This window comes from Perognathus longimembris, unplaced genomic scaffold (assembly GCF_023159225.1).
Source record: "Perognathus longimembris pacificus isolate PPM17 unplaced genomic scaffold, ASM2315922v1 HiC_scaffold_5465, whole genome shotgun sequence".
Lineage (NCBI taxonomy): Eukaryota > Metazoa > Chordata > Mammalia > Rodentia > Heteromyidae > Perognathus > Perognathus longimembris.
In genome coordinates this window covers 55,733-127,821 of record NW_025960895.1, presented here as the reverse complement: position 1 = coordinate 127,821, position 72,089 = coordinate 55,733, and the positions used below count along the sequence as shown (strand labels likewise).

The window sequence follows — 72,089 nt, the reverse complement described above, 5'->3', positions numbered from 1 at the left end:
TTGCCCCTAAAAAATCTGGTAAAGACAGCCTAGAAAAGATCAGGATATGGCATCTGAACAGTCACATTAAAATTCAGTTACATCTCACCAGGTATTTAACTGTCAGGGCCCCAAATGCCAACTTAATGTAAAGGATTCATGTAAAAAGTTAATCTGGCCTGGTGCTAGTGACTCATGCCTATAATTCTAGCTGCTCCAGAGACAGATGTGAGGAGAGAAGTTTGAAGGGCAAGAAAGCCCATCAGGCTCAAAGCAGAGGTATGGGTCAACCCTTGTGAGTGCCAGCCTTGAGCAAAAAAGTTAAAGGACACAATCAGGACCTGAGTTCAAGTTCTAGTTCTGGCACAAAATAAGCAAACAAATCAATACATTAAATATTTAAAACTAAAATGTTAATCTGAAACAACATCTAATAATATAAAATGAAATCTCTTCCTACTTTCTCACAGTGATAAACAGACATACTTTCTTAGAGCAATTATGCAATCATTTGGAATGATTCATTTTTCATTAGGAGAAAATGCTTAATTATTATAAACTAAACCTGTTTTGGGGTGTGAAATGAATACATTTCATTGAGCATGTCCACAATGAAGTGATCAGCAGAACACATTAAACACATGGCCTCAAAGAAATGAATGTACAAGTTTGTGGAATTGGGTACTTACAGAATATAGGTTATTACTCCAATACTCCTAGACACAGAAAGAAAAAAAATTAAAAAATATCAGAAAAATAGTAAAATAAATTGGGAAGGTAGCAACAATCAAGACATACTCCTTACCACATATCTGCCTCAAGACCAAGTGGTTCATAGTTGACTATCTCAGGCGCTAAGAAGAAATAAACAATCATTTAGTTTGTGAAGGGAGCAAACCAACCAAGAGGTTTACTTTCATGTAACAATAAAAAATGTGAACCATGGAAATAATCTTATATGGGGGGAATTCTGTCAGTGTTATATTTATGAGACATAAATGATCACAGAAAAGAACAAAGAAACTTACCAACAAACTCTGGTGTCCCAAATATGTTTTTGAATTCATTCCCAAAGTCAATTTTATGGGCCAAACCAAAGTCAATGATCTTGATTCGAGGTTTAGGGACATTTCTATCCAAAAGCATTATGTTCTCAGGCTTAAAAAAAAGAGAGTGAGAAAAAAACCTATAATATATAATGATGCTGGCACAGGAATACAAATCTTATTCCTAAAAATTAGGGAAAGAAAAGGTAGTTGAAGAGAATACTAGGGAAGAAAATGTTTTTGTTGAGACTCTCACAGAATCAGGTGTGAGAGAAAAAATTAGGCCCTACACTGGTGGCTCACAGCAGTAATCCCAGATACTCAAGAGGCTGAAAGCTGAGGATCAAGGTTTAAAGCCACCCTACCCAGGAAAATCCACAAGACTCCTGTCTTTACTTAATCTACAGAAAACTGAAAATGGAGCTGTGGCTCAAGTAGCTAGAGTACTAATCTTGAATAATAAAGCTAAGGAAGTGCCCAGGCCCTGAGTTCAAGCCCTAGTATGGACAGAAAGAAAGAGAGAAAGAGGGAAGGGAGAGATAGAAAGAGAGGAGAGAGAGAAGAGGAAAGAGGGGGAAGAGAGAGAAGGAGGGGGAGGGAGAGAAGGAAAGAGGGAGACAAGGAAAGAGGGGAAGAGGGAGGAAAGGAGGAAGGAAGGAAGGAAGGAAGGAAGGAAGGAAGGAAGGAAGGAAGGAAGGAAGGAAGGAAGGAAGGAATAAATCTGTGTGCTATGTTGTATCAAGGTGAGGCTGGCAGGAGTGAAGTCCTGCTGGGAAAGTTGGGAAGAAAGAGGACACTTCAAGATCATTGCAATGGAAGCACTGGGGTATGGGGAGCACTCAGTATCATCGCCTCATCCCCCATTGCTGAGAACTCTCCTCTGGGCATTAATTCTTCAGCCTTCCCAGCTCTTAGGATCAGAAACAAAAGATATGAAGCAGAAAGGTAGCAAGCTGACTTTGGGGTATGGATTAATGGGTTTTGAGGGGTTACAAATAGGTCCTTGACAGCTTGGCTAGAAGTGTAGAGAAAAACCTTCCTCCTTTGCAGTCTTGTTTATTCATTAACCTGACCAGAGCTTTGCCATGTTTCTTCTCAGTTCCTTGTGCCAAAATTTCTAACACTGTCACTTCCAGTTGCTCCTGTGTCTTTCCTTCCCGCAGAGGGTCTGCCTCTGTGGTAGGTGGGGATGTGACTTACACTTCTCTCCATCTCCCATAAAGCCTTGTCTCAAGTCAACGAACCTAAAAGTTGAGTTTGCTTGGTAACTAAGGTCAAGATCAGGCCACAGCATAGCAATCAACAGGGAAATAAAACTCAAGTCATTTTGAATGTATTGTCTATAGCCACCAGAGGATAGAAACTGCCAGCTACTGGGCATTCCAGGTTAATTCAGAGGAGCACCTAGCTTAAAGAACTAGCTAACAGACCCTACTGAACTTTCTCCAGAATTCCTGAGTGCAATAATTCATCTTAAGCCACTATCCCACAGAATGGCTAGGCATTCCAGCAGAATCAATATGCATGCTGTTTTATATTAACCATTTTATATGTTAAGTCCAAAAGCCCAGAAATGTATCTATGTAGGATATCTCAGTTTTTCTTAGCAAATAAAGGTTACAGTCAGAGTAAGCTCTATGGTCTCAGCAACGTACCTTAAGATCAAAGTGGGCGATCTGCAGGGAATGCAGGTAGTAAACACCATTCAGAATTTGCTTGAGAAATTCAGTTGCTTCCTCTTCAGTCAGTGATTCCTTCTCAGCTAAGAAGTCAAACAGCTCTCCACCTGCAACACTGAGCATACAGGAGTAGAGGTTAGTGATGACTAGTTTGTTTCACAGTGATCCACATGCTCTCAGAGACTGCGGACCTGCTCACAGTCAAACAACAGAGTTGTCTTCAGATATGCTGATACTACGAAGCATACAGTCAGAGTTCTCTGAGAATTTCCAGCTAGGAAGTGTTTTGGGGTGTGTTTCAGTCCTGGGGCTTCAACTCAGTGCCTGAGAGCTGTCTGTTAGGTTTTGAGATCAAGGCTGGCCCTTGAGCTCACCTACACTTCTGGCTTATAAAAAGTCTCAAGGACTTTCCTGTCCAAGCTGGCTTTGATCTTTGATCCACAGAGCTCAGCCTCCTGAATAGCTAGGACTATAGGCATGAGCCACTGGGGCCCAACTCGGTGCTTTAAAACACTTTCTTAGTGTGCTTTGTTCACAACTAGAGCAACAGAGCAGCGCGGAAAAGTTGTCAGGGATTTAAAAACAACAACAAAACAAAACCTCAATAATATATCTTTAAAACATTTTATTGGAGCTGGGAGTATGGCCTAGTGGTACAGTGCTTGCCTCGTATACATGAAGCCCTGGGTTCGATTCCTCAGCAATATATATATGTAATATATGTAATATAAGTGATATATTACATATATAATATTATATATATAAATATAAAAAGCCAGAGGTGCACAGTGTCTTAAGTGGGAGAGTGCTAGCCTTGAGGAAAAGGAAGTCAGGGACGATGCTCAGGCCCTGAGTTCAAGCACCATGACTGGCAAAACACAAAAATTAATTTAGGCATACTTAGAGATCTTAATACATAATCAATGCCAACTTCATATGAGACTTATGAAATAAATCATCTTATCCTAATCCAAACCAAGAAAGCTCATAATCTGCATTAAATAAATAAATAAAAATTTTGCGTCACTTTAAGTAGTTGTACAAAGTCCTTTCAATTCAGCATGTCATTTTATAGTTGCAATACATCTCGATCAATGACACCTCTTGCATCATTCTCTCGATAATCTCTATTTTAATCATGGTTAAGTCCCATTATACTAGGTAGTCTCATAAGGATGTATTGGTTTGGTATCCCTTTACACATCAACACACACACATTTGCAAATGTGCTTTATGAAATTCTTATGCGGTAATGACATAAGACTGAAATGACCATATTTGGTTGAGGGCTTATTTGTTCTGTTTCCCCAGGCAGAGTGTAAGTCTATACAAGGCAGCTGTCAGACCCCCACCTCTGTGTACCTCCAGATCCGTGCCAGCCAGGTACATAGCAAGCAGTCAATACCTTATCATCTCGTGTGTGAGAGAACAAATTCCCTTACAATCTCCATAGTGGTGATTAATAGCAAACAACAGGAAACTTTTAATAAGCGTTTTTATAAGTTAATCTTTATCAAATTTAACCATACACTCACAACATAATAATTAAGTGCAATTAGGCAGAAAACTTCTACATTCTTTATCTTCCTTTCAGCAAGAGAGTTCCATAAAGATTGTACCTGCTGACTCTGTATTTCCTCACAGTAGGAAAACTAGTGTTCATGAGATGAAATAAGAAAGATGAAAGAGAAGATTCACATTTTTATTTTTTGTGCTGATACTGAGCTATTTCGCTCAAGGCTGGTGCTCTACCATTTGAGCTACATCTCATCTTATGGCTTTTTGCTGGTTACTTAGAGATAAGTATCTCACAGACATTCCTGCCGGGGCTGGCTTCAAACCATGATCCTCAGATCTCAGCCTCCTGAGGAGCTAGGATTACACACATGTGCCACCTGTGCCCAGCAAAAGGCAATTTCCTAAGGAAAGCTTCATATCCCACCATCCAAGGAGGGATCTGGCTCAGCGTTCAGAAGTTGACATAAACTGGCCTCAGAGCTGCACGGAGATGCTTTGGCAATGCAGATTCTGGGCCTCCCTTCCAAACTGCTGCATGAGCCCTTCCATGAATGGAGACTAGGACACCGCACTTCAAACAAGCACCCCCAAAGCTGAGAACTGCTTTCCAAGTGTTAATTCCATGTTCCCTCTCCATGAACTCCCTGTGACTCGCCCAGAAGGTGGTGTGATTCTCCCTGCCCTGAGCCCCTTCCACAAGGGCCTAGCAGAGGCAGGGAGCCCTGACCTGAATGAAACATGGACCTCTTCTCTGGATAGGTCCCAAGGCCTGCGCCCAGCTAGGCAGCCTGAGTGCCCAGTGGACAGTAGAGACCTACAGAGTGCATGGACCCCACCCATGGGGTGCCTGCCTCTCCACCCTGCATGCTCAATACTGCTCTGGGGAAACAAAGTCAGCCCTTCTCTCTCCCCTCCTCCACATGAGTCCCCTTACTTAACAATGGGACATTCTCCTGCACTTCTTGACTCTGAAGAAACAGGAGGGGAAGGAATCCTTCAAGTATAAAAGAGGACTTAGAAAAGGAAAAAATGGGAGATGGTAAATTAACCCACTCCAAGAAAGTTGTGCCATCCCTGTTGTGTCTCCACCCCTCCTCTGGAGTACCCATCATCAGACAAAGAGGCAGTGCTGGGTGCTGGTGTGTCCAGGTTCAAATCTTACTTCTGTTTCCTCAGCAAGCCCAGTGATGCAGAGGTTAGATTTTCCACTGTACCCGATTTGTCAAAAATAGGGCTCCCAAGGCCTTTTCCTATGAGGATTACGAGGACTAAAGATAACAGATGAATGCACAGCACTACCAAGTCTCACACAAGGTTGAGCTGAGGTCCAAAACTTGGGAACTCAGCTGGGCGCCAGTGGCGCATGCCTAGAAGCCCAGAAGGCTTTTATCTCCAGTGAACCAGGAAAAAGCCGGAAGTAGAGCCATGTTGCAAGTGGTAGAAAGTCAGCCTTCAGTGAAAAAGCTAAGGGACAGTGCCCAGGTTCTGCCATCAAGTGCCAGGACTGTCACCAAACAAATAAACCCAACCTTGGAAATTATTGTCACTACACTGGAAGGACACAAGAAGACAACAGGGCCAGCCCCAAGGAGGCTTCAGTGGGAAAGCCCTTTCTGCTCTCCCCTGCTCCTTTAGTTGTCCAGCAGTCCAGTCTAGCCACTGTGCTTACTGGGGAGAAGAGAAAGGAAGGAGAAGAAGGTGGGGGAGGAAATAAAGGGGGATAATCACAGCTTATAGAGCCATCCTGGGGTACCAGGACATGTAGAAGTCCTTGGTGTTGGGCAAACACTGCCGTGTTTTTACCTATGTGGCTTCAAACAATAACAGCAGTGGTATGGTGGGATGTCTAGCAACAGGCTCTGTGAGGTTGGGGTGGAGCAAAACCCATTTCCAAAGTATCCTGTTCCCCATGATCATTTTAAGTTACTCATATGGTGTCAGTGCCTGGAGCAGAGAGGGAGGTATACAAACCACTCTGTGTCCTGGACCAGGGGCTCTGGCCCAGCCCTGCCCCCTGTGGTGCTCTGTATTCTCCAAAGATGACATAATGGAATCTCATCCTTGGACTCTTCTACATTTAGATCTTGCCATACTCACCCAAGACGAGAGGTCTATGGCTGGACTCTCTGATGTGGTTAAACCCTGTGACTGCTCTGGTCCAACAGGATGCCTCCGAAATGACTGTGCCTCCCCTGGAGTGGCCTGTCACAGGCTAGAGCGCCTCCACATCCTTCTCCCTGAAGCTCTCATGTAAGACCTAAATGATATCATCCCAAACTACATTAAAAGAGCTAATTGCTCTGAAGGATCACCCTGCTTCCTCCATACATATATACTCATCCTCCTTCCTCCTTATCTATGTGCTCATCCTATTTCCACTCTCTCTATTTCTCCTCTTCCTTCCTGCATGCATATATGTGTGTGTGTGTGTGAGAGAGAGAGAGTATGTGTGTATTCCTTTCTACTATATACTCACCTTCATTCCTATATACATACTTATCCTTATCCTCCCTCCTTCTTCCCTACATATAATCTTCTCCTCCTGGTCCCTTTCATTAAAAGGCTAGGGATAGCTCGGCAGATTGCCCTCAAAGAAAACCCTAAATTTTACATGTTATTTTATTTAGACTTACTGTCAAGAGGAAGTTGGGTGCCACCTCACTCCTTCGCCTGGAGGCACTAAGTTATATTCAAAATAGAAACCATCTCAAAATGCTTGGAGAAATTATTTCTGCCTGGAGGGCAGACTCTGATACACTTTTCCCATCCTATTTTTCCTGACCTAAATTAAAGATAATTGTTTAACAGGGCACAGATAAGTCATTCGTTCACAGGAGATTCCAAAAGCACAACTTAGAAAATTTTTGGCTGAATGCAGTGGCTTGAGTCTGTAATCCCAGATATTCGTGAGGCATAGATTGGAAAGATCATGACTGAGGCCAACCTAGATAACAAGTTGGTGAGGCCCTCATTTTAACCAATAAGCTAGACATCTTGGTGTGTGAGGATTGTGGTCCTAGGCTGCCCCTGGGCAACAATATACTATCCAATTTTTAAAAATTATGATGTGACTAGGGATGTGGCTCAATCAAGTGCTTAAACTCTTGCCTACCAAGCACAAAGCCTTGAATTCAAACTTTAGATCTGCCAGAGATAGAAAGAAAAACATTAGTGGATACTAGTTACTTCCCCTTTCATTTCTTCCAGCTTTTCCTGAGTTGCTTTAGTCATTTATAATATTTTGTTAGCAACCTGTGGAAAGTTACGACTGATTTGAGTTGGATTGGACCACTCCGTTGCACTGGCACAACACACACATAATTCATGCTGAATTTTTAATGCTGAGAACCTCACAACTCACAATTCCGAATTTTTTTTTTGATGGTACAGGAGTTTGAACTCAACGGCCATATACTCTCACTTGGCTTGCTCATGGATTTCACCACATGAGCCACTTCTCCAGTGACTATTGGAGATGGAGTCTTGCACACTTTTCTGCCTACGCTGGCTTTGAACCACAGTCTTTCAGATCTCATCCTCCTGAGCAACCTGGATTCCAGGCATGAACCATCAACACCTGGTTTGTGCTCTTATTTGGAAGTAAGTTCTTTGTAAATATAATTGTGTTAAAAATAGGTTGTAACAGTGGCCTTGAGATGACAACTCAATGGGTTGCTAATATAGAACCAAGATCCCTGGTGGTCCAGAATCAAGTCCTGCCATGTTTTGGACAATTCTTACGAAGAGTCAGGCAACAACAATAATTGGAGGACTTTAAAAGATGTGTTTTCTTGAGCCCACTTTTTGTTTATCCAGTTTGTTTTGTATATTGTAAGGTGTCCTACTCAGGTTCTGCATGGTTACCTTTGAGGAAAGTTCTGTTGGTAGTAAAAGGTTCTGTGGGTAGTTTTTAGCTCTAGGTGAAACAGCAATTGCTTATTAACATGCATTTCACACAAACTCCATGTTAATGTGAACTTGCTTTGAAATCTGCAGCCCAGATCATTCATGTCTGCTTCCATCAATTTTCCTTCTTTTAAGCAAAATAGAGAATTTGTAACAACAAAAAAATAGAAGTACTAAGGTTCTCACCGATTTCCTTGTTAAAATTTGCTCAACAACAACCACGTGAGCACTTGTTTTGGTTTTGAACACAAAGTGAAAGTGGTGGTATGGGAAAACATCAAGTCACTGTCTACCTTCTCAGATGTGAAAGACTGAATAGGAGAGGTGTTATCATGCCATGTCTATCATCTCCCCAAACCTCTGCTGAAATAATACTGTTTCAATTATTTTGGCTGATGACTGACCAAAGATTTTATAAGCCGAAATTCATACCCAAGGCATCTATCTGCCAGCCTGCATTGTTGTAAAGGAAAATGACGACATGAAATGAAGGATGAGTATATATATAGGGAGGAGGAAAAGGAATATGTGTGTGTGTGTGTGTGTTTATGTGTGTGTGTGAAGAAGGAAGAGGAGTGTACGTGTAGTGAGGATAGAAGCGGATTAAGTACATATGTAGGAAGGAAAGAGGATGAGTATGTACACAGGAAGGAAGAGGGATGAGTATATATGTGGGGAGGAAGAGGGATGAGTATATATGCAAGAATGAAGGGGAATGAGAATATGTGCAGGAAGGAAAAGGGGATGAGCATATGTGCAAGAAGGAAGTATACATACAGGGCAAGTATATTTGTGGGAAGGAAGGAAAGGGGATGAGAATATACACAGAGGGCCTTCAGAGCACCAGTGACAAGTTGTGGCACTGTAGGATTGAGGATCCCCTAATCATCCTGATGTTTGTTTGAACAATTAGATCCCAGGAAAAGCCACCATACAAAGAAAATCAAGAACATGATATTTGAAGCAAAGCCAGGGAAATGAAGAAAATGAGAAGGTTAACCAGTTCCTTTTTCTCCCAGTCTTCACTGGGTGCTGACACTTTTTGGTCCTGGTCCCTAACTCTAGGAGCTCCAACTTGTTCTTAGTTCTTATGCTGGTCAAGAAACGGTGGAGCTAAATCGCATATGAAGATGGAACAGGGAATGAAGTAATCAGGCCTAGGGAAGGGCAAGCTTGATTTCTGTTGGCTGAGGCTAAGAAATAGATCCTATTCATCATGATGGACGTTCCACTCATCCACCTCCATACTTTGTGGGAACAGACTGCAGTCAGTAGGAGGTGGAAACTGAAATGGAGAAGTATGTGCAAGTGTGTGTTGAGAAGTGAATTTACAACAAAGATTGGAAAGAAGGGAACAGGAGGAGTCAGGATAAGGCAAGTTGTGTTGAGGCTCAAGATCAGCTGCAACACCACCAACAAGGAGCTTTGGAGACAGAACCACCCCTGAGAACCATGTCTGGTTGGGCTGAAGATTACAAGTTGACAAATTACTCCCCACCAGTCAAATTCAGGCTGCTGCCCATTTTTGTTATAAAGTTTTATTAGAACAGGCTCATCTAGTCATTTGTGTTCTGTGTGTGGTTGCTTTCACATGCTATTGGCACGGTTGAATAGTTGCCATAGTGATGGCAACAGCCTACAAAGCAGACAGTATTTCATAGCTAAGCATTAATAGAAGTTTGCTGGTCCTGATGCCATGTCCAGCATTGGGTAGCCACTGGACATGGCTTTCTGAAGTAGGGCGTCATCTTGCTCCCAGACACCCACGACACCAGCTTGCTCACACCTATAATCCCAACTGATGAACAGGCTGAGATCTTAGGGTCAAGGTCTAAAGCCTTGCCAGTCATACACATCTGATAAACAGCTCCAGCAAAAAGCCAGAAGTGGAAGTAGGGTTAAAATAGTAGAGCACCAGCTTGAACAACAAAACCAAAAACAACAAAACAAAACAACCAAAGAGTTCAATGCACTAACTTCAAGTCCCAGTACCAGCATCACAAACAATAAAATAAAAAATGAAAAACCAAACAAAATTCCCCAAACCAAAACCTAGAGACTCTTCTAACCATCTACTCTCCTTCTCAATGCAGGCCCTCCTCATTTAAATCTGCCCCAAAGCACACATACACACTCTGCTAGCTAAAGGTAGGACATATCTGACATGCATGGACATTTTGTGTTAAAAATTTTGGGACATGGTTGCTTCCCTAACTAGAACTCGTTATGTTAGATGATAGGTCTTAGCGATGTGGGAGGAAAAACACCTCTTTGTGCATCATGTATATCTGGCATGTAGTAAGGGTGATAATATTATAAATGTGGTGAATAGCCCTCCAGAACATTTCTGTATGTAGCCTCTGAACTACACAACCTTATTTTATGCATGCAATTTTTAGGACCACACATGGTATGGAAATACATGAGTTGAGCTGCAATTTGACAATAACTTTAACAATGTGATGTGTATGGCTATAGATCCCTTACTTCCTCCTTTTTCAGTGCTGCCTAATTCTTACTTGGGTATACAGTTCCGTTTATTTAGTTATTCCTTGACTGGTAGGCTTTCTTTGTTGTCTCCAAATTTTCACAAGTATTGGGTAATGGTTCTTTGTGAACATATTATTCTCAGGTTGGGACAGTTTTCCTAGGTCCTAAAATACACACCCGATGACTAATTTCTGGGACACACAGTAGGTGTGATGAAAGATTATGCTGTTTCAACTCAGATTCTTCCATCAGTATTTTTGTGTTATTTGCTTAGTTTGATTTTTGGCCAATCTGATGGCTAGAAAAGCCTTTACATCTGATCAGACATTTCCTTGCTCAGTAATGAGACTGGTAATCTTTCTTTTTTTTCTGTCATTCATAATTGAGTGGGTATCCACTGTTTACATTCACCATCCAGTTTTTCCCTATTTGATTGTCACTGACTTAAATTTTAATTGTGTTTGCTGTACATTCTAGGTATCAAACTTTGAATCTAATTCTCCAAATGTTTTCCTCTCCATCGGTCACATGGCTTTAGCTTTGCTTAAAGTGACATTTTGATGAAAAGAATTTTAAATATGGATGCAAACAGGGAAAGAAATGTTGACAAGCCCAATGTAAGAACCCAGTGTTTACATTGGAGAGGGTGGCTGATGTCTGTAAGGACAGTTATTTGGGAGGCAGAGATGAGAGATCACAGTCTGAAGCTAATCTTTTTGCAGCAGTGCAGGTTTTTCTAAGTGAAATGTGAGAAAAAAATAACAGGTGAATGTCTGCAGCTGGGTAGTCCAGGGTGAGGTACGTAATATTCCTGTGCTTGTGTGGATATTAATACTTGGCTGCTCGGGAGTTTGGGAGATAGAATTTCACATTTTTCTTGTTCCAATACTGTTTTCCTTCTCCAAGTCCTGGCATGTCTCTATTGGAATCAACTGAGAGCAGGATTGCATACTACTGAGCCCCCAGACTTACCAGAGTGAAAAGCTGCTGCTCCCAAGAGGTGATACACATGTCTTTCCAGCCCTATACATAGTGACATCATACTGAGTGCTGGGAATGGCCCATGAGGGACCATGGGTACCATGGAAATAGTCAAACATTACAAACCAAGGCCTCTTTCCCTTGGTGAGCAGGTTCTTAAACACAAGCAGACCCACAGGGACCACAGCATCAGCCTGCAGAGCTGTGGGTCTTACAAATGGACAGCTCTAGTTGAGAAATTATGTGCAGCATCAGCCTGCAGAGCTGTGGTTCTTACAAATGGACAGCTCTAGTTGAGAAATTATGTCTTTTATGAACCTGAATTCCACCACTGTAACACTGTTGTGACTGTGCTTCTAGAACAGAAGTCAAAATTTTTCTGTATGCGAGTTGCAGCTACTTGACTCTGTTACACGTCCTTCTTTGATTCTCATCAACCATTTTAAAATGCAAGGATTTTTTTTTCTTGAGGACTACATGTAGAAACGTGGCAGGCTTTGGCCTACCAGCTGTCACATGTCAACTGCTCAATAACAACACAGTGTAGAACATAAGCCAATCTGTGACCATCATCTGGCCAGAATTGCTTGTAAAATCAAGTCTAGATACAAGTGAAGTGATTTAGGAATTTTCTAGAATTACCTTCACTGGGTCTATGATACTGTGGTGGGCTTTCATGTCCCAGGCCCAATCAATTGTAGGAAAAAGATACAGAAACCTGGACTGACTTGAGTTAGGTGCTCTAGCAAACTCAGGTGTTGCATAGTACCTCGTAGAAAGTAGTGCAGCAGAGGGGACCTATCTACTTGCTGACTCTGTGGTTCTTTCTGGGACTCCAGTGGAATAAAGACAGCTGAAATTCTTTGACATTACCCCTTGAGAGCTGTAGTCTCTTTCTCCTCACCTTGAATCTAACAGGTTCTTTCTGCTTGGCCAAGAGAAGGCAGAGAAGTGATGCCGGATCACCATCCAGGGCCAGGCTTTAAGAGCCTAGTGGCTTCCTTGGCCTCTTATGCAGTTACTTGCCATGGGAGCCCAGCTGCTATGCCATGGGAGACTGGAGAGACTGTATGGCATGGCACAGAGTAAGTGGGACCATCATTCCTGATTCAGTCCCACTGGACAGGCCAGCACCACTATCCCACTGTCTGTGGGGAGAAGAGGATCTCAGGAGGGATCCCCTGTTATGACTTAAATATGAAATATCCCCTCTGTGCGCTTGGGCCTTGGTCACCGGTTAGTGATGCTATTTTGGATGGTTTTGAACACTGTAGGAGGTGGGTCTTCCTGGAGGAAGTCAGTCACTGGGCTTGGGTCCTGGGTTTATTGGTCCTAGTCCGTCCCTGGAAGCCATGAGATAAACTGTTCTGTCTGGCCACATTCCATCAGCTGCCATGATGTTCTACCCAAGTAAATGAAGCAAAGCAGCCAGGGATTGAACTCTCTGAAATCAAATCTTTTAAAACAAATTGTTACAGTTGTTTCTGTCAAGTACTTGATCACAGCAATGATGCAAGTAATTAATTCTTTGATTAAACTCCTAAGCTACAGGGAACATTCACCGTGAAGTACCAGTTATGTGTGAGGCCATCAGACAGCTGCACCAGCTGGACATGCAAAGGGGACAGGTACACTGTCCCTTGGGCTGTGAACCCCAGCCAATCTGCAGGGTCCTCCTCCAAATCAATGGCAGTTGCCATTTTAAATCATAGAAGCCCTGGGAAGGTTCATTATGCATCAACAGAAGCTCACAACACTCTGCTTGGGTTGTTTCTGAGGGATTCAATGACTCGATGTATACAATGTGCTTAGTTCAATGTCTGACACAAAAAAAGTGCTCAGTGATTATTCAGGAAAAAAAATGAGGCTGTGTGAGAGTCTCTCCAGGGACAGAGGAAAAATGTGACCCATTATCTAGGGGTTTTGTGCTTTGGGCTAAGCTTTCTAAAGAAGCTGGAGTTCATGACTTCCTCATTAAATGAGATGAGAAAAGACTGTATTAACACATGGCACACCACCTAACTTTCTCTCAGGGATATAATGGCTTGTTCCCTGTCAAAATACCTTCTTTTTTCACGCCTAGAAATTTTCATGCGAGTGTGTAACTTAATGAGGTAACCTGAGAGGATGGGTGGGGCTAGAAGAGATGGAGGAGAACGATGAAAGGGGTGACATTGATGAAGATTCATTGTACTCATACACTGACATGTTGAACTGAAACCCCTTTGTACAACTACATAAAATAATAAAAAATAATAATAGTTTTAAAGACTCAAACTTGTCTACACTTCTTCTCCTAACCCACTCTCCTCCCACCAGGTCTTCAACCTCTTCAACAAATAGCAACAAACAATATTGTTTCAGTTCATTTAAATTCATATTGATATGGGATCTCTAAAGATTACAGTTGTTAGTGACGTGAGCTGCACGTGTGTGCGTGTGTACACACAAACACACACACAAAGAAACAACCCTTAAATTTTTGGGTTGCCTGCTACATGCCTGGAGACTAAACCAAGTATAGCAAGAGAAATGGTCCTGTACTGAAGTTTGAACTCGGATCCTTGAGCTTGCTGGGAGATGCTCTCCTCTAGAGATCTATCCCCAGCCCTTTGCTCCATTGGTTATTTTGAGACAGAGGCTCACATTTTACCCAGGTCCATGCTGGGATCATGATCTTCTTACTTTAAGCACACATGACTACGTACAGCTTCGTCTAAGAAGTCTTTTTGACTTAGGCTGGTCCAGAACAAAGATCCCAAATTCCTGAGTAAGTAGAACTACAGATATGAGCCACTATGCCAGGCTAGGAAGATTACACACACACACACACACACACACACACACACACACACACACACACACACACCACAATTTAGAAATAATTTGTGATCTTCAAAAGATCCTTGACCTTGAGAATTGTGTCTTCGATGGTCACAAAGGGACTAATCTATGAAGCGGCATTTGAGTTTGGCCTCTGTGGGAAAATGAAGATTTTTAAAGAAATTACTTTCATTCATGAATGCAAAAGCAGAATCATGACTTTCTTTCAGCAGCTAAGAAGGGGATAGAATGCCAGATGGGAGAGAAGAAAATGCATCCTGATTTATCGGCACCAGCAGACGCCACCCCATATGGGCCAGGCTATGTTGCTGAGAGTTAAGAGCTGGTAGTCATTGCTGTCACAGCACAGTTAGTGCCTCTGTGTTCAAGTCCCAGCAGTTCTCTGAAAGGATCAACCCAACCTCCAACTTAAAGGATGTCAAGATCACATTCAGAGACAAATGATCAAGGGGAAGTTTGCAGAGGTAGATTTCAAACAGAAAGCTACAGTTCTCCGCTAGACCACACACAAACACACACAGACACACACACACACACACACACACACACAGTAATATACACATATACATACGCATGTTTATATATTTATTTACTTATTTATATTTACACCAGTACTGGAGTTTGAACTCAAGGCCTGGGTGCTTACCCTTGCTTGGCTTTGATGCTCAAGGCTGGCACTCTACCTCTAGAGCCACACTTCCACTTCCAGCTTTTTGCTGGTTAATTTGAGATGAATCATGCACTATCCTGCTTAAGCTGTCTTTGAACCTCTACCCTCAGATCTCACCCTCCTGAGTAGCTAGGATTACAGGTGTGAGCCGCTAGCGCCTAATTTCAAAAGCATATGCAATATTATGAGGCATTTATTAAACAAAGCAATAAACCATGAACAGTTTTTACTTTTCTTCCTCTTTCAGGAAACTGGTTCTACCTTCCCACTACCTGTAAATGAGATCAAAAGGACTGTCAACCTGGAGAATAACCTTTGGGTTCACAGATGATCTGTGAGAGGGAAGTCTCTGGGGAAGCAAGGCATGAAGGCTATGCTGTGATTTATCCAGGCTTGCTGCTCAGGTACATGACACATCACACCCTGCAGGAGGACATGTGGGTGGCTGTCACACCTCCCATGGACTCACATAAACCAGGGGCCTCCCTCCCCTGGCCCTGAGTTTGTCCTCATTTTCATTTCCATAGGAGGTTGGAGAAGAGAGAGGATTGGGGGGTATGACTATGTCAACAGCTGCTTCCATCTCAAAGAAATAAAGATAAAGGAGGGCAATGAGGAAAAGAGGACAAGCTAGCACAAAGGAAAACCTGTGCCTGCCAGCTCAGTGTCCTCAAGTCATTTCCACAACACCACAGGATGCTCTGGAGAGTGCTCTGGGCCTTCTTAACCTGGGCGCCAGTGGCTGATGCCTGCCATCCTAGCTACTCAGGAGGAAGAGATCTGAGAACCACAATTTGAAGCCAGCTCAGGCAGACAAACCTGAAAGGCTTTTATCAGCAATTAATCCATAAAAACAAAACAAAACACAACACAGAAGTGAAGATGTGGTTCAAGTGGTAGAACCTCAGCTTTAAGCAACAAAACCCAGCAAGCGTAAGAGGTCCTAGGTCCAAGCCCTAGGATCTACGCCCAAAAACAAAAGAAAAAGAAAAAGAAGAAAGGGGAGCATGGGGAGGAAAGGGGGCCTGATGCAGGGATTCGGGAGCTGGGTGGACATGTAGCAAGTCTCATATTACTGCTTAGACTGGTGAGGAGTCTTGGACCTGGAGTCACCCAAACCTCAGTTTTAATGGGGTGGGGGGCAGGGAAGAGGTGAGACTGGGTCCAAAGTACCTACTACCTTTTGGTGACACTATGAACAAATTCAAATGAGGGGGAAAAAACAACAACAGATGTCAGCATGCACCTCAGGGCCCCTAGACCCTTAGCTACCCCACTTGGTAGTGCAGCATGGGTTTAAAACATGGCACCTGAGGCTGGGGCTCCCCTTCACATCAGCCTGCAGAGGACTGCAGGCAGCTTAGTGCTTTACATTTCAAGAAAGATAACTCTAAAGAAGATTCAGGAAATGTCACACTGGTTGCTGGTAGTGCAAAGGGCCCACAGAGGCCTTGGGTCTGATGATCAGCACAAAAGGGAAAAAGGAGGGGCTGGCAATGTGACTTAGTAGCAGAGTACTTGCCTAGCATGCATGAAGCCCTGGGTTCTATTCCTTAGTACCACATAAACAGAAAAGCTGGAAATGGTGCTGTGGCTCAAGTGGTAGAGTGCTAGCCTTGAGCAAAAGAAACTCAGGGACAGTGCGCAGGCCCTGAGTTCAAGCTCCAGCCCCAGGACTGGCATAAAAAAAAAGGAGGAAGGGGGAGGAGGCCAATATACAGAGGGAAAAAAAGGGAGGGAAGGAAGGAAGAAGAATAGGGGGGAAGGAGTGAGGGAGGAAGGGGAAAAAGGACAGAGAGGGAAGGGGAAAAGAAAAGGGAAGAGGAGGGAAAGAGAGGGGAAGGAAGTTCGATCAACAATGAAGGTGATGCACCATGAGAATGACAATGAAAGACTGCTGTTTGGGAAGGCTGCCAGATGCAGAAATGCTCACTGCAGTTGGCCCCAAGAAAGAATGGACTCTTTAACTAGTTGATTCAGGTAGGAAGCTTAGTAGGAAAGATATGGCACTCTCTGATGGACATTCCTGAGCTCGGTGGTTGAGTCTGACAGCTGGGTTACCATGGATGTGGTGCACGTTGCAGAGCTACAGGTTGGAGCTCTGCATGGGATCCTTCAAGTTAGATCTTGAAGATCACCATGCTCTGGTGATTCCAACCACACCACACTGTATCAATGAGAGAAACTGGGAGGGGAGCATTCATTAGATACTGTGGTGGGGAGAAGAAGGATGGGGGTAGAAAAGGAGCTCAAGCACAAGCTATAGATCCATCTCTCACTTGTTTCAAGCAGTATTTATTTGTTGGTATTGGGGTCTGAACTCAGGGAATGGGCACTGTCCCTTGGCTTTTTCTCTCAAGGTAGGTGCCCTACCACTTGAGCCACAGCTGCACTTCCAGCTTTTTGGTGGCTATAGGAAATAAGATTCTCATTCCTGCCCAGGATTGGCTTTGAATCATGATCCTCAGATCTCAGCCTCTTGAATATCTAAGATTCCAGCCATAGGCACTCAGGTGGTCCATGCAGGCTTCTTGAACTTAATAAAGTACTACTCTACCAAGGGAAATAAGAAACACAAACAAGCAGAAGGGCCACAGCAGATGCCAAGCCCACTTGTACTTTAAATGGTTTCAGCCCAAGCTTTTGAGACCCAGAGGAATAATTAGACCAGTCGAAAGTGGGGCAAATGGAAAGCTGGGGCAGCCAGACATCTCTGAGTAATAATAACTGGCGCTAGAACAAAAGGCTAGTGGGCAGTTAACCAAACGAGGCCAGTCATAGGTGGAGGTTTATTCCAAAATCAATCTATCTTGTCTAGCTGGAAACAAGGGGAGGCAATTATCCAGGAGGAACCCAGAGCTGCAGCTCCTCCTCCTCCTCTCCCACTGGGTAATTCTCCCCACCAATCCAGTGAAAAGAGCTCAAAGGAAAGCTGCTGATTATTGTTAATGATCTGGAATCCTGGATGAAAGACCCCTCACTGGCCCATTAGATGGAGGCACAGCTATCAGAAGTGATCTGGCCCTTGTTGTTCCATAGCCACCTGAGATGTGGAGAGATGCAGATTCAGTGGGCATAGCCTCCTTGACCTCAGCTTGACAATGTCACAGCAGAGGGGGAGAAAAAAAAAGAGATGGGTAATTTTTAAAGATAGGGAAAGCTAAGATGGCTAAAATTCACTAACAGGGGTCATCACTCTCTCTAGGTCCCTCTGTGTCCCTCTCTTGAACTTGGTCACTCTGTTTCATTCAAGGCTGGCGTTCTACCACTTGAGGCACAGCTCCAACTCAGCGTTTTTGCTGGTTAATTGAAGATAAAAGCCTCGTCAGTATCTCATGAACTCTTATCCGGCCTGGCTTTGAACTAATCCTCAGATCTCAACCTTCTGAGTAGCTAGAATTACAGGCATGAGCTACCATGCTAGATGGAATTTAGCTCTTGACAGAAGAAAGAGAATTAAGGATGAAAATGGGGCTTCCAGAGGACACCTAAGTAAAAAGGAAAGAAAGGATATAGCCTGTGACCCTGCTGTGCTGAAACAGTGGAGTTGAGAGCAGCCAGCCACCCCCAACCAGAGGTGTCTTCCTCAGTCTGAGGAATGGAGTTCCATTCCAGCACAGTCCATTTGGAGCCAGGAGGCCCGTGGGGCTGGGGCACTGAGAGTGCTACAACAGACAAAGAGACGTTGAACTGTCTAAGGAACTTACCTCATCTTCTTCCATTCCTTCATTGTGTGTTTACTAATTTTTCTGCATGCCAATCAGCAGCTTAAACTTTAACATCTCTAACCTTTCCTGTCACTGGCATACAACATGTTAACGGTCCACTGACATCAGGCTCCCCCTCCTGTCCCTTGGAATCCCATCCCATACATTCAGCACAGACATAGGATCCCAACACATTGTGGCTGAAGAAGAAATTAGCTAAGCAATGAACTACCTTGTTCTCATAGAAGAGGACTACTTGAAACACGTCACAAACAATGCAGAGCCTCCTGAATGAACCAATGCCTTTCTTTGGCTTTCTTTCTCTCCTCAGTCCCAGGGTCCTAAATCTACAAAGGCCGCCTATTAGAGCCCTCTCCCACCTCCAGTCTGGAGGATTGACTTAAACTTCACCCACTGACCATGGGGCAGGCATACCCCCTTCTAGATGCTAGGCCTGGAAAGACAAATCAGTAAAACAGAAATGCCTGCCCCTAGAGCCCCATTACAGGATAAAGACACACAGACATGTGTGAATGAGGACAGTTAAGTGCTATGATCAGTACACTTTTAAAAGGTGGCAGGAAAGTAATTAAATCTTATTGAGTAGGCAGAAAACCAAAGAAAGGGAGTGACATGAGCTGGGCTTTGGTGGATGAGTAGGAGTTCTCTAGCAAGAGAAAGTACAATCTGAGAATGCCAAAAGGTTCTCTAGAGAAGGAGCATCAAAGGCAGAATGGAAATGAGGGAGGAAGCAATAATGGGTATAAGGATGGCTGAGGGCATGAGGTCAAAGAGTCCATGGGCTCCATTTGATAAGCAGAGAGCAATCACAGAAATTTTTTTACAATATGTTCCGAGTTTATAATTCATTGGGTTTTAGTATTTTACAGAGTTATGTAACCATCGCCACAATCTAATTTTAGAACATTTGCTTCGGTTCTAGAACACACAGTGGCGATTAGTAGCTACTCTTGCTGGTCCTCTCCTACATTCCACCCCTACAGACGCCCCTATAATGGACAATTCAACCAGTAAAATCCTATACTATATGATCAGTTGAGACTGGCTTCCTGTACTTTACAAAGTATTTTCAAGGTTAATCCCTGTTGTTGCAAGTGTGTTCATTTTTTGAGTCGAGCTAAATTTTCATTTTTCTTAGAATGGAAATGCAGCATCAGAAAGTAACTATTATAGTTACCATTTTGTGGAACAACCAAACTGTTTTCCAAAGTGGTTGTGCCATGCCTGAGGGGTCCTGCTTCTCCATAGCCTCCTCAATAATTCATAGTGTCTGTCCTTTTATTACAGTGGTCCTGGTGGATACGAAGTGGCATCTCTGTGGTTCTGTGTTGTGTATTCCTATTGATGAATGATACTGAACATCATTTCATGTCTTTACTCTCCCTCCAATCATGCTGAGGATTGAACCAGGGTCTTGCATGTAGTAAGTAATGAGGAGAAGTTAGGCCTTCGGGACTATGTAAAAGATGGCTGCCATCTTGGGGGTACATGAGAGGAATGACTCATCAAGTTCCAAGAGAAAATGAAGCCAAACCCTAGGAATATCAGTGAGCAGAGTTTATGTGCAAAAAGAAAGCCATATTCCAAGTACTCTGTGTCCTTATATATCAAAGATCTTTTAGCAAAAGGAGTAGCTAGGTAGTAATAAATCAAGAGATGACTTGGATAAGAGAGAATGGTAATATAATTCAGGGAAGAGTTAAAGAGTTCCTGGGCTAGAATAGAAGTGTTAGAATAGTAATGAAGATAAAAATGAAGACAGGTGCTAGTTGCTCTTGACTATACTCCCTAGTTACTTAGGAGGCTTAGATCTAAGGATCCTGGTTCAAAGCCAGCCTGGGGAAGAAAGTCATGAAAGTGGAGTTGTAGCTCAAGTGGTAGAGCACTAACCTTAAGCAAGAAAGCTGCAGAATAGCACTATAGCCCAAAGATCAAGCAGTAGGACTGGCACCCAACAAAAAGAAAGTGGTGAGAGAGATCTGGATGCTCTTTCAGAGGAGGAACCACTGAACTTAATAAAAGACTGGATGTGGGACACCATAGAGAATAGTGGCGAAGAGGCATCAAGGACAAAGTTCCTAAAGTGTCTAGCCTGAAGAACCAGAAAGGTGGTGATGTTATGTTAAGCTAGAGAAGAAGGGAGCCCCAGGATGGAGCCAGGAGTTCAGTGTAGGCCATGTCAAGACTGAGGTGCCTCGGAGACAAACCTAGGTGCAGAGTTGAGTGGGCCCCTAGAGAACTACTGTGGGCTCCAGAGCAAGCTAGAGATACAGCTTTAGGGATCAGCAACAATCCAGGAGCAACTGTTGATTCTCAGAGATTGTAAACACACTAAGGAATTTGCACCATATGTTAGGAAGCTTAAACAGGGCTTCTGTCATGGCTGTGATAGGATACAGGACATTAAACTGATCTGAAGAGGAAGTGAGAGGGTCTGGGTAAAAAGGAAGCTGGTACAGAGTGCATCTTATCTCCATGGACATCCTCCCTCCACATCCATTGTATACAGGGATGTCAGGAGTATCAAGGAGGCTAGTGGCAAGAGTGCTTGCCTTGTGTACATGATGCCCTGGGTTCAATTCCTCAGCACCACATATATAGAAAACGGCCAGAAGTGGGCGCTGTGGCTCAAGTGGCAGAGTGCTAGCCTTGAGCAAAGAGACGCCAGGGACAGTGCTCAGGCCCTGAGTCCAAGCCCAGGGACAGGCAAAATAAATAAATAAATAGATAGATAGATAGATGGATGATGGATGGATGGATGGATGGATGGATGGATGGATGGATGGATGGATGGATAGATAGATAGATAGATAGATAGATAGATAGATAGATAGATAGATAGATAGATAGATAGATAGATAGATACGGTGGCTTCCTTCCCTTCAGATATGACTTTGCACCTAAGGGACAGAGGAGGCAGGCTGAGAGGAACTATTCTGCTGGGTGGGCTCCGCCACCTTTCTCTAACACTTACCAGGCTGGAATCTGCCTTCCTCTCTGCCATGATCAACCTAACCCGCAACGTGGGGCTCAGAGGAGCAGCCATCTTGGGACCACTCGTGGCTCCCATGCTCTTGACTACGGTGACAATGCTAGGAACACTCATGAACATGCTTTTGCCTTTACGTTTGTTTTCATTACTCATTAAATGTGTAGGATACTAGTGACATGCGATACTTTCTGGAACACTGCCAGAATATTTCTAAAATAGCTAAATTGTTTCATTGATGAAAAGAAGGTAATTGGGGTCTTTTTGAATTTTCACTTTAGTTTGATCTTTTTGTTTTCATTTTGGATTTTAATAGTGGTGAGAATATTTATGCTTTTTCTGCTTCCTCTGTTTTTTTTTAATTGATGTGTGTCGCAGTTGTTAAATAAGAATATTTTTATTGAAATTACTAAACCTTGATAACCCAAGTTATGTAACATTGCAAAGCTTCCTTGGATATAAAAATATTTCCCTTTACATTTATGTCTATATTTTAAAAAATGAATAGAAAAATTGCAACCAGTGTAAAAGTGTATTTCCAGTCCCCCTGGACCCAATTCCACTCAATTCACTGGCTTTGAATTGTAAGCAAATTCCATTTCATTTATTAGGCATAAATTTTTGGGAAATGATTTTCCATCCCCAAATCTTGATCACATAGTATAAAATATGCATAATACCAGTGATAGTAGAACAGTGTTATTCTTAAAGTTAAAGAGATAAGACAGAACTGGCAATACCAGTCATCTGTTGTTTATTCACCTGAATTCCATGTATGCTTGAGAAATCACATCTAATCAAGGCATATTAGCACTAGGTCAGATACTGTAACACTAAGAAACTGTATATTGACGCTGTATTACCTGGAGCTGAGTAGTCTTTCACATCTGAAATGTCATAGGATTCAAGTATTGATCTTGATCCTGGGAAACTGCAAAAATGGAGAGCTACCTTTTTATCTTTCTCTTATTTAGGGTGCCATACATACACATCTATACGTATATATACATATATACACATATATGTATGTATATATGCATATATGTAAGTGTGTATCTATACATATGTATATATACAACCTCAGGTGATATACATACATGTATATACACATATATGTATATAGGTATGTGTGTGTGTATATATATGTATACTTGTAGTGGTGGTGATAACTGGTACTTGAATTCAGAGCCTGGATACTGTGTTTTGCTTTTTCACTCAAGGCTACTGCTTTAAAATTTGAGCCACAGCTCTACTTCCAGTTTGTTGCCTGTTAGGGAAAGAGTCTTAGGAACTTTCTAGTATAAGCTGGTGTTGACCTTTAATCCTTAGATCCCAGTAACATTTGTAGGTAGGATTACAGGTGTGAGCCACTGGCACCTGGACCATTTTCTAGTTTTTTTAACTTAATTGTTTTTGGAAGCCATCCAAATCATCTACTTCCTTGTTGTGGGGAATTTTACAGTCAGAGAGAGTAGAAGGAAGAATCCGTGAAGTCTTTTCAATTCCTCCTTTCTCCCATAGATGTAGTGATGTGGGCTGTTTTCTCACTTGTGTGTCCCCCAGGTTTATTCAACTGCTCACTGAATGGATGTCCAGCCTAGTGTGACCCATAGATATTTCCAACATGAAAAAAGAGCTCTAAGTGACAGACCAGGAAGTTAAGTCTAGCTAGAAAGAGGCAACTTGTTATTTTCAGGCTGCTGGAATTCAGGTCATTGTTTTCATATACGAGAATACCTGCAGTGGTCTTCTGCTCCATGCCCCAGTGGCTCCCCTGTGTCCTAAACCCACCTCTCACTAATATCATCTCTCCACACCTCAGCCCAATCACTCCCACTAAGTCTCTCAGCACATTCCTTGTCTCAAGGGTTTTCACCTCTGGTCTTTCCAAACCTCTTCTGTTCTCACTGGAGGCTACTCTGGCTGGTACCTGCTTACTTTCATCCTGAAAAGTCCTTCCTCCCTCTTTATTCCCTGAGTAGGGCAGCACCTGCTCACTGATGTCAGGACTGTCACTTCCACAGCAGTGATAACTGCTACATAGTGGGCATTATGTACATTTCAGTTGTATCACATCTGGGTTGCAAACTTTTAGAGGCAAGGTGACTCTTACAAGTCTCCCTCTCATAATGCCTACTCGTATTCAAACCCAAGGAACTTCACTGCTGGTGGTATATTTCTCCTTTTGTTAAGATGTAAAGAAGTGGACTGGGAATATGGCCTAGTATCAAGAGTGCTTGCCTCCTATACATGAAGCCCTGTGTTCGATTCCCCAGCACCACATATATAGAAAACGGCCAGAAGTGGCGCTGTGGCTCAAGTGGCAGAGTGCTAGCCTTGAGCAAAAAGAAGTCAGGGACAGTGCTCAGGCACTGAGTCCAAGGCCCTGGACTCGCCAAAATCAAACAAACTAACAAACTAACTAAAAAAAGATGTAAAGAGTTCTTCAAGTAGCAGGGGAAGCCAGGAGAGAATCTAGCATGACAAGGTGTCCAGTTTTTTCTTTATGCTGTACGCTGTACGCATGTGACACTTCAGACATTTGAAAACACATGGTTGCTGAAAGCATAGCACTCACTTATTATTTTACTTCTATGTTCCACCTTCCAAAGCCATGGCACTATTTTCCCCAAGAAGTTTCAAAACCAGGACTTTAACTCTTGTCCCTTGTGTGATGTTTGTCCTGGGCAACCTACCAGTGTCCTGTCTGTTCTGCACTGCACCATGGCCAGAGGTCTTCACCAGCAGTTGAGGAAGACGCTCCAGACAGTAGCTCTGAGTCTTCGGTCCCATAACTCCACTGGACTGCCTCCATCTTGGATGTAAGGAACATATTCCCCCCAGATCATTTTCTAGTATTAAAATAATGCACACTTCTTACTATTTTTCTGATCATTTTTTCTTTATTAAAATGATTTTCCCTTATCCTTTTTTGTCAGATTGTACTGCTATCAATGATTGCCTTAGAAATAGCCCCAGGAAGCTGATTCTAGAGCTCTGCATGACTGGAAGGCCTGAGGACCACCGCTTCTCCTAGTGAATCATGAGTGCATTCATGATTATATTTCAGACCTAATAGCAATTTTTATTACACACATAAAAGCACAAATAAATATTGGTTCATTTAAAACAGTGTTCATTTTTATAAAATTTTAAGATACATTAATTACTTGAGTCAACACATTATTACGTGAATCAGTAATATACATCTATTTATGGTAGTAATTAAAGTAGTGATATCATCTTACAAATTTAAAAAACTATCTTCAAATTTACATCACAACGTGAATCTTCAATGACTTAGTGTAAGATCCTCCATAGTAGGACATGGGGACTTTAAGACGATGTGGGTCCTCTGAGTAAGCTGTCCCAGTTGAGTCCTTCCTCATCTCCATCCAGTATCACACACAGTGTGATAGAGAGTCCAGGAGGCAAATCCACAGAGGTTGTTCTGGTCTCGGGCCAACTTTCCATAGCCATTGATGCTCCAGTTTTTGCCCTAGTTGAAGAATAGCAAGTTTTATATTTAATAGATAAAATAATGCACAATGGCTTTAGTAACACTCACATGCTATTGATACTATGCTGGAGAAAACAGACTCAGAAGGGAGAATTGAGATGGGCAGATGTTCTTCTTCCTTTCTTCATCTAAATCTGCTCATAACTCCTGGGCCAACTCCAAAATTATGGCTTTGCATTGGATTCCAAAAGCAGACAGAAAGGGCTCATCTGGTACCAAACTTCCAAAATTTAGAAATATAGTAGATATTATATTAATATTAATTGCTGTTAATATACCATATTAATAGCTTAGTGCTAGAAAATTTGTGGTGGAATCTAGTTACAGAGTTATACATTAATTGTCCAAAGGAATCAAAATTTGTGGAGCCTGTATACAAACATCTACTCAAGTTCCCTCTGCACAATATTCAGTGGAGTTATTTTGTTAGTCATGGTGGTAGTTCGTTTTTTAGGAGCTCTTTATGTTTTCTAGGTTTTAATTCTTCATTTCATACATGATTTGAAAATGCTTTCTGGGGACTCATTTTTCCATTCTATTCTAGATCCATTGACTACACAAAAGTTTTTCATTAGGATGATATCTATTTTCTATTGTTTCATTATTACTTTTACCCTATTTGCAATAATTTCTCAGTCCCATGGTCATAAAGCTTTTACCCTATGATTTTTTGTTTACTTCTCTCCTATGCTTTACCTTTATGATTAAACGTTTGATTCATTTCTGTTCCTGCTACAGGTGAAAAGATGGTTTATCTAGCAGTTATTGAAGAGAAGCTTCTTTCCCTTTGAGATAACATTTTTAATCTCCTTTAATATGTTTAAAACTTAATATATGACAATTGCATTCTAAGATCTTTAACAAACTTAACAATACCTTTTTTTCCACACCTAGGGGCTGAAGCTCTGGTGATTGTAAAACTACACTAGATTGCTAGTGACTGGAAGGAGATCATTGATGGTATTTTCTTTTGAAATACTTTGTGGAATTCAACAGAGTCATTCAAAATATCTACCTTAGAATTCTAAAGCAGAGGTTTTACAGTTGCCCCTTGGCCTCCTTTCCAGGAGGTTGAGGGAGAAAACCTTGTGACTGCCTTGGCCCCACCCACCCACTGAGCTTGACCAAACTGAGTGACAGCTGCTGCTCTCAGCAGCAGACTCTTGGTTCCTTGGAAATTAACAAACCATAGGGCAGAGGCTGTGGCCTCATTTTGTACCAAGTGAGCCTGACTGGAATTGAACCAAAAGACCCTAGCTTTTGGAGAAAGCTGCAGGAGAAAAAGAAGAGAAGGTAGGGTTTACACAAACTGGAAGACATGACTGCTCCAAGCTATCAGTGTCTATTTATACAGTACCAGTGTTTATTTATTAAAAATCTCCTTAAAAATGCTCCTAGAGAGGTGGGGTTCTAGCCATTTCTTACAAGTCTACTCTTGTATCCCCTAGGTCATGGTAAAATGCCTTTGGTGGTGGCTGATGGACACATTTTAGTCACATGGCCAACCTTGTATCTTTATTAGAAACCCAGGTTGTCAGAGCTTCCAGTTCCCATGTATAGTGCAGTATCTGTGAAAGTATCTTCCTCAGGTGATCTGCCCAGATTCTTTTTCACAATAGGAAGCGGGACAGGATTCTCTCTCCAGTCCCATTATATCCTGAGCACAAGTACACCTAACAGATCTCTTGACAACGGGACACCCTGATATCACTGAACACTGAAACAATGTGAGATTATTAGTTTAAAATACATGGATTACCTTTGAAAAGACTGTCTTTTCCAAAGAAAATTAGCATTATGAGCATTATCTAGTAAAAATTCAGTTGGAAGATTTTATGTTTATATATGTATATATAATATATATGTTAAAATTTTATGGAAAACTGTTAGAGAATTGATATTCATATGACTTATGAGATAATTTCATTTCTGAGGATTTTTGTTTTGCTTTTGTGCAGTTACTAATTCTTGAAATCAGAGTCTCGTATTTTCCTTAGGCTTTTCCCTCAAGGATGATTTTCTATCACTTGAGCCACATCTTCCCTTCCAACTTTTGGCTGGTTAATTGGAGATAAGTCCTGGGAATTTTTCTGCCCCAACTGGCTTCCATCCATCATTCTTAGATTTCAACCTCAGATTATGTAAGAATATAGACATGAGAAACTAGCGAGCACCAACCACATTCAGGTTCTTTGTTTCTTGTTTTTTCTGGAGGATTAAATCATCTGCCAATTTACTAAGTAGACAATTGAATCCACCATTAAGAATCCTTGAAACTCTACTGGGCATCTGTGTTTCAATCCTGGAATCAGAAGTATGTAGAAAGTGAGATCTGATGATCAAGGTTCAAAGCCTTTCTGGGCAGGAAAAATTTTTGACACTCTTCTTGAATTAAATACCAAACAACTGGAAGTGGAGCTGTGGCTCAAGTAGTTGAGTGCTAGTCTTTTAGCACAAATGCTAGGGACAGTTCCTAGGCTCTGATTTCAAGTGCAAAACTGCCACAGTAATAATAATAATAATAATAATAATAATAATAATAATAATAATAATGTTAATGAAGCTTTCCAGGTACCCATGTCTGAAGCCTGTCATCCTAGCTTGTCTGGATGCTAAGAAATGATGATTGCAGATCTGACCCATCAGCATGGTCAATGAGACTATTATTTCCAATTAACCACCAAAAATCTCAAAGCAAGGTATGGTTCAAGTGGTAGGGCAATAGTCTGGAGTTAAGAACACTCAAGGACAACACACAGGCCCAGAGTTCAGGACCAAGGGCCACCTTTATACACACACACACACACACACACACACACACACACACACACACACATGCAGAGAGAGAGATTGACAGACAGAGAGAGGGGAACAACAGAATTAATGAAGCACTTTCTTCTCCTAGTCCTTTATTTGTAGTTTGAACTTTTCCTTCAGATTCATCTATGTGTACCTTCCCTAACAGCTTCTCAGAGGCTCAGCCACTCCATGTTAGCTCTCAGATGACTACAATACTCTTATTTTCACAGGATAGGTACAGAACACAGCAGTTGTATTGAAATGACACTATGGCTAAGCATCCTGGTCCAGGGGCAACTGGGAATTACCTTGAGTGAGTAATCCTACATTCTTCACAATCATTCTAAATTTGTAGTCCCTAACATCCCTTAGAGGTCAGGGATTTTGTTCCTCAGGTCTGATTTGACCTTCTTGACTCTTCTGCAACAGGAATGTGAAAATACATGTAAAGAGTAGGAATTGTAAGCCAGCCACTAGTGGCTAACACCTGTAACTCTAGCCACTCCAGAGGCTGAGAGGATGGCAGTTCATAGCCAGTTTGAACAGAAAAGCTCATGAGACTTGTTTCCAATAGTGTACAAATAAAAACTTGGAAACAGTGCTGTGACTCAAGTGTCAGATCCCTGGCCTTGATTACAAAGAGCCCCAGGCCCCAGGATTAGCATGCACACACACACACACACACACACACACACACACACACACGCCTATGTATATATATATATATATGTGTGTGCATTCATATATATGATATCACATATATATATGATAGAAAATACCGTTAAAATTGTTGCTCCCTTGTCTTAGGATGAAGCATTCCATACTGAGCTCTTGAGTCTTAGTGCATCTGGGCTCTTATAAGCAACGTGGGATAAAAACCAAGTACCATACTCAGAGGCTAGGTGAACTCCAAAAATACAAACTGGCTCCTGAGTGAATCCTTCCCAGTTGAAGATGGAGCCAGGGACCACAGTTCCCGCAATTAAGTGAGAACAGATACAGCAAGGCAGATGGGGCAGTCACCACAATGAGCAGGTGTACAAGGGAGACTGCAACCAGGGAAAGAAGAAAGCAGGGAAGTCATTGGAGTGTCAAACTTAGCAAAGCTTATGTTTGGAAACTTTGGTTTTATGAAAATCCTAGAAGAAACTGGAGATCTTGATTACATGCATCTATTTCTTTTTCCTAATCGTATAAATGTGAAAGTGATTTTTATATGATTTTATAATTGGTGAATGAATGAACTGCATATTTTCAATAACTTTAATTTAACTGAAGTTTGTTTGCTTGATTTAGTCTCAAAAACCTGCTGTTAAATGATTCTAGAAAGAGGCTGAACTTTTATCTCCTGAAAATGACCAATGGAGGACTCAGGCAGGAGGCACAGAACAAGGGGCCTCCTGAGTGCAGGAGAGCAGAAAGCTGTGGCACCCAGCCCTGTCCACATGACAGCCCTCCACACTGTGATCTTTTGTTGTTGTTGTTGTTTGGCAATATTGGGACTTGAACTCAGGGTCTTGTTCTTGCTAAGTAATTCCTACACCACTAAAGTCACACTGTCAACTATTATGCGTTAGTCTTTTTCAAATACTAACTTTCTTCTTTCTTTCCTGGGCTAGCCCCCAACCACTATCTTTCAGAATAGCTAATCTTACAGCTATGACCCACTGCACTTGAAAAAAACATCCTGTTCTTCATACCTGATCAGATTCCACTTCCATCACGCACCATTGATGTCTGACCACTCTGGCCAGTGGCTATGAAAAAATGAATTAGGTGTTTCATTGATGAAAAGAAGGTAATTGGGGTCTTGCCTGAACTGTCACTCCAATTTGATCCTTTTTCTTTTCATTTTGGATTTAATAGTGGTGAAAATATGTTTGCTTCCTCTGCTTCTTCTATTACTTTTATTGATGTGTTCCAAGTTGCAAAGTAAGAATATATTATGGAAGATACTAAGCCTTAATAGCCCAAGTTACACAACATTGCAAAGCTTCCACTTTTCTAGACTTTTCTACTTTCTACTTATGTCTACATTTTTTTTAATGGATAGAAATAATGCAACCAGTGAAACAGTGGATTTTCAGTCCCCTTTGGCCCAATTCAACTCAATTCACTGGTGTTAAATTAGAAATAATTTTCATTTCATTTATTAGGTATGAACTTTGGGAAATGATTTACCATCCCCACATCTTGATCTCATCTATTATAAAATGTGGATAACACCAGTGACCATACAGAGTTGTATTTAAATTTAAATGAAATAAGACATCATTGGTATGACTACTTATGTGTTGATTCTTCATCTGAATTCCATGTATGCTTGAGAAATGACATCTAATCAAGACATATTAGTACTGGTTCAGATACTGTGACATTATGAAACTGAATATTGATGCTGTATATTACTGGGAGCTGAGCAGTCTTTCACATCTGGAATCATAGGATTCACAGGTTGATCTTGGACCTGAGAAACTGTAAAAAGAAAGAGCTATCTTTGTAGCTTTCTTTTATTTAGTGTGGGAATCTTTCAGACTCTCTCAGAATACATATGCCTGTATCCTCCCTCTCTCCCTTCCTCCCTCTCTCTCTCCCTCCCTCCTTTCCTTCCTTCCTTTTTTCCTCCCCTCTTTCCCTCCCTCCCTTCCTTCCATCTTTCCTTTCTTCCTTTCTCTTTCTCCTTTCCTTTTCTTTTGCCTCCCTTCATTCTTTCCCCTTTCTTTTCTTTCTCCACAGTCTTCTTTTATTTCCTTTCAACACTTACCTTACTACCTGTGAGCTGGTATCATTGTGATTCTGATTTGTATTTCTCTGATGAGAAATATATACAATATGAAACATCTTTCATTGCTTATTTACTGTTTATATATATTCAAGAGAAGAATATCTACTCAAGTATCCTTTTGGATTATTCAATAGAGTAATTTTGTTAGTCATGGTAGTTGATTTTATTTAGGAGCTCTTTATATTGTCTAGGTTTTAGTTCCTCATTATGTCCATGATCTGTAAATGTTTTCTGTGGATTCACCTTCCATTGTGTTCTACAGCCTTTGAATGCATAAAAGTTTTTCATGAGGAAATGTAACTTGCCTATTATTTCTATTATTACTCACCATATTTGAAAATCATTGCCAAGTCCCGTGTCATAAATATTTTACCTTATGATTTTTTGTTTGCTTCTCTTGTATTCTTTACCTTTATGATTAAATGTTTGATTCATTTGATTCATTTCTGTTTCCATGTTATAGGAGAAAAGATGGTTTTCCTGCCATTGTTATTGAAGAGAATCTTCAGTGTTCAATCTTTCATTCTCCTTTGATACTTTTTAAACTCAAGGTATGCAGACTGTATTCTAAGATCTTTAAAGAACTTAACCCTTCTTTCCACATCCAGGGCTGAGCTCAGGTGATTGTGAAACAATATTATATTGCTAGTGACTGGAAGGACATCATTGATGGTCTGTTCTTTTCAAAGACTTTTTGGAATTCAACAGAACCATTCAAAATATCTACCTGAGAATTCTAAAGTAGTGGTTTTACAGTTGCCCCTTGGCTTTCTGTTCAGGAGTTTGAGGGAGAAAGCCTTGTGACTGCCTCGGCCCGACCTACCCATTGAGCTTGACCAGGCTGAGTGGCAGCTGCTGCTCTCAGCTGCAGACTCTTGCCTCCTTGGATGGAAACAAAACCTAGGGTACAGTCTGCGGCCTAATTTTGTACCAACTGAGCCTGACTGGAATTAAACCAAAAGGCCTTAGCTGCAGGAGAAATAGGAGAGAAGGTGGTGTTTATATAAACTGGAAGACATGAGCCCTCCAAGCTATCAGTGTCTATTTATACAGTACCAGTGTCTAGTTTAAAAAAAAATGCTCCTAGGGAAGTGGACTTCTTGCCATTTCTTTCACATCCCTACTCTTCTATCCCCCATGTCATGGTAAAATCCCTTTCTCTGATGGTGAGTGAAGGATACATTTTATTTACATGACTAAGCCTGTGTCTTTAAATTTCATGAGGCTCTCCTATAACCTATGCAGAAAAAGCCAAAAGTTGTGCGGTGGCTCAGTGGTAGATGGCTGTTCTTGATTACAATGAGGCAAAGGGACTACACCTATGCCCTGAGATGAAGCCCCAGGACCAGCAAAAATAATAAATTTAAATAAATAAATAGAATATGCTGGTAAAATTTGTCACTCCCTAAATTTCATTCAAGCATTCCATTCTGAGCTCTTCAGTATTAGGGCATCTGGCCAGGTAGAAGCAACCTGAGTTGAACACCAGTTCCCATACTCAGGAGCTGGGTTAATTCTCCAAATAGAAACTCCTCAGTGAATACTTCCCAGTTTTGATGGAGCCAGGAATCATATGTCCAGGTGTGAGGTGAACACAGTTACATTAAGGCAGAGGCAGCAACCACCAAAATGAGCAGGTGTGCAAGGGAGACTGCTCCCAGGGAGAGAAGAAACTAAGAGAAGTCACTAGAGTGTGTAACCTAGCAGAACTTAGGTTTGGAAACTTTGATTTTATGAGAATCATAGAGGAAATGGAAGGTCTTGATTACAGGCTTCTATTTCTTTTCCCTGATCTTAGAATTATGAAAGTGATTTTTGTGTGTTTTTAAAACACGTAAGAGTTGAACTGGGATAAAATGGGTATTCTTAATACTTTTAGATTACTTGAAGAATTTTGCTTGATTTAGGTTTTAAAGGTCACAGCTAAATGATTCTAGCACCAGGCTGAGACTTTTGGCTCCTACTAATGACCATGGGAGGACACAGTCAGGAGACACAGGGCCAGGGGCCTCCTGATTACTGGGGAGCAAAAAGTTGTGGCACCCCAGCCCCTTCCATATGACATACCTTTGTGTTTTGATCGTGGTTACTTGCATGGACCAACTCTGTTCACACTTCTGAATCCTTTTCTGGTCCTCTCTATACACTTCTAGGTTTAGCAAAGGATCCTGATAAGTCAGATATTTTTTCTTTGTTGTTGTTGTTGGGAGTCTTGGGACTTGAACTCAGGGTGTTGTGCTTGCTAAGCAATTCTGTGCTAAGCACAGAAATCACACTGCCAATTCATTTTCCATTAGTTATTTTTCAAGATCCATCTTCCTCTTTCTTTCCTAGGCTAGCTCTAGGCACTATCCCTCAGAATAGCTAGTCTTACAGGTATGACCGACTGCACCTGACAAAAACATCCTGTTCTTCATATCTGTTCATCCTTGATATCTGATGAGATTCCTCTTCCACCATGCACCATTGATGTCTGACCACTCTGGCCAGTGGTTATCATAATTGTGTCAGGTCTGTTTAACCAGAATCAACCAGTATTGCTTCTTTCTCCTTGTGAGCTTTCCATCCTGACATTCTCTGATGAGTGGAAATGAATTTCTACTAGCTCTTGGGCATGCTGCATTTGAGGTTGAGTGAAATCTCCATGCCTTAGTGCAGGAACACATTGTAGAAGTCCCTATACCGGTCTAAAGGTCCTTGAACAAATATTCCCAGTTGGGCTTATACAAGTTTCATTTAACTGCTGTATTTCTTTGTGTTTCATAGTTTTTGTTGTGCTAAGGTTTCGATTCATGGCCCTGTGCTTGTACCATAGGTTTTCTATGCTATAAGCCCTGCCTCCAGCAACTTCATTCCGTGTTCAATTTCAAGACTGTTGTTTGCTTTATGCCAAGGCTGGCATGAATGTCCCTCCTCATAGTTTTGCTTCCCAGTGTCATAAGGGGATAACAGGTACAAACCACCATGCTCAGCAATTGTTATCCTATCTAACTTGGATGCCTGGGCTGGTCTTGAACTGTGATACCCTAATCTCTACCTCCCAAGTAGAAAGGATGGTATAAGCTTGGACCTATCATTATGGTTCTTGGTAGTAATTGCAATACACTTGTCTTTCCCTTCCAGCAAGACAATAGGTGAAGCAGCATGTGTACCAAAGTCTTGATGCTGACCTGTGGGAGCCTTGGGGCTTTGCCCCCAGTGGCCTCAGCACTGCATTCCAGATCTCCTGGCAGCAAGAAGATGGAGAATGGGGGTGTGTGGAGAATGAAGGCTCCAAAGCTGAGTTTTCTTTCCTAAGCCCCACTTTCCTAACTTGCAGTAAAGGTATCTCTGCACTTCAGAAGGGATTTGACACTTACCACTCTTTTAACTTTGTGCAGCAGTATTGGAGCTTAAACTCGGGGCTTTTTCTCTCAGGGATGGCACTGTACTGCTTGAGTTACAGTTCCACTTGTAGCTACTCCTGGGTAAAGATAAAAAGTCTCAGACTTTTCTGCCCAGGTTTGCTTTGGACCATGGTCCTTCAGATCTCCTTTGTAGCTAGAATTGCAGGCAGGAGCTACCTTGCCCTATAGTTACCAGGCTGGAATCTGCATTCCTCTCTGCTATGATCAACCTCATCTGCAGCATGAGGTGCAGAGGAGCAGCCATCTTTGCACAACCTTTTGCTCCACTCTTTACTACTATAACTATGCTGCGAATATTTGTGAACCCATTTTTGCATGTATGTATATTTTTCTTTTTCTTAAAATTGTAGGGTATTTTTGACATGCACAACTTTCTGGAACACTGCCAGAATATTTGTACAGTAGTTAAAATGTTTACTCTGTTTATTTGTCATCAAAATAATTGAAGAAAGTAAATAATTGGAATCTTGTCTGAATTCTCATTTCCATTTGATTGTTTTGGTTTTCAGTGGAGAGACTATATATGCTTTTCCTGCTCCTTTTGTTATTTTTATTAATATGTGATAGAGGTATTACATGGGAATATTTTAACTGAAAATAGTAATCATCCTGTTATTAAAGTGTAAACAGTTTCTTGGGGCTGGGAATATTGCCTAGTGGTAGAGTGCTTCCCTTGTGAACCCTGGGTTCAATTCTTCAGTATCACATAAACAGAAAAAGCCTGAAGTGGTGATGTGGCTCAAGTGGTAGAGTGCTAGCCTTGAGCAAAAGGAAGCAGCAAACAGCGCTCAAACAGTGAGTTCAAGTCCCATGACTGGCAAAGACAAATTTAAACAGTTTCTCAATTAGCAGAGGAAGACAGGAGAGAATCCAGCAGGATGTAGCCGCCAATGTAGATGGAGGTGGATGACGTGTACTGTGGGCTCTGTGTGCTGGAACCACAGTTTGCTTGAGAGCTTCTTTGGAGGTTCTAGCAGGGGAACGCAGCTACTCGTATACCCTTGACCAAAGACCGGTCCTCCTCTATCGGGGGTGGTCGTCCTCTTCGACCGAGTGTGCAGCTTCGGGAGGGACTCACATGGAGCCGTGAGGGAGGAAGGGGACACCCGCCTAGCCAGCCTGATCAGCCAAATCAACCCTGGCGATCAATGGGGTGACAGATGTCCCACAGCCAGATGGCCCTCACATCCGGAACCACAGTTTTCTACCCGACTTTCCCTAGGGGATGATGAAATTTATACACCAAACTGTGTTTTGTTTGTTTGTATGTTTGTTTGTTCGTTCGTTTTTGCCATTTCTAGGGCTTGAACTGAGGGCCTAGGCACTGTTCCCAAGCTTCTTTTTCTCAAGCCTAGCACTCTACCACTTGAGCCACAGCACCACTTCTGACTTTTTCTGTGTATGTGCTACTGAGGAATCGAGGTCAGGCTTCATTCATGCTAGGCAAGCATTCTATCACTAAGCCACATTCCAAGAAACACTAAAAATGTTTACTCTGTCTTTATTCTTACATGAGACATTTAAGACTCTTGAAAAATACATAGGCAATGAAAACATAGCTCTCATGATTTTCCCTCTCTGTTTCACCTTCCAAACTCATAGAACTATTTTCCCACCAAGTCTCAAAACTAGCACTTTATCTCTTGTCCCTTGTGTGATGTTTGTCCTGGGCAACCTACCAGTGTCCTGTCTGTTCCGCACTGCACCATGGCCAGAGGTCTTCACCAGCAGTTGAGGAAGATGCTCCAGACACTAGCTCTGAGTCTTTTGTCCTATAACTCCTTTGGACTGCCTCCATCTTGGATGTAAGGAACATATTCCCCCCAGATCATTTTCTAGTAGTAAAATAATGCATGCTTCTCATTACTTTTCTGATAATTTTTTTTCTTTTTTAAAACTATGTGCCCTTTTCCTCTTTTGTCAAATTGTACTCCAATCAATGATTGCCTTAGACACAGCCCCAGGAAGCTGATTCCAGTGATCTGCATGATTGGAAGGCCAGAAGACCACCCACTTCTCCTAGTGAACCATGAGTACATATACGTCTACACTTCAGAACTAATTGCAAGTCTGAATACACACACACACACATACACACACACACACACACACACACACACACACAAATTAATATAGAGGCATTGAAAACTTAAAGGGACTTCATTTTCATAAAAGTTTAAAATTTTATTAATCTTGAGTCAACACATTATTACATGAATCAGTAATATACATCTATTTAGAGTAGTAATTAAAGTAGTGATATCATCTTACAAATTTAAAAAACTATCTTCAAATTTACATCACAATGTGTATCTTCAGTGACTTGGTGTAAAATCCTCCATAGGAGGACATGGGGGCTTTGAAGACAATGTGGGTTCTCTGAGCAAGCTGTCCCAGCTAAGTCCTTCCTCATCTCCATCCTGTATCTCACACAGTGGGATAGAGGGTCCAGGAGGCAATTCCACAGAGGTTGTTCTGGTCTCTGGCCAACTTTCCATAGCCATTGACGCCCCAGCTTTTGCCCCAGCTGAAGAAGAGCAAGTTTTATATTTAATAGTTAAAATAATGCACAATGGCTTTAGTAACAGTAACATGCAGACTCCGCAGGCAGAATTGAGATGGGCAGGTGTTCTTCATCCTTTCTTCATCTTAATCTGGTCATGACTTTGGGCCCAGTTCCAAAATAATTATATTACATGGGATTATAAAAGCAGAGACAGAATGGGCACATGTGGTACAGAACTTTCAGAATTTAAAAATTGAATGGTAAACTACAAAATCAATAGCTTAGTGCAGGAAAGCCTGTGGCAGAATCTACTTCTATAGTCACACATTCATAGTTGACTAGAAACAAGATTTGTGAAGCCTGTGTCCAACTATGGACTCTGAACAGTAAATTTTCTTTTGAATTTCTACTACAGATACATTAAGCAATTTATTTCCCCCTCCATACCTCCCTTTCATCTTCCCATCTTCCCTTCCTCCCTTTCTTCTTTTTTCCTTCCTTTATTCCTTCCTCTCTTTTCTGGTCTTTCCTTCCTTCCTTCTTTCATTTTGTTTTTGTGATGGTGCTGCACCTTGAACTCAGGACCTGGGTGCTGGTCATTTTGCTCAAGGCTGGCACTGTACCCCTTGAGCCACAACATCACTTCTGATCTTTTGGTGGCTCACTATAGATAAGGGTCTCATGGGCTTTCCTGCCTGGGCTGGCTTTGAAACTTGATGCTCACAGCTCAGCTTTCTGATTAGCTAGCATTAGCTAGCTAGTTATGAACCTCTAACACTGGATGTTTTGGCAATTTCTTACCTGTTCTTGATCAGCCAGTATTTGTTCGTTGCTGTTTCTTTTTCTCCTTCATATCCGTAGCCAACGATCAGAACAGCATGAGTCAATGGGCGTCTGGCACAGTTTTGATCATGATAAAGGCCTAAGAAAGAAAAGCAAAATCTATATGAGGCTCCAGGAACCTGAGAGTGTCTCACTGTGAGGAACAATAAGGAAAGTATTTCTAAATCCACCAAAGTAGTATAAACTCCATGTAAGGCTTCAGAACTATACTATGGAAGCTAGAGAGCTAGGCTGAAAATGGACAGAAATACAAAGGAGCACATATTCCTGGGTAAAAGGCTTGTCTAATAGTGTAGAAGAATACTGCATGAAATCTGGTCATTTTATTTCTAGGAGGTTGCGTAAAATTCAGAGGTCCTTGAATCAAGAGTGTCTTTTTAGATCTAAATACGAAAGTATCCAGATGTAGTGAGTGGCTCATGTCTGTAATACTAAACACTCAGGAGGCTGAGATCTGAGAACTGCAGCTCAAAGGCAACCTGAGCAGGAAATTCCATGAGGATCATCTCTACTTAACCAGGAAAAGGGTCAACTTGCAGGAATGTCTCAAATGGGACAGTATCACCTTTGAGAGAAAAAGCCAAACTAAAGCACAAGGGCCTGAGTTCAAGACCCAGTAGTGACATAAAGGAATAAACAAATAAAAATATGCAAAATTAAAAGAATGGGCAATTTATAAATACTCAATACTTGAATAAAATTTAAGTTGTACTACATACATTTAATGACGAAGTTACTTAAAATTGTTATCAAGATGGATATGGACACATGCTTGGAATCATGTCTATTGGGAACATGAAGTCCAAAAGAATTGCATGAAAAGACTGAGAAACCAGGTGCCATACATGGCCCTAAATATCTCCATCCATTCACACTGAGTACCGAGTCAATTGTTGGGACACTTTTGCAATGCATCTGCATTTTTCAACAAAGAGCACACTTACCTCCCTTATAGTACTTGAATGAATCACGGAGCGAATGAACACCAGCAGCAATGGGACCCACAGTGGCCACAGCATGCATAAGAGCTTTCTCATTTGGGGGAATATTGATGAATCCAGTGACATTAGCAACAGATTTCTCAGGGTTATACCTGCAGGGTCCAACCTTTTAAGGGAAAGGGGGAAGAGACTTGATTATAGTCATCCAGCTCCTAACGAACACTCCGAACACTCCATTTGCAACTTAGGGTTTCTGATTCAGTGCTGTTATAACCCAGAAGGGGAAATCCTGTTATTAGTTGATTTGAAAGTGAAAATCCTCTCATGTCTCTTTGTGCATTATGCTGCTTCTAGCAGTTCATACACATTGTTCACAACAGACAGATCTTAGAGAATAACATACATATACTTTGTGTTCCATAGAAATCATATCACCTGGATGTCAAGCATATGTGTGCACTGGCCCACAGAACTCCAAAAGAGCTCATGACTGTAGTGTGATAGAACAGATAGTTGAGAGAAAAGATGCTATCATTGGCAGTGCAAACTGGGAAGAATAAGTCTCATCTTTCAAGCTGTTCCACTGTCTACAGTTGTGACAATCAAGGGAAAGAGCTGCAATTACCCTTGCTTCATATGGGTACGATTCCTCTGAGTCCAGGCCTCCGATTTTCTTAATATATTGGTAAGCCCAGTCTGGCCGGCCACCATCACAGCCATAGTTGTCTTTAGAACAGTCCATTAGGTTCTGCTCACTGAGTGACACCAGTTTGCCAGTTTTCTTGAACATCTGTCCTTCTAGCGCACCAGTTGTGCTGAAAGTCCAGCAAGAACCACAGTTTCCCTGTTAAGAGAACGAACATCTTTCACACAAAGAACAAATAACAAGACATTGACATGGGCTCCTAGGTTTGAACATTCTGCAAAAGAAAAAGGAACTCCCTGTCACTCCAGAGTGGGCCAAAGGAAGTGACAACTCTTCCTAGGTTTGCTATGGGCAGTGAAAGGGGCGCCTGTGACGCTGCCATACCTGATCCTTCACATGAGACACGTAGCCTTTCTCTCTCCAGTCCACAGAGGCAGGTAGCTCATCAAGTAGAAATTCCGGGTATATTTGTCCTTCATTGTGCCCATCGGGCTGAAAGTCACTTCCTGCTGGATTAAATTCTATAGTAGTCTTCATGAATTCTTCAGTGGTCTTCAAGAAAGAATAAAGAACATATGGAAAAGCAAGGTCATTTTGTGGAGAACTGAGGAGAGCAAGCCCAGTGATAAGCAAGGCACATGACACTTACCATGTCTCCAAAGGCGTTAATTTCCATGGTATAGCTATGTTTCCCTTGGCTGTATTCCTCATTGTGCACGGCAATCATTTTATAGTTCTCCTCCCATATTGCTCTCCGGAAAATATCTTCATCCTAGGATTAAACACAAGTGATGACCACTCTGTCTATTAAAATCCAAGCCCTGGTCACTAAAATGGACCTGCAGACAAAGATGGACAGAGTCTCTGGCCAGGATGCTGTCCACCTTTGGATGCTTATCTCTAATGTCAGAGAAGAACAACATATCTGCCCCCATTGTGCTCTTATGACTGCTTAGATTACTGCTTCGTCAGACTTGGTTTCTAGAAGCTGCTCTCTGGTTATAAAGTCCCATCAGCAAGTCTCTTGTCTCTGGGGTCCCTCTGAACACTTTGGATGTTACCCACCGAGTTGTAGCTTTTCCCATATTTTGTCTTCCACTCCGTCCACTCTGTATCCAAACTGGGATCAAATGTTGGAGCAGCTGAGGCCATTCCCAAGCACAGGATGGCCAGCAACAGACAAGGATCCATACTGAAAACCTGGAAAGGGACATAAAGCCGGGATCTCATGTGACTCTTGCTTTTGAGCAGCCTTCTTAGCCTCATCTGGAAAATCATGAAGGCTCCCTTGATGACTTAAACCTTAAAATTGGTCTTTCAAATATTTCTTCAAAACTCTGGAGAGGTTTAACTGTATTGTAGAATTCAAATAGCCAAGTGGAGGTGAGCGGTCAAGTTCTGGGCATAAAGAATATCCTGCCCAGAGCTCTAGGGGGTGAAGCAAAGTTTGCAAGGATAATGGTCACTTCCAGTTTGATCACTCAGGCAAAAAATCTCAGTAAATGGGATGTCTGATCTCAGCTAGGGGCAATGAAATTTGTCAAAGTTCAGAGACCACTGGCATTTCCATAGCCAATGCATAGCAGAGGATGGATCAGCTGTGCCTTGGCATCTTCTTGGGAAAGACTCTTCCAGAATACACTTCCTTGACAAAGTAGGAAGACAGCACCCCACATTCCCACAGTTTCTCCATGTCACAACCTGCTGTCCCATTTATGGACTTGGTCATGTCCACAGGGTAATGCAAGCCAACGCCCCCAGGACAAGCACCTGGACAGGAGCAGGCTACTTAGGGGGCTCCAGGCTTAGGTTTGCGTCAGCCCATGCCCTACATGGGTCGAGGTATTGACTGTCCAAGAACATACCTTCTGTTTCTACCTTCATCACATTTTCTTGGAATGTGTGAACCTTACCCAGTATTGATGCACAAGGGAATATTTCCTGGTGGTTCAAGAACAGGTGAGCTTCTCAGTTCAGTTTAAGGGAACCCTTATGTATCCTGACAAGATGCAGACTGAACCAATTGAACAACCTAAGATCTTCTGGATATTGGAATGGCCACACTGGGTTTCTCTCTGCTGCCAACCCACCCCTGCCACCCTTCTCTTCTGTCCCACAATGTCAGTGAGGCAGAACCCAAAGTTGAGTCTGCTGTGATCTTGTCCCTGAAAGGCACTCTATTCCATCCCTTGTTCCCACCATTCCTCCGAGCGTTGGAATGCTCACCTGAGTCAGAAGCTGTGTAGGAGCACTCTGCAATGCAACTCTCCAAAGACCGCTGTCCTAACAGCACTGGCCTGGATAGCAGGTTTTAAAGCCTCAGGACCACTAACTGGCCTGGAGTTCTCCCACCTCCTGAACTATGATTGGCTACTCCAGCCACAAGGAGGGACCTGTTCAGCCTTGGACAAGGTCAGCTTCACTTCTGTCTCCCATGTTCACCCTCTGTTCTTCTGCTATAGGATGCCCTCTGCCTTGGCATCAGCCAGCAAGAAGGTCCTTACCAGATGCTGGCACGTTGATATTGAACCCCTCAGACTCTAGATCTGCAAAGCAGCATTTTCTGATGATAAATTACACAATCTGTTGAATTCTGCTACTGCCACAAATAATAGAATAGGTACTGCACAAGTAGAACAACACATAGAACACATATCTGTCTTTTTGTCTCTGAAGAGTTCATTTAGCATAGTATTAACAAGGCTTATCCATGTTGTAGCATGTGTCAGAATTTTATTCTTTGTAGACACTATATTTTGATTATTGGGTGTTTTAGTTGTTTGGGCATTTTGATAATATTCCTATCAACATAGATGTACAAATATCTTTTGTGTATGTACTTAAAAATGAAATTGCTAAATAAATAACTGCATGCTTGATTTCCCTCCCTCTATTTTCCACAGTTGATTTACCATTTTCTTTATTAAAACCAATGTTTCCAAATCTAATCACCTCTTCACTGTTTTTTTCCTTCTTGTCTTCCTTCCTTTTATCCTTTTTCCTTCCTTCCTTCCTTCCTTCCTTCTTCTTTTCTTTCATCATCTCTCTCCTTCCATTTTTTCTTCTCACACTCCATTCTTTCCCATTTCTTTTCTTTCTCCACTCTTTTTCTCCTCCTCTCAGTACTTATCCTATACCTGTAAGTTGGCATCTCATTGTAATTCTCATTCGTATTCCTGTGATAAGAAATAAATACAATATGAAACATCTTTTCATGTGCTTATTTGCTATTTCTATAGAGAGAGGAGAAGAATATCTACTCAAGTCTTCTTTGGATATTATTCAATAGAGTTTTTTGTTTGTCATAGTGAAAGTGGGTTTTATTTAGGAGCTCTTTATATTTTCTCAGTTTTAATTCCTCATTACCCCCATGATTTGCAAATATTTTCTGATGATTCACTTTCTATTCTATTCTAGAGCATTGAGTGTAGAAACGTTTTTCATTAGGAAGAGATCTAACTTATTTATTTTTATCCATGATTACTTTTACTATAATTGAAAAATCATTGCTAACTCTCATGTCTTAAAGCTTTTAGCCTATCTTTTTGTGTACTTCCTTTGATTTATTTACTTTATGCTGAAATGTTTGATTCATCTGATTAATTTATGTACCCACAGTACAGGTGAAAAAAAATGGCTATTCTATCTTTAAAAAAAATCTTCTTTCCCTAAGAGATAATATTTTCACTCTCTGGTAAGACTTTTTAAATTCAATACATGCAGATTGCATTCTAAGATTTTTCAAGAAGTAGCTCCAATTTCCACATCCAGGGCTGAGCTCAGGTGTTTGTGAAACTATACTATATTGCTAGTGACTGGAAGGAGATAATTGATGGCCTGTTCTTTTCAAAGACTTTGTGGAATTTGACAAAACCATTAAAAATATCTACCCTAGAATTCTAAAATAGAGGTTTTACAGTTGCCCCTGGGCCTCCTCTCCAGGAGTTAGAGGGAGAAAGCTTGTGACTGCCTTGGCCCCTCCCACCCATTGAGCTTGACCAGGCTGAGTGGCAGCTGCTGCTCTCAACAGCAGACTCTTGGTTCCTTGGAAATTAAAAAACCTTAGGGTACAGACTGTGGCCTCACTTAGTACCAAGTGAACTTCACTGGAATTACGCCAAGAAGTCCCTAGGTGCAGGAGAAATAGGGGAGTAGGTGGTGTTCAAAAGAACCTGGAAGACATGAGCTCTCCAAACTATTTATACAATAGCAGTACAAATTCTTCTGAAACCTGAAGCTTGGAAAATGGGCAATTTTCCAATGGAAAATAGCAATTTCTTTCACCTCCCTACTCTTCTGTCCCCCACATCATAGTAAAAATCCCTTTGGTGGTGGATGATGGACACATTTTGGTCACATGGCCAACCCTGGATCTTTAATAGAAACCTAGGTTGGCAGAGCTTCCAGTTCCCATGTACATACAGTGCAGTATTTGTGCATCTGCCCAGGTTCTTTCACACATTAAGGAAGCATGACAGGATTCTCTCTTCGGCCACAGGACATTCTGAGCAACAAGAAAACCTGAGAGATCTTATGTGAACCCAACACCCTGATGTCCCTTAACACTTCTCCCTAGGAGGACAACTGGAGATTATTAGTTTGAAATAACTGGATTACTTTTGTAAAGACTGTCTTTTCAAAAGTAAGTCAGCATTATCAGCATTATCCAATAAAAATTCACTTGCAAGATGATGAATATGTACCACTATAAATTTATATACATATATAAAATTATATGGAAAATAGTTAATGAATTCATATTCATATGACTCATGAAGCAATTTTATTTGTGAGGAGTTCTCTTTGTTTTTGTGCGGGTACTGAGACTTGAATTCAGAGTCTTGATTCTCACTGGGCTTTTCCCCTCAAGGCTGATGCTCTACCACTTGAGCCATACCTCTGCTTCCAACTTTTTGATGGTTAATTGGAGATAAGTCTTGAGAATTTTTCTGCCCCAACTGGCTTCCAACCATCATTCTCAGATTTCTACCTCAGAGTAGGTAAGTATAAAAACATGAGAAACTAGCAAGCATGCAGAGATTTCTGGGCTTTTTGTGTCTTGCTTTTTCTAGAAGATTAAATCATCAGCGAATTAACTGGCTAGGCATATGTTCCACAATCAAGAATTCATGAAATTCTGCCAAGAGTCTGTGTCTCAATCCTGTGATCTCAGATCTCAGGATCCAAGCTCAAAGCCAGGCTTGGAGGAAATATCCTGGAGAATCATCTTGAATTAAATACCAAGCACCTGCAGTAGAGCTGTGGCTCAAGTGGTAGAGGGCTAGCCTTTTAGCACAAAAGCTCAGGGACAGTGCCTAGGCCCCGAGTTCAATCCCTTGATCTACAACCTCCACCATCAATAAAAAGAATAAGAATAATCATTAATGAAGCTAGTCAGGTACCTGAGTGTGGAGCCTGTCAGCTACTCTGGGGGCTAAGATCTGATTATTGGAGATCTGAGCCATCAGTACACATAGTGAAGTCCATGAGACCCTTTTCTCCAATTAACCACCAAAACTCTCAGAGCAAGTTGTGGCTCAAGTGGTAGAGCACTAGTCTAGAGCAAAAAAAAGGCTTAAGGACAAGACCTAGTCCTTGAGTTCAAGGCCCAGGACCACCTTTATACACACACACACACACACACACACACACACACACACACACACACACTATAATTAATGAATCATGAATCTATCACTTTCTTCTCCTAGTCCTTGATTTGTAGTTTGAACTTCTGCTTAGGATTCATTCATGTGTACCTTTCCTAACAGCCTCTCAGAGGCTCAGCCTCTCCATGTTAGATCTCAGATGACCACAACAGTCTTATTTTGGCAGAGATAAGCACAGAACAGAGATGTGTTGGAAGGAAACTGTGGTAGTGCACCCTGGTACAAGAGGTAATGGGAAATTACCTTGTAGGAATAATCCCACATTTTCACACTCATTCTAGATTTGTGGTCTCTAGCATCCTTTAGAGGTCAGGGATGCTGTTCCTCAGGTCTGATTTGAGCCTTCAGATACCTCCTGACTCTCCTGTGGCAGGTATATGACAATGCATGTAAAAAGTAGGAAATGCAGGCCATGTACTGGGAGTTCATACCAGTAATCCTAGCCACTCAGAAGGCTGAGATCTGTGGATGGAAGTTCAAAGACAGCTTGGGCAGAAAAGTCCATGAGACTCTTATCACCAATAATGTACTCAGAAAAAGCTGGAGGTAGTATTGTGGCTCTAGTGGTATATCACAAGCATTCATTACAAAGAGGATCAGGGAAAGCACCCAGGACCCGAGTTTCAGCCTCATGACCAGTCAAACAAACAACAAACAAAGAAATAAATGGAACAGAAAATGCAGATAAACATTGTTGCTCCATGAAATTAGGACAAAACATTCCATACTGAGCATTTGAGTCTTAGTGCATTTGGCCTCTTAGCAGAAACTGGGGATAAGTACCAGGTACCATACTCAGAGCCTGGGTTAACTCTCCAAATACAAACTGACTCCTCACTGAATCCTTCCCAGATTTTATGAGAATCATAGAGTATATTTTTCCTAATCTTGTAAATGTGAAAGTGACTTTTATGTGTTTTTAGAATTGGTAAATGAATGAACTGCATATTTTCAATACCTTTAGTTTTAACTGAAGCATTTTTGCTTGATATGGTCTCAAAAACATTCAGTTAAATGACTCTAGGAAGAGGCTGAACTTTTATCTCCTAAAATGACCAATGGAGGACTCAGGCAGGAGGCACAGGACAAGGGGCCTCCTGAGTGCAGGAGAGCAGAAAGCTGTGGCGCCCCAACCCTGTCCACATGACAGCCCTCCACACTGTGATACGGTTACCTGCGTGGACAAACTCTGATCATGCCTCTGAATCCTCTCTGGTCCTGTCTATACACTTCTAGTTTTAGCAAAGAATCCTGGAATGTGAGTTTTGTTTTCTTTTTTTGGAAGTATTTGCACGTGAACTCAGGGTGCTTTGCTTGCTAAGCAATTCGTGAACCGCAGAAATCACATTGTCAACTCCTTTGGCTTTATATTTCAAATACTGTCTTCCTGCTTTGTTTCCTAGAATAGCCTCCAACCACTGTTCTTCAGAATAGCTACCCTAACAGGTATGACACACTCACTGCACCTGATAAAAAAACATCCTGTTCTTCATATCTGATCATCCGTCATATCTGATCAGATTCCTCTTCCACCATGCACCATTGATGACTGACCAATCTGACCAGTTGTTATCAAGAATTGTGTCAGGTGTTTACCCAGTAGTTTTCCTTGTGAGCTTTCCTTTCTGATCCTGATGAATGGAAATGAATTCCCACTAGCTCTTGCCATGCTTCCTTTAGGGTTCAGTCTAATCTTTGCCCCTTACTGCAGGAACCCATTGCTGTAGTCTCTATAACTGTGCCAAGGTCCTTGAGCAAATATTCCTAGTTTAAGTTTCATTTAACTGCTTTATTTCATTGTATTTCACAGTTTCTTTTGTGATGGGGATTCACTTCAGGGCCCTGTGCTTGTAACTTAGGTGTTCTACCCAAAGAACCATGCCTTCACTCACTTCTTTGCCTCAGTCCATTTCAAGACTGTTACTTGCTTTATGCCCAGGCTGGCATGAATGTCCCTCCTTCTAGTTGGGCTTCTGGGTGTCTTATGAGGTCAACAGGCACCAGCAACCATGCATTCATCATTAAGGAATCTATCTAACTTGCATGCCTGGGTTGGTCTTGAACTGTGAAACCCCAATTTCTACCTTCCAAGTAGCTATGATGATATAAGCTTGGGCCTATCATTATTGTCCCTGTAAGTAACTGTGATACACCTGTCTTTTCCCTTCCACCAGGGCAATAGGTGAAGCAACATCTGCACCAAAGTCTTGATGGTGGCCTGTGGGAGCCTTGGGGCTTTGCCTCGAGTGACCTCAGCACTGCATTCCAGATCTCCTGGCAGCAAGAAGATAAGGAAGAAGGCTGTGAAGAGAATGATGGCTTGCAATCTGGCTTCCTCTTCTAAGCCCAGTTTCCTGTCTTGCAGTAAAGTTATTTCTGCATTTTTGAAGGGATTTGACACTCCTCACTCTTGATTTTGTGCACCACTATTGGAGCTGAAACTCAGAGCTTTTCCTTTCAAGAATGGCACTCTACCGCTTGAGTTACAGCTCCGCTTCTAGCTTTCTGCTGGTTAGAGATAAAAGTCTCACAGACTTTCATGGCCAGGTTGACTTTGAACCACAGTATCTCAGCTCAGACCCAGTTGTAGCTAGAATTGCAGGCAGGAGCCACTTGCCCCCAACATTTACCAGGTCAGAATCTGCCATTTGTGCCATGACCATCCTCCCTTGCAACATTGGGTGCAGGGGAGCAGCCATCTCTGAATAACTGTTTGCTCCACTCTCTTGACTACTGTGACAATGCTAAGAACATTTGTGAACATGCTTTTACATGAATGTTCATTTTCATTTCTCTTTAAATATGTAGAAAAATTTTGACATGCATAACTTTCTGGAACACTTCAAGAATATTTCTAAAATAGCTACGCTTTTTCATTGATGAAAAGAAAGCAGTTTGGGTCTTGTGTGAATTTTCACATCAGTTTGCTACTTTTTGTTTTCATTTTAGATTGTAGTGCTGGTGAGAATATTTATGGTTTTGGCTTCCTCCTCTTTTTAACTGATGTGTGTTAGACTTGTTAAGTACAAATGTTTTATTGAAAATACTAAACCTTGGTAACGCAAGTAACACAACCGTGCAAAGCTTTCACTTATATAGACTTTTCTATTTCACACTCTTATGTACATTTTTAAAAAATGAATAGAAATATTGCAACCAGTGAAACAGTATATTTCCAATCCACTTTGACCTGATTCTACTCAAGTCAGTGGTGTTGAACTAGAAATAATTTCCATCTCATATATGAGGCACAAAATTTTTGGAAATGATATACCATCACCAAATCTTGACCTCCTCTAGCATAAAATATAAGTAACACCAGCTACCATACACAGTTGTGTTTAAATTTAAAGGAGATAAGACAACATTGGTATGCCCACTTATGTGTTGATTCTTCACCTGAATTCCATGTATACTTGAGAAATGACATCTAATCAAGACATATTAGCACTGGGTGAGATACTGTGCTACTAAGAAACTATATTGATGCCGTAGTCTTTCACATCTGGAATGTCATAGTATTCAAGTGTTGATCTTGATCCCATTAAACTGTAAAAAGAAACACTAGCTTTCCAGCTTTTTCCTCTTTAGGGTGGGACTCTCGGAATACATATGCATATATACACATATACGCATATATACATATATGTATAAGTGTATATATGTGTGTGTAATATATACTATGTGTATATAATATACGTGTGTATGTATATGTACATACATATGCACATATATACATATAACTGCTGGTAGAACTCAGGATCTGGGCACTGTCCTTTTGCGTTTTCACTCAAGTCTACTGCTTTAAAACTTGAGTCATAGGGCTGGGAATATGGCCTAGTGGTAGAGTTCTCGCCTCATATACATGAAGCCCTGGGTTCAATTTCTCAGCACCACATGTATAGAAAACAACAACAACAAACATGAGCCATAGCTCTACTTCTAGCTGGTCGCCTATTAGAGAAAAGAGTCTTAGTACATTCCTGTCCAAGCTGCTTTTGAACTGCCATCCTTAGACCTCAGTACTCTTCATAGTTAGGATTACAGGTGTGAGCCACTGGCACCTGGACCATTTTCTAGTTTTTAACTTACTGTTTTTGAAAGCCATTCCTAATGCTGGGCCTTCCACGTTGTGGAGAGTTACAGTCAGAGGGAGTAGACAGAAGAATTCGTGAAGTCTTTTCAATTCCTCCTTTCTCCCATAGACATAGTGATGTGGGCTGTTTTCTCATTTGTGTGTCCCCGAGGTTTATTCAGCTACTCACTGAATCAGTGTTCAGGATGTCCAGCACAGCGTGACCCCCAGATATTTACAGGATAAAGAAAGAACTCTAAGTGACAAACCAGGAAGTTGAGTCTAGCCAGAAAAGGGGAAAATTGTTATTTTCAGGCTGCTGGAATTCAGGTCATTGTTTTGTATACGAGAATACTTGGAGTGGTCTTCTGCTCCATGCCCCAGTGGCTCCCCTGTGTCCTAAACTCACCTCTCACCAATATCATTTCTCCACATCTCAGCCCAATCACTTCCACTAAGTCTCTCAGCACATTCCTTGTCTCAGGGGTTTTGACCTCTGGTCTCCACTAAGATGTTCCTCTCTTCTATTCTCACTGGCAGCTACTCTGGCTGGTACCTGCTTCCTTTCATCCTGAAAAGTCTTTCTTTTTTCTCTTTCTCTTTATAATATATATATATATATATATATAAAAGAACAGCAGCATTTGACTTCAAAGGAAAGTAAAACAACACAAAAACAGGCAACAAAATAGACTGCTCCTTCTATGTGCTAGGTACTGGACTCTGGTATTGAGAATCCCAGTGTCAGTCCTCACTTCAAACACTGCATCGAAAAAAGCATGACAAAAAGATGAGTCACCTTCAATATGAAGGATGTGAATTGTGTATACTGATGACACCCTTGAAGGTACAACAGCATTGCAAGAGCAATACCAGTGAATGGACCTTTGTGGAAGGTCAGAAACTCATGCATGAGCAGATATTTGGGTTAAACAACTACATTAATTTTTGATTTAATCAAGGCACTTGGAAAGAACTATCTTTGACATAAATGGATTCCTGGATGCTGTTAGCCATGGGTGATGGCATAACTAGTTGGCCACAACATTCCATTGAACCCAAGTACTATGCTTTGATGGCAAAGTCACTTGTCACATTTAGGATTTCAAATACAGATTCGATTAAACTTGCCCCAAATCATGACTTTAAAAAAAAATAGACCATGGTTAAACAGAAAGGCTTTACTTAAGGTCTTGAGACTCCAAAATTATAGTTCATCTTCCCCCAACACCATCCAATACCCTAAAAGTTGATTTGGCTTTTCTTCACAATATGTAGAACAGACCTCTTTCCTCTCTTCTGAGTTACTTCCAGGAGAAAAAGTTGAAAAACCAACTTCAAAACACAAAATAACTTTACATCGTTTCACCAACAATTAAATGTTCAGACCTCCACTTCTAAGCCAGCTTGAGTCTCAGAGCTATTTGCATAGCCCTTTCACACATTCCTCATACCATTAACACAGCTTTCCATCACCATCAACTGTCCTTCCTCAAGTTTTTCTTGCCCATTGTGAAAGCTAGTGAATTGAGAGGGAAGACAGGAAGGGTACTGAAAGAAAAAAATAAAGGATTAAACAAAAATAGTTCCCAGGCTGTTAATTGATCATCTAGAACAAAATGTTGAGTAGAGTCATATGGATACCAACACTAACTTCTCAAGTGGCTCCTATTTTTCTGTTGCCAGGTCCTAAAGGCTCAAAGCTAAACCTATTGATGGAAAGTAGCAAAGGCTTCCTAATATTGAGCAATACAGACCTAGAATTGCATGGGGACTACAACAGGTCAAGATCAATCACTAGGTTGCTTAATTCGTCGATAAGAGGCCAAATTCTCTATTCTGCCCCAGCTCTGCCATTCTGGGAACAGGCCCCTAGCCAGCCTCAGACTGCCAAAGACTATTGACTCCGACTCAGTCTTAGGGGGCATCTGGTTGAATGCACAGTTCTGGTGTGTCATCTGCATCTGCACCCCATCCGGTTTCCACGGTAATTCTGACCCTCGTTGTTGTCCCGGAAGACTTGCCCATTCGCTTGGTAAGAAATGCAGAACTCAATTTTCTCCTCCGTTGGGATGACGGAGGGTAAATCAATGGTAAAGGAGAAGGTGTCACTATCTGAGCTGCCATACACATTCTTCATGTAGACACAGTCCACATCCCTGTAGCTTCTCCAGGAGTCAAATGTAATGTGGACCTGAACCCTCTTCTCAAAGCTCACGTTTTTCACTTTGATTGTCCTAGTCGCTGTTCGTTCTTGCAAAGAGCAGCTTTCCAGACAAACAAAGTTCTTCTGAAAATGATTCTGGAAATTTAAGTAATCAGTGGAAGGCTGAGGAAAATCTAAAATCAGGTTTTGCTCCTCATGGAGTCTTAAACCAGAGGTGATATCATTGAGGTCCAAGAGATCCAACTGGTGATCCCATGCAGGTTCTTCTGGAAGGTCGGAGAAGACGTGGACTCCAGTATGAGAGAGGCCCTTGGAGTCAGCAAATACAACCCACTTCTTGGCTTGGTTGTGTGAGTGTTTCCATTCTTTCTGTGATTTGATTTGGCTTCCTGTTTGAGATTGAGACATGGTTTCAAAGGCTTCAATTTATTCAAAAAATTTTTTCGTTGTAAGTCATTGTAAGGGCCCAGGAAACTCCTCAGAGGTGGCGAAAGAGCCAAACAAAACCTCATGGCCATATCTACTGGCATGACTGAACTTGTCAGAGGACATGTGTCCAGAACCTGGATCATTCTGGTGCAGCTCATGAGGCTCTTGGGTCCTTGGATGGCAACAAAAACCTAGGGTACAGACTGTGTCCTCATTTTGTCCCAAGTGAGCCTGACTGGAATTGAACCAAGAAGGCCCTAGCTGCAGGAGAAATAGGAGAGAAGACAAGAAACTGGATGTCATGAGCCCTCCAAACTATCAGTGTCTATTTATATAATACCAGTGTCTATGTGTTCAAAATTTCCTCATAATGGATAAAGGAAAGTGGGCTTCTAGCCATTCCTTTCATGTCCCTACTCTTCTATCCCCCATGTCATGGTAAAATGCCTGTGATGGTGGATGATGGACACACTTTAGTCACATGATCAACCCTGTATCTTTAATAAACAACAAGGTTGGCAGAGCTTCCACTTCCCATGTACAGTGCAGGTTCTGTGAACGTATGTTCCTATGTGCATCCTACCAGGTTCTTTTTCACATTAAGCAAGCAGAACAGGATTCCCTCTCCAGCCCCAGGATGTTCTGAGCAACAAGAAAACCTGAGAGATCTCATGTGAACTAGACACCCTGATATACTTAACACTTCTCCCCAGTGGAACAACCTGAGATTATTAGTTTGAAATGACTGGATTACTTTTGAAAAGACTGTCTTTTCAAAGTAAGTCAGCATTATTGGCATTGTCCAGTAAAAGTTCACTTGCAAGATGTTAAATATGTATATACACACACACACACACACACACACACACACACACACACACATATACATTTATGGAAAATGGTTAGTGAGTTTATATTCATAAAATAATTTCATTTCTGAAGATTTTTGGTTTGTTTTGTGCAGGTACTGAAACCTGAATGCAGAGTGCCAAATTCTCATTGGGCTTTATCCCTCAAGTTGATGCTCTACCACTTGAGCACACTTCTACTTGCAACTTTTTGCTGGTTAATTGGAGATAAGTCTTGAGAATTTTTCTGCCCCAACTGGTTTCCAAACATCATTCTCAGAGTATGTAAGAAAACACTTATGATAACTGAAACTAGTGAGCACCCAGAAAATTCAGGATTTTTGTGTCCTGCTTCTTTTGGAGGATTAAGTCATCAAATTAACTGGGTTGTATATGTATCCACCATGAAGAATTCGGGAAACTCTACCTGGCATTCATGTTTTAATCCTGCAGTATTAGCTATGGAGGAAATTAGATCTGAGCATTAGGTTCAAAGCCAGGCTGGGCAGAAAAATCCATGACACTCATCAGAAGCAAAATACCAAAAAACTGGAAGTGGAGCTGTGGCTCAAGTGGTAGAGGGCTAGCCTTTTAGTATAAAATCTCAGGGATCATGCCGAGACCCTGAGTTCAAGCCCCAGAACTGTCACCACCACCACCACCACCACCAATAATACTAATAATACTTCTACTACTAATAATAGTTACAATAGTTAATGAAACTAGCCAAGTGCCTGTGTCTGAAACCTATAATCCTAGTTAGTCTGGAGGCTGAGATCTGATGATTACAGATCTGCGCCATCAGCATGGGTACCAAAGTCCATGAGACTCTGATCTCCAACTAACCACCAAAAATCTCAAAGCAAGCTGTGCCTCAAGTGGTAGAGAACTAGTATGGAGGAACAAAAGCTCTGGGACAAGACCTAGATCCTAAGTTCAAGCACGAGGACCACCTTTACACCTACACCCACACGTGGAGACCACATAAATAATAGAATTAATGAAGCTACCACTTTCTGCTCATAGTTCATGGCTTGTAGTTTGAATTTTTGCTTAGCATTCATCCATGTGTACTTTTCCTAACAGTGTCTCAGAGGCTCAGCCTCTCCATGTTCCATCTGAGATGACCACATTATTCTCATTTACACAGAGATAGGCACAGAAGAAGGCAGATGTGCTGAAATGAAATTATGGCCAAGCATCCTGGTGCTTCAAGTAATGGGGAATTACCTTGTGGGAGTAATCCCACGTTTTTCACACTCAGTCTGGATTTGTGGGCTGTAACATCCTTTAGATATCAGGAATTCTATTCCTCAGGTCTGGTTTGAGCCTCCTGAGACCCACCCCTGTCTCTCTTGCAGCAGGAATATGAAAATGCATGTAAACAGTATGAAATGCAAGCCAGGTACTGGTAACTTAGGCCAGTAATCCTAGCTGCTCCAGAGGCAGAGATGTGAGGATGGCAGTTCAAAGCCAGCCTGGGCAGAAAATTCCATGAGGATCTTATCTCCAATAACCTACTCAGAAAAAGCCAAAAGTAGTGCTGTGGCTCATTGGTAGATGGCTATTCTTGATTTCAGCAAGGCTCGGGAACAGCAGCCAGGCCCTGAGTTCAAGTCCAAGGACCAGCCAAAAATAAATAAATAAATAAATAAATAAAAAAGAAGAGAAAATGCAGGTAAAAATAGTCACTTCCTGAAACTGGAACCAAGCATTCCATACTGAGCTCTTGAGTCTTAGTGCATCTGGCCTGTTAGCAGCAACCTGGGATAAACACCAGGTACCACACACAGAGGCTGGGTTAATTCTCCAAATAGAAATTGGTCCCTCGGCGAATCCTTCCCAGTTGAGGATGGAGCCAGGGATTACACTCCAGGAGTGACGTGAGGACAGATACAGCAAGGCAGATGGGGCAACCACCAAAATGAGCAGGTATGCAAGGGAGACTGCAACCAGGAAAAAAGAAACCAAGGGAAGTCACCGCAGTGTCAAACCTAGCAGAGCTTATGTTGTGAAAACATTGGTTTTATGAGAATCCTAGAGGAAACTGGAGATCTTGACTACATGCTTCTATTTCTTCTTCCTGATCTTGTAAATTTGAAAGTTATTTTTATGTGTTTTTAGAACACATAAGAAGAAGAATTGAACTCCCATGAACTGTGATGTATTTATAATACCTTTAATTTTACTGAAGCAATTTTACTTGGCTTAGGCTTTAAAGCACACAGTTAAATGATTCTAGCTTAAGGCTGAGCTATTGTTCCCTAAAAATGACCAAGGGAGGACTCAGTCATGAGGCACAGGGCCAGGAGTCTCCTTAGATTTGGAGAGCAGAAATCTGTGACACCCCTGCCCTGTCCACAGGACATACGTTTGCATTGTGAGGATGGTTACCTTTGTGGACAAACTCTGATCACACTTCTGAATCCTCTTCTGGGCTTGTTTACATACTTCTACTTTGAGCAAAGAATCCTGGTAAGTCTGGGTGGATTTTTTAGTTTAGTTTTGTTTGTTTGCAGTATTGGGACTTGAAGTCAGGGTCTTATGTTTTTAAGCAATTCCTGCACCACAGGAGTCACACTTTCAATTTCTTTTCCATTAGCTATTTTTCAAAATCCATCGTCCTTCTTTCTTTCCTAAAATAGCCTCCTACCATTATCCTTCAGAATAGCTAGTCTTACAGATATGACCACTGCACCTGACAAAAACATCTGGATCTTCATATCTGATCATCCTTCATACCAGATCAGATTCCTCTTCCACAATGCACCTTTGATGTCTGACTACTCTGGCCAGTGGTTATCATAGCTGTGTCAGGTCTGTTTAGCCAGAATCACATAGAATTGTTTCTCCTTGTGAGACTTCCATCCTGACCATTCTCTGATGAGTAGAAATGAATTCCCGCTAGCTCTTGGGCATGCTGCATTTGGGGTGGAGTAAATCTCTGTCCCTTACTGAAGGAACACATTACAGCAGTCCCTCTACCTGTCTAAAGGTCCTTGACCAAATATTCCCAGTTGGGCTTACACGTTTCATTTAACTGCTGTATTTCTTGGTATTTCATTGTTTTTGTTGTGCTTGCAATTTGCTTCAGGGCCTTGGGCTTGTAACCTAGGTGTTTAACCCAATGAACAGTGCCTCCAGCCACTTCTTGGCCTTGGTCAATTCCAAGAATGTTACTTGCTTTATGCCCAGGCTGGCATGAATGTCCCTCCTCATAGTTTTGCTTCCCAGTGTCATAAGGGGATAACAGGTATGAGCCACCATGCCCAACAACTGTTAAAGAGTCTATCTAACTTGGATGCCTGGGCTGGTCTTGAACTGTGATACCTCAATCTCTACCTCCCAAGCAGCAAGGTTGGTATAAGCTTGGCTTATCATTATTGTCCCCAGCAGTAACTGCAATATACCTGTCTTTTCCCTCCCAGCAGGACAATAGGTGAAGCAGCATGTGTACCAAAGTCTTGATGGTGACCCGTGGGAGCCTTGGGGCTTTGCCCCCAGTGGCCTCAGCACTGCATTCCAGATCTCCTGGCAGCAAGAAGATGGGGAATGGGGATGTGTGGAGAATGAAGGCTCCAAAGCTGAGCTTCCTCTCCTAAGCTCCACTTTCCTGACTCACAGTAAAGTTATTTCTGCACTTTAGGAGGGATTTGACACTCCAGTTTGATTTTGTGCAGCAGGACTAGAACTTAAACTCAGTGCTTTTTCTCTCAAGGATGGCACTCGACTGCTTGAGTTACAACTCCACTTCTAGCCTTCTGCTGGCTAAAGATTAAAAGTCTTACAGACTTTCCTGCCCCATCTGGCTTTCAACCACGATCCCTCACATCTCAGATTCCTTTGTAGCTAGAATTACAGGCATGACACACCTGTGCCCAACACTTACCTGGCTTGAATCTGCCTTCCTCTCTGCCATGATCAACCTCATCTTCCACATGGGGCACACAGGAGAAGCCATCTCTGAACAACCCTTTGCTCCACGCTCTTGACTACTGTGACAATGCTCCAAACATTTGTGAACATACATACATGAATATACATTTTCATTTCTCTTTAAATATGTAAGATAGCATTAACATGCATAACTTTCTGGAACACTGCCGAGATATTTCTGCAATAGCTAAATTATTTTATTTTGGTCCATTTAGATTTCGTCAACGTAATTGATGAAAAATAAGGTAATTGGAGACTGGCCTGAATTTTCATTTTCATTTGATCTTTTGGTTTTCATTTTGGATTATAACAGCAGTGAGAATATGTCTGTTTTTCTGCTTCCTTTGTTATTTTTATTGATGTGTGTTAGAGTTGTTATATAACAATATTTTACTGGAAATACTAAACTTTGATTACCCATGTTATACACCATTGCAAAACTTCCACTGATATAAACTTTTGTTACTTTTCACTCATGTCTACATTTTTTTAAATGAATAGAAAAGTTGCAACCCACAAAGCAGTGAATTTTCAGTCCCCTTTGACCCAATTCTGCTCGACTCACTGGTTTTGGATTGTAAATAATTTCCATTTCATTTATTAGGCATAAACTTTTGGGAAATAATTTACCATCCCCAAATCTTCATCTCATCTACTATAAAATGTGCATAATACCAGTGACCATACAGTGTTGTGATTAAAATTAAATGAGACAAGACAGGACTGGTGTTCCCTGATCATCTGCTGATTTCTCATGTAAATTCCACATAGGTTTGAGGTATGACTTCTAATTAAAGGTATGTTAGTACTGCAGCAGACATTGTGCTACTCCAAAACTGTATTTTGATGCTGGATATTGCCTGGAGCTGAGCAGTCTTTCACATCTGGAATGTAGTAGGATTCGTGTGTTTTTTTTCTTCCTGGGAAAATATAAAAATGACAGAGCTAGCTTTGTACCTTCCTCCTATTAGGATGGTTCTCTCTGTCTCTGTCTCTCTGTCTCTGTCTCTGTCTCTCTCTATATATATACACACATATACATGTTTTTGTGTGTACATATATGGATATATAATATATAAATATATGTGTATATGTATTTCTTGTTGTGCTTGTAACTGGGGGTTGGTCTCAGGGCTTGGGCACTGTCTTTTAGCTCTTTCACTCAAGTCTAGTGCTTTACAACTTGAGCCACATCTCTACTTCTGTTTTGTTGATGGTTAGAGATGAGTCTCAGGAACTTTCCTGTCCAAGCTGGCTTTGAGTTGTCATCCTTAGCTCTAAGCCTCCTTCATATCTAGGTGTGAACTACTCAAACCTGGCCCATTTTCTTCTATTTTTTAGACTTATTTTGTTAGGTAGCTGTTCCAAATGTTGCTTCTTCTTTGTACTGGGGAGGTTACAGTCAAAGCGAGTAGAAGGAGGACTCAGCAAATCCTTTTTAATTCCTCCTTTCTCCCCACAGACCTAATGGTAGTGGACTGGACCAGGTCATGGAACGTCTTGAGCCTTGATCTCATCACTTAGGCAATAGAGGTAAAAATGACACTTTTCTCTCATACTGAAATAGAGATTAAATAAGACAATGTAGGAATTTATAGTACAACTAATTTAATATTGTGTTGTTGAGAGATCAGAGTCAAAATTGTTCAAAAAACTTGATTAGTCAAGAGAATATTTACTCTAGGATTGGCTACAAACAGAACCTTCACTTAGAGTCTTACTGATTGGTGGAGTTAATCATTGAATCACAGGGATTAGCATACATGTCAAAAGTAAAGCAAAGCTTCACACAGGGTGCCAATGACCCATGCCTGTAATCCTAGCTAATCAGTAGACTGGAATCTAAGGAGAGCAGTTCAAAGTCAACCTAGGCTGGAAAGTCTGTGAGACTTTTATCTCTAATTAACTAGCAAAAAACCAGAAGTGGAGGAGTGGCTCAAGTAGTAGAACTTTAGCCTGGAGCAAAAAAAAAAAAAAAAAAAACCTTAAGAGATAGAGCTCAGGCTCTGAGTTCAAATGCCAGTACTACACACACACACACACACACACACACACACACACACACACACACAGAGAGTAAAGATTCATTTAATAAATAATCAATTCTAGACCTGGACTGATCAAATTAGACAAACATTTCTATAACATTACCCAGAGAACCTAAAATATAATCACTGTACTACATGTTTGGCCTGACTTTACAAAGACAACACATTTTAAAGTCCTTGGTGTCTTATTAGAATTAAGGATGCCATTGAAGGGTATCAGTGGGGTGGGGGAGATGGCACGTGCTTTTCCATAAGTGATTCAAGTTTACAATAAGATGACATTCCACACCAGAGGAATGGATGGAATTTAGAGTGTGGCAATACTAAGTGTGAGTGAGGAAGTGGAACACCCAGAACTCCCATGCACTATTCCTGGAAGTGTAAAATGTGGGACCATGCTGGAGAAGGGTTCACCAGTTTTTTCATAAGTTGAATCCAAGCTCCACTCAATGCTTCCACATGCCAGTCTTGGGCATACGCCAAAGAGAGAATGACACACCATGCCATGTGTATGTCATTTACCTGTGCCCACGATGTTATAGTGGAGGCAGTAAACTTATATCAACGTCAAATAAATGAATGAATGAGTAAAACAGGTGAAGTATCAAACTACACACTGGCAGAATGATACTTGTGGATAAAGAATTTTTATCCAGGAAGGAGAAAACACCACTATGGGGCCACAAATCCTGCTAAGGCTGTGAAGCCTCAGACCTGGACAGGCAAGGTGTCAGCAATCGATTGATAAGGTCTCAGCAATATCCACTAACCTGAAGATGGTACTGACCAGTGCTGCCTAGGATGTCTGGCTGAGCACCAAGCTATCCCACCCTGAAGGGCCTTATGGGTCTTACAGGTCTCCATTTCTGTTTTAAAAAATTAAATTTTATTGACAAGGTGATGTATAGAGGGGGTACAGTTACATAATAAGGTAGTGAGTACATTTCTTGTCATATTTATTACACCCTCTCTCATTTTTCTTTCCCTTCCCTAGTTCAGGTGAGCATATATACAATATCCAGTGTACCAAAATCATATACAGTAACCACATGGGGTATACCAAAGGAAGTTCACCTAGTATGTTAAACATAACAACAACAATAAAATCCTCCTGTTTCTTTCTCTTGGAGTTCATTTTGCTTAGCCTCATCTTATATAATCATATGTACATAGCTGTTGAGTATTGTGATCCTCTGATAGGTCTATCCTAGACCTTTTTATGTTTGTTTAGTAATTGGTTTTAGATACATAATGTAAAGTCACTGACTCAAACATGTGGAAATACCATTTGAAAAGAAGTTGGTTATTTTACAGACCTGGTCTCTACTGTTCGCCGCTCTCCCCCACCCCCCGCCCACAATCATATATCAAGGAGACCATGCGCCTTTATTTTCTGTGTTCTAGGCTTGTCTGGCTCAACATTGTTTGTTCAAGATTTGGCAGTTCCCACCAACAATAAAGTTCCTTTTTGGCCACATCCTCTCCAGCATTTCTTATTGATGGGAATGCCAACTTGTTCAACCCCTCTGGAAAGCAGTGTGGAGATTCCTAAGAAGGCTAAACATAGAACTCCTCTATGACCCAGAAGCCCCACTTTTGGGCATCTACCCAAAAGATTACAAACAAGAACACACTAAAGCCACCAGCACAACAATGTTCATTGCAGCACAATTTGTCATTGCTAAAATATGGAACCAACCCAGACACCCCTCAGTAGTCGAGTGGATCAGGAAAATGTAGTACATATAAACAATGGAATTCTATGCCTCCATCAGAAGGATCGACACTACCCCATTAATAAGAAAATGGAAGGACTTGGAAAAAATCATACTAAGTGAAGTGACCCAGATCCAAAGAAACATAAACCTACAGTGTCCCTCATAGGGAATAGCTAGTACATGAATAGGCTAGTCATGGTAGAAGATCAAAATACTCCAATAGCTATACCCATATGATCACATATGACGAGGCCAAGTGAAATGAACTCCACGTTATGGAAACAAGAGTTATACCGGGCTGGGGATATGGCCTAGTGGCAAGAGTGCTTGCCTCTATACTTGAGGCCCTGGGTTTGATTCCCCAGCACCACATATACAGAAAATGGCCAGAAGTGGTGCTGTGGCTCAAGTGGCAGAGTGCTAGCCTTGAGCAAGAAGAAGCCAGGGACAGTGCTCAGGCCCTCAGTCCAAGCCTCAGGAATGGCCAAAAAAAAAAAAAAAAAAAGAGTTATACCACCGTTGTAATTATTTTCAACATGCCATGTGAACTCGTACTACTTTTTTTCTCTTCTTCCTTATCTGTTTGTTTGACTGATTGGTTTGTTTAGTTTTGTTTCTCTTGTACTCCCTTCCTGTGGCCATACCCTCACTACCACTGTATCCATCTGAGTACCCTGGATACTGTTTATACGTGTATTCGAACTGGGAAGGGAGAGGGAATACCAAAATTGAGAGACAAAGAACAAAAAGACAAACCATTCAAAAAGCAACACTTATAAAAACCATTTGGTGTAAACCAACTGCACAACTCTTGGGGGGAGAGGGGAAGGGGAAGAGGAAGGGAAGGGGGAGGAGAGGAAATGAAGGAGGAGGTAACAAGTAGAACAAGAAATGTACTCACTGCCTTTCATATGAATCTGTATCCCCTCTGTAAAACACTTTGATAATAATAAAAAAAAAGATCTGACCATTTCCCTGCGAATACCACTATTTTATGATTTCTAATTGCTATGTGTTCCATTGTGTATGGGTACCACATTTTTTGGATCCATTCATCTGTAGTGGGGCATCTGGGTTGTTTCCATATTTTGGCTATTGTGAATTGTGCAGCGATAAACATGGATGTGCAGATGTCTTTATGGTATCCTGGGACTTGTTGTTCAGGATAGATGTCTAGGAGTGGTATGGCTGGGTCATAGGGTATGTTTATGCTGAGTTTTTTGAGGAACCTCCATATTGTTCTCCAAAGTGGTTGTACTACTTTGCACTCCCACCAACAGTGGGGAAGGGTTTCTCTTTCTCTGCATCCCCTCCAGCATTTGTTGTTGCCTGAGTTCAGAGTATAGGCCATTCTAACTGGGGTGAGGTGGTATCACAGTGTTGTTTTTATTTGCATTTCCTTACTGCCAGGGATGTTGAACATTTCCTCATATGTTTCTTTGCCATTTTTATTTCTTCTCCTGTGAAGTCACTCTTTAGATCCTTTGCTCATTTAATAATTGGCTTACGGGTTTGGAGGGGGTTAGTTTTTTGAGTTCTCTGTAGATGATGGATATTAGGCCTTTGTTGCTGTGCTGGTGAAGATCCTTTCCTATATGGTTGGCTGCCTTTCTAGATTAGTGGCTATGTCTTTAGCTGTGCAGAAACTTCTTATTTTGTACTAGTGCCATTTGTCAAGTCTCTCCCCTGTCTGTTGTGCCCCTGGGAATCTGTTCAGGAAGTTTGTACCTGTGCCTATAAGTTCTAGTGCTTTTCCTACTCTGTTCTTCAGCAGTTTCAGGGTCTCAGGTCTGATATTGAGGTCCTTAATGCATTTTGAGTTGGTCTTGGTGCATGGTGATCGGCTTGGGTCCTCTTTGAGTTTTCTACATGTGGCTGCCCAGTTTCCCCAGCACCAGTAGTTGAAAAGGCTATGTTTTTTCCATTGTATGTCTTTAGCTCCTTTGTCCGAATATCAGCTGACTATAAGAATGCGACTTTATTTCTGGGCCTTCTACCCTATTCCATTGATCTTCAGGTCTGTTTTTATGCCAGTACCAGACTGTTTTTGTTATGATGGTTCTATAATACAGCTTGAAGTCTGATACCTCCTGTATTGCTTCTTTTGCCTAGAATTGCTTTGGCTATTGTAGGTCTTTTGTTGTTCCATTTGAATTTATGGGTTGTTTTCTCTATTCCAGTGAAGAATGTAGCTGGGATTTTGATGGGGATTGCATTGAATTTGTATAACATTTTGGGCAGAATGGCCATTTTCACTATATTGATTCTGCCTACCCATGGGCATGGGAGGTCTTTCCATCTCCTGGTGTCCTCTTTGTTTTCCTTTTTAGATTTTTATAGTTCTCATTAGATAGGTCATTCATGTCTTTGGTTAGGTTAATCCCTAGGTAATATTTTTTTATTGAAAATGGTATTGTTTCCATAATTTTCCTTCTCTGTTTGTATATTGTTGGTGTACAGAAAAGCTGCTGATTTTTGTGGGCTGATTTTGTAACTATGGGTCTCCATTTCAAGTAGTATTTTGTGAGGGAGTGAGGGTGCCTGCTTGCCCTAACAGGACTGAGTGGAAGATGGTTGAAATGACCCTGAAAACCCAGCCTTGATTTGGAGGAGGAAAGGAATCACTGGGAACCAAAACTATGCTCCATAGTATTCCTCATTTCCTCTCCATGTGACTCACATGTCTAAAGAAAGAGTTAACATATGTGATTTCCACATGTTTTCCTTTTACATGAAAATATACATGCCATTTACTTTCACACAATCATTAACACAGTCATCTCTTTAGTGTGCACAGATCTGTTAAATTCTATATTTAAACATTTTCATAATTGCTTTCTGGACATGTAATAATTGCATATTTATGATGCATGCCTTGATGCAATCTTTAAACATTACATCTCTTCATCTACTTAATACCCTCCTAATGTGTACTGGAGCAGGATGGGATGCAAGTGGGTGAAAATGGAAAATCTCTGGCCTGGGAATGAGGCTCAGTGGTAGAGTGCTTGTTGCTTAGCATGTGTGAGACCCTGGGTTTCATTCTCAGCACCATAAAATAAATAAATAAAAGAGAATAATTACTTTTCAAATGAAAAGTCTAGGTGTTGGTGGCTCACACCAGCAATCCTAGTTACTCAAGAGGCTGAGAGTTGAGGATCACAGTTCAAAGCCACCCTCGTCAGAAAAATCTGTGAGACTCTCATCTTCAATTAACAACCAAAAAGCCAAAAGTGGAGGTATGGCTTCAGTGAGAGAGCACTGTTGTTGAGCACAAAAGCTCAGGGACAGTGCCCAGTCCCTGAATTCAAGCACCAGGACCAGCATACACAGAAAAATGAAAACTGTAGATGGCGTATAGTTGAGCATAGTAAGATACAAATAATATTGGATCCTAAAAGTCCTGGGACCAGATTTGCAGCATTTATTTACTCTGCTTTGTGGGTAAATACTGGATACTAGAATATCTTTAAGATTCTTACTCTAATGTCCATAGACACATGAATAGGTTAGTCAATATTTTCCAGAAAAAAAATGGATCAGAATTTGGTAGGTGGATAAGCAGACAGGATTATTATAGGAATTGACTCATATAGATATGGAATATGAGAAGTCTCCAGGTCTGCAGATGATCAACTGGAGAACACTGCTGGACGTTCAGTTTGAGAGCTGGCAGCCTCAAGACCCAGGCAGAATTTATGGTTCAGTGTGTGACTCAAGGCAGGTAAACACTAATGTCCTAGCTTTTTCAATGAGGAGCAAGATGTGTCCTCTTTTTCAGGAATCTGAACTTATTTGATCTATTCAAGCAGTCAGCTGAAGCAATCTGCTTTATTCCATCTTGTGACCCTATCAGATAGACAAAGTTAACCACCACAAATCCATCAGATAGACATAAAGTTAACCACCACAAATCCAGCCTTGCCAGCTTAGCACAGATACCTAGCTCCTTCAACCATATTGCATCTCAAATAGAAGCAACAAAATGGCCATAATCCTGTCTGTGCACAATTGAAAATGTAGCACTGAAAAAAAACAAAAGAAAGCAGTTGATGAAAGGGGAGACACAGATCCAGAAGCATTGCACTCATAACTGAACTATAGAATTGCAACCTCCTTCTACAAATACTTAATAATAAAACAAATAGGGCTGGGAAAATAGCCTAGTGGTTGAGTTCTTGCCTAGTAAACATGAAGCCCTGGGTTTGATTCCTCAGCACCACATATATGGCATTGTGGCTCAAGTGGTAGAGTGCTATCCTTGAGCAACAAAGCAACCAGGGACAGGTGCTCAGGCCCTGAGTTCAAGCCCCAGGACGGGCAAAAAAATAATAAAACAAATAAAAATTCCTTAAAGAAAAGATATGTAGAGCTGCTGCTAAAGAAGGAGAAGCAAAGAACACGAAGGATGCTTGCTTGTTTTTTATACCATGAACCTTACGCATTTTGATGTAAATTAACAATATTTCAATGTCATGAGATAGCCAATACATCATTGTTATGCTATGAGAAAATGAAATAAGGAAATAAATCAAGATGGTATACACACACATCATCATCCTTCAGTATCTGTGAGTTGTTTCCAGTGAACAAACCTCTATCTACCCTAGCAGATTCCACAGCTATCCATAATTGCATAGTATTTGTGTGTAAAGTACAGATCTTCCCATATCCCCCAAACCATCTCTAGATTAATTATAGGATGTATATGGATTTATGTTGTTTGATTGTACATGGCTATTTTGCACTTTTGATGAAATGAAAGTTCACATAACAACTGCACAGAGCCTGTGTTTCAGCACAGTTTATCCAATCCACCTGTGTTCACCTTACTCCTCTGTTTCACACTTTGAAAATTGGCACATATTTCAAGATTTTATATCTGTTTGGTGGATCTGCAATCTGCAATCAATGCTGTGTGTGTGTGTGTGTGTGTGTGTGTGTGTGTGTGTGTGTGTGCACCAATCCTGGGACTTGAGAACTCAAGTCTTGAGTTCTGTCCCTGATTTTCTTTTGCTTAAAGTTAGCAGTCTTCCAGTTGAGCCACAGCTTCATTTCCTGCTTTTTGGTAGTTTATTGGAGATAAGAGTCTCACAGACTTTGCTGCTTGGGCTGGCTTTGAACCACAATCCTCAGATCTCAGCCTCCTGAGTAGCTCTATCATTGATTTGTAATGTTATTATTGAGATCTTTTGGGGGCGCCATGAATTCCACCCATTCAGTCCCTCTACAGTCCTGAGCAGAGAGCCACATTAAAAGTAATCAGTGAAGGCATATGTGCTGCCTGTTCCACAGATGGACAGTTCTCCTCTCTGTCCCTCTCCTAGAGCTTCCTAACTCTGCCTGATACATAGCACTTGGAAATTTATCTGATTAACAGCCCTACTGTGGCCTCAAAGAGTTCAAGGTAAAGGAGGAAAGCACATTTCTCACTTTCCACCAAAAGCCAGAAATGATCAACTGTAGTGATCCAAGCATGGTTGAGACAGGCTGAGTGAGGTCTCTTGTGCTACATAGTGTACCAAATTTGCATGCAAGGGAGGCATTTTTTGAAGGAGACTGGGAGATGAGTGGTGAGCACAAGGGTGGACAGGCGAAGACATGCAATCAACCAACAGGTAAATAGAATACAGGTCATTCTTATGGAAAGTAAATTGCTCTGGGTTCAAACCTTCATTTTACTTTGTACCAGCCAGCCAACCTTGAGCAAGATATTGAAACTGACAGAGCCTCATTTTATCACCTGTGAAAGGGGAATTGGAAATATCTATCTGTGTGTGTATATTGAAGGAACTGAAGGGAACAGGTTATATGGATTCACAAACAGTCCCAGAATGGTCTTCCATTGTTCTCTTTTGGCATGTTTGGGAATGTAAGCATGAACTTGTCATTCAGACATCCTTGTCGGCATCATACCTTAAGATGATGTGATCTTTAGGTAGAAAACTTAGGAACCAGCACAAATGGGTAGATTATACCTCAGACCTTTAAGATCATAATGGTTTTAGATAAGAGTTTATTACAGATTAGTGGCAAGAGGCCATCAACACTGGCCTGGAGCCATTTCAATTTATGACCTTGGTATGCTCTGTCTGGGCTTTGATGTCAGGCTGAATTCCTAAAACTAGCCAGCTTCAATCACCATTGCTTTTCTTGTTTTCTTGGCTCTCGAGCCCTAACATTTGTGTGAGACTCTAAAATAGGTCACGATGAGTGAGACCAGACCTTAAAATTTTAGTCTTTATGTTCTAGCCTCTTCAAAGTCAATAAAAATGGCTTTGTTTATTGTAAAGTATGTGGAATATAAATTTTTCCATTACCAAGCCAACCAATATACCAATCAGTTGACTAGCTCATAAGTTCATAAGTAATACTGTCACATACCCTCCGTACCTGACTTGATTTCTCTTCCTGTGTAGCTCCCAGTGAATTTGGCAATTGCTTTTCCCAAGGATTATCAGAGAGGACTTGGTCAGTGTTTGTCTAATCATTTTCTATTAGTACTGAGTATTCTTTCAGCTAAAAATAAACAATAGAGTATCATAGGTTCACACTTACAATCCTGGACACTCAGGAGGTTGAAATCTGAGGATTGTGGTTCACAGCTAGCTGGCTCATGGCTCTCACCTCCAATTAACCACAAAAAGCTGGAAGTTTCCAGGCGTTAATGGCATACCTATAACCCCAGCTACTCAGGAGGCTGAGATCTGAGGATTAAGATTCAAAGCAGCAAAGTCTGTGAGACTCTAATTAACTACTCCTCCCCGCCCGCCAAAAAAATTCCTAGAGTAGAGTTGTGGATGAAGTGATAGAATTATAGCCTTGAGCAAAAAGCTCAAGAACAGTACCCAGGGCCTCAGTTCAAGCCCCAGGACTGGCACAAAAAAACAACAACTAAACAGCCAGATGTGGAGCTATGACTCTAATGGGAGAACCTTGAGTGAAAAAGCTAAGGTACCCTGAGTTCAAAACCCAACATACCACACACATACACATGATAATTATGAGCAACTTAGAAAACAATGTTAGGAAGTTGCCCTGCTCCACTGGTAGAACACTAGCCTTGGGCACAAAAGCTCAGGGATAGTGCCCAGGCCCAGAGTTCAAGCCCCAGGCCCAGAAAACAAAAACAATAAAATGTTGGGCCGGGTTGCAGCACAGTGGCAAAATGCTCACCTAGCAAGTACAACATCCTGGGTTTGATCCCCAGTACCGAATAAAAGAAAATGAAAAAAGAAAACAATCCTAGCCAAAGATGCCACGATGCTGCTTTTTGATCTGATGAGACAAGTAGTCCATTGAGAACATGTTGCTCATTTACATGAGAAAAACTGGCACAACCTTTGCACTGTGATATTTGATCAAATCTTTTTTTAATCTTTATAAAATAGGTTATATTAAACACATGAAAAATATAATCTTTTGCTTTTCAGCGAGCTGTTTCCCCTCCCCTTGTATAGCCTAGAACACAAGGCCAGCAAACTTGTCTCCTGATGTCCTTAGCCAATAAGGAGCATTCCATGATAGAGTCCTACTGGCACATAGGATGCCAGAGTCCAAGAGAAGCTGCTCTTTATAGCAAACCAACGTTCAAGATCAGGGAGAAAGTAATCTTCATTTTTATTTCCATTTTCAGGCTAGGGTTCTTTCATAATGATGAGTGAAATTCTAATCCAGCCTTTGGTTTGCTTCTGTCCCATTGTTGACAAAGGAATTAAAAGGTCAACAATTGGAAAAAAAAAACAACAAAAAACAAAAACAACTTCCAGGATTCACAGCTTGAGATGTTTTGCACCATCACTTCCCCGGTGAAGGGCTTGTGATTGGGTCCTCGTGACTTGTGTTGTGGCTCTCACTGATTCCTATAGCCAGAGTATAGGTACCAAGGTGGGAGCAAGGCTGAAGAAGGCTGACGTCCCCTGGTCCTGAGTAGATTGATCCACACAGAGAATGGACCAGAGCCTGGGTGCACCTGCCTTCCAGAACAAGGAGCCTTCCAGAAATCCAGGCCAGATGCCAGAGCAGGACATGGATGGCAATTTGGGAGTAGGGTGTTGACAAGCCAAAGAGTATTTAAAATCAGTCACTTGACAGAAAAGTGTGAAAGGTCAAGGAACCCTGTAGCTTATACTTAAAGTAAAAATAAATAGGACTTCACAGTGGTTTTCTAGGTTTGACTTTACATGTTTATATAACTTGTTTGTATAACATTGGCCATACGGATTTTCAAGATTAAGTTTTGAAACTAATGGTAGTTGTAATTGTTGATGAATCATTGAAATATATCATGGGAAAAAAGAGAAAAGATTGACTTTCTTTCCAGTCTTACTATATCTGTTTCTACTCTGTGGTGTTCATGTACATAAGGGTAGCAACCGTGCATGGTAAAATTTATTATAAAGTGTTGAGAGTTAATAAAAATTCTTCTGGGTGAAAAAAATACAGAAAAGAATCCAAATTGCAATTCTTTCTCAGCAATAGATATGGTTTTCTCCCTTCTGATTTTAATTATCATGCGCCAAAAGTAAAAAAAAATCCAAACATATGTTTATATTTCATATTCAGTTGAAAATCAGTGTAATTTTATATTTCAGATTCAGTTCAAACTGCAATAAAAGAACTGGGATAGCTTAAGTGATAGATCACTTGCCTACTGTATACTAAGCCTCTTCAATCTTCAGCTCTGCAAAACAGTATCAAAAACAAAGTATAAACAGAAAAAAATAATTGTGCCTAAGGATGTTCAGCTCAGTTATTTTGACAATGGGGAAGTACTTGCATGTTTCACAGGAGAGAAAGTTAAGTAAATCCAAATACAACACGTGATTACAGTGTTAGGCAACCATTAAAATTGACACTCCTGGAGAAAGAAGCTTTACTAGAACTGATAAAAATCATGGCATGATGGTACTTTTTTTTTCAAAGTCAGTATAAAATCAGATTCTCTATATTATTTCAGTTATTTCAAAATATATGTACATAAAACAATTGAAGTAGACATTGTCCATAAAGAAATGTAACTCACTATAACTCCTTTGTACATTGTCTTTATAATAACAATTTTAAAAATTAAAGTAGAAAAAACAAACAACTGAAGTGAGGGAATAACAACCTTACTTCCTTGAACCTTTATTCTTTCCCCCAAAGCCTCTCTCCTGCCCCAGGTGAAGTCCACAGCTGTTGGAATTGCTGCCTCCAGCACTCTGGCAGGTGCAATGGTGCAGCCCAGGTGCACTTTTCTCTTTCCTGTGTATCAGTCTCAGAAGCAGGTGACTCAGAGGACGTGTCTTCAGCAGCTCCAGGGTGAATGGCCTTTTTTCTTGGAAGACAGTGATTTATGTCTTAGCCAAGTACCTTGCACAACTGTGAGGGGTGCCAGCTGGAGCTGGACCCTCAGATTCTTAAGCCAAGGATGGCGATGGGTGGGACAGGGTAGAAGAATGTTCTCACCCGGAAAAGATCTTGTCAGTCCCCCTGATAGTAGGAAACACACACACACACACACACACACACACACACACACACACACACACACACACCAGTCATCCAGGATCAGGGGCCCAAGCCAGAACAAATCCTATGGCTAGAGAATTGTCCATGCACACATGTACCATATTGACATAACACACATGTGCACATCAACACCCTAAATGACCCACACTTACTTATTTACATGCATAGTAAACACCTATAGACAAACTCTCACAACTAAACATGTACATATGTGCACATGCATACCAACTCAGTCACACACAAGCACACAGATGTATGACACACAGGTACACATATGCTTGTGTGCATGTTTACATGTTCACGTGTGTACATGCCTGACACACAAATATATACTCATGAAACTCATTTACATGTATACACAAAGCACATTATAGTGTTAACTCATGGCAGAGCCTTATAAAGGGGTCATATGGGGCCATTTGTGGTCAGATGACCCAACAAGTCAGATTTTCGAATCCGGATGTTGTTGAACTAATTCATCTCTAAAGCTTCTTGTAAAATTTTGTGACTTCAGTGACACAAGATGGCATCCTCTAGAGTCCCTTATGTGTAACCCCATGGAGGACCCCTGTAGATTACAGTCACAACCTTGAGTAATAGGCAGGGCCACTCTTACCCTAATGTCAGCCTAGCAGCAATGGTATTGTGGGAAGCCCAGGGCCTAGACTCTGCTGTAGGCACTTTGTGACGTCCCTCCTCTCCATGCCCACACTGCTTCTCTCCTTTCTGGCAACAATTAGCCTTGGGAGCACAAGTCACCAGCCATTTTTCACCCAGAAGAGGAATTCTAGAGCAAGTACCTCTTAGGGACACTTCCACTCTGTACCAGACTTTTGCTAACGGTCCCTTCCTTCCCAGGAAAGTATGTATTGCCTTTTGGTTACTGTAATAAATACCTGAGATAATCAATTTACAATGAGGAAAGATTAATTTTGATTGATATAGTTTTGGAAAAGTCAATTCATGGTCATTTGCTTTTGGGAGGATGGCAAGACAGTATATTGCAGTGGATAGAAATTTCCCTAAAGGCCAAGACAGAACAAAAGAGAAAGAAGGAGAGAATGGATGGGGTTCTATAATCTCCCTCAAGGGCATCAGGCACAGCCTGATCCAAAACCTCCCCCTAGGAGGTTCTGCCACCTTCCAATAGTACCACACAGAGAACCAAGTCTTTAACATGTGGTGCTTTGTGGGGGACATTCCAGATTCCATCACAACAAAGAAGATACCAGTTACTTCTTAATTCCCTTTCAAGGGCCTTACCTTAGCCTACTCTGTGGCCAGGAGAGCCCATTCCTCTGGTATTCACACATCTGGAAGCTGCTGGGTGCTGGGAATGAGACCTCTGGAGGTTCTAGCCTCTCAACACCTGACTGGTAGCTAATGGTAAAAGCCAACATCAGCCTTGGTTGGCACCCAGTACCCCCTGCCATCTCTGAGGACAGCCCCTGTCCAAGGCCCTGGAACAGTTGAACAGCTGAACTCATGGCCAACCTCCTGAACACTGTAGGGCTCCTCAGTGGGCTCTCTAACCCTGTGCATAGTGCAGGGCTGGCTGCACCACAATAGGTCCTCAACACAGCTGAGGATGGTGGATGGGTGTGCTCTGCTCCTCATAGAGTTTGGCCTACCAAGTCCTCAAGAATCCAATCTGTGGTTCAATCAAGGTAGGTATTCAAGTGAAAACAAATTGATTGTAAATGAACAAAAAAGTCAAAGAAAATGCATTTCTGCTCTTTTCAAAAGTGTATTAAATTCTTTCTAAAACAATCTACTTTTTTCATATCTTGTTTTCTTATTTATTATTTGTTTTTTTGTAATTTATTTATTAATTAAACAAAAATTTTTTGACAAGGTGTTGTGCAGAAAGGGTACAGCTACATAGTAGGGCAGTGTGTACATTTCTTGTGATATCTTACACCCTGTTTTTCTTTCCCTTCCCTAGGTCAGGTAGACATATATACAATACACAATGTACCAAGAACATATACCGTAGCCACGTGGCCTACACCCAAGAAAATTCGCCTAGGGCTTTAAATGTAATGTCGACATTAGACAATATGTCGACAGTAGTCTTATGTACATACATAGCTTTTGAGCTATTGTATTCCACTGAGAGGTCAATTTTTTGTCCTTTATATGTTGAGTAGTTGTTTGGTTTTAGTTACATACTGTTGGGTCACTGCCCCAATCCTGTGGGAAATACCATTTGACAAGCAGGTTTTGGTTTCACAGACCTGGCCTCTACTGTCTCTCCGTCACCCCATCTTAACAGTCATATATCAGGGAGATCATGCCCCTTTGTTTTCTGTGTTCTAGGCTTGTCTCGCTCAACATTATTTGTTCGAGTTCTGACCATTTCCCTGCGAATGACAATATTTCACCATTCCTAATCGCTATGTAGTATTC

At 41.4% G+C, this 72,089-nt stretch overlaps 1 protein-coding gene and 1 pseudogene across 1 annotated transcript; both read right to left on the bottom strand.

Annotated features, from left to right (window-relative positions):
• Positions 1-36,768: 36,768 nt before the first annotated feature.
• On the bottom strand, positions 36,769-40,468 carry LOC125345279 (procathepsin L-like). Its single transcript, XM_048337498.1, has 7 exons — positions 40,343-40,468; positions 39,927-40,049; positions 39,662-39,808; positions 39,257-39,475; positions 38,635-38,797; positions 37,649-37,769; positions 36,769-36,868 (listed from the first exon to the last, which is right to left on the bottom strand). Exons 1-7 carry the CDS (start codon positions 40,466-40,468, stop codon positions 36,769-36,771), a joined length of 999 nt encoding a protein of 332 aa, XP_048193455.1.
• A 9,704-nt stretch (positions 40,469-50,172) lies between these two features.
• Positions 50,173-51,775, bottom strand: LOC125345278 (annotated as a pseudogene).
• Positions 51,776-72,089: the final 20,314 nt, after the last annotated feature.

What these genes read in the sequence shown, in the direction of transcription:
- LOC125345279 (XM_048337498.1), bottom strand. Translation starts at nt 40,468, where the DNA reads ATGGATCCTTGTCTGTTGCTGGCCATCCTGTGCTTGGGAATGGCCTCA. An exon ending in ATGGGAAAAGCTACAACTCG is followed by an intron (nt 40,050 to 40,342) that starts GTGGGTAACATC and finishes GTTTAATCCTAG; the next exon opens with GATGAAGATATTTTCCGGAG. An exon ending in ATTCAAGTACTATAAGGGAG is followed by an intron (nt 37,770 to 38,634) that starts GTAAGTGTGCTC and finishes TTTCTTTCTTAG; the next exon opens with GCCTTTATCATGATCAAAAC.